A 72089-nucleotide genomic window follows, 5' to 3' on the forward strand; every position below is an offset into this window, starting at 1 on the left:
ATTCTTCTAATGATGTGATCCCATTAATCAAATGACAACACATGTCTATGGTTAGGAAACATAACCATCTTTGATTAATGAGCTAGTCAAGTAGAGGCATACTAGTGACTATATGTTTGTCTATGTATTCACACATGTATTATGTTTCCGGTTAATACAATTCTAGCATGAATAATAAACATTTATCATGATATGAGGAAATAAGTAATAACTTTATTATTGCCTGTAGGGCATATTTCCTTCAGTCTCCCACTTGCACTAGAGTCAATAATCTAGATTACATAGTAATGATTCTAACACCCATGGAGTCTTGGTGCTAATCATGTTTTGCTCGTGAGAGTGGCTTAGTCAACGGGTCTGCAACATTCAAATCCGTATGTATCTTGCAAATCTCTATGTCTCCCACTTGGACTTGGTCCCGAATGGAATTGAAGCGTCTCTTGATGTGCTTGGTCCTCTTGTGAAATCTGGATTCCTTTGCCAAGGCAATTGCACCAGTATTGTCACAAAAGATTTTCATTGGTCCCGATGCACTAGGTATGACACCTAGATCGGAAATGAACTCCTTCATCCAGACTCCTTCATTTGCTGCTTCCGAAGCAGCTATGTACTCCGCTTCACATGTAGATCCCGCCACGACGCTTTGTTTAGAACTGCACCAACTTACAGCTCCACCGTTTAATAAAAATACGTATCTGGTTTGCAATTTAGAATCGTCCGGATTAGTGTCAAAGCTTGCATCGACGTAACCATTTACGACTAGCTCTTTGTCACCTCCATATACGAGAAACATATCCTTAGTACTTTTCAAGTATTTTAGGATGTTTTTGACAGTTGTCCAGTGATCCATTCCTGGATTACTTTGGTACCTTCCCACCAAGCTTATTGCTAAGCATATGTCAGGTCTGGTACACAGCATTGCATACATGATAGAGCCTATGGCTGAAGCATAGGGAACATCTTTCATTTTCTCTCTATCTTCTGTGTGGTCGGGCATTGAGTTTGACTCAATTTCACACCTTGTAGTACGGGCAAGAACCCTTTCTTTGCCTGATCCATTTTGAACTTTTTCAAAATTTTATCAAGGTATGTGCTTTGTGAAAGTCCTATTAAGCGTCTTGATCTATCTCTATAGATCTTGATGCCCAATATGTAAGCAGCTTCACCGAGGTCTTTCATTGAAAAACTTTTATTCAAGTATCCCTTTATGCTATCCAGAAATTCTATATCATTTCCAATTAATAATATGTCATCTACATATAATATCATAAATGCTACAGAGCTCCCACTCACTTTCTTGTAAATACAGGCTTCTCCAAAAGTCTGTATAAAACCATATGCTTTGATCACACTATCAAAGCGTTTATTCCAACTCCGAGATGCTTGCACTAGTCCATAAATGGAACGCTGGAGCTTGCACACTTTGTTAGCACCTTTTGGATCAACAAAACCTTCTGGCTGCATCATATACAACTCTTCTTCCAGAAATCCATTCAAGAATGCAGTTTTGACATCCATTTGCCAAATTTCATAATCATGAAATGCAACAATAGCTAACATGATTCGGACAGACTTAAGCATCGCTACGGGTGAGAAAGTCTCATCGTAGTCAACTCCTTGAACTTGTCGAAAACCTTTCGCAACAAGTCGAGCTTTATAGACAGTTACATTACCATCAGCGTCAGTCTTCTTCTTAAAAATCCATTTATTCTCAATTGCTTGCCGATCATCGGGCAAGTCAACCAAAGTCCATACTTTGTTTTCATACATGGATCCCATCTCAGATTTCATGGCCTCTAGCCATTTTGCGGAATCTGGGATCATCATCGCTTCCTCATAGTTCGTAGGTTCATCATGGTCAAGCAACATGACTTCCAAAATTGGATTACCGTACCACTCTGGTGTGGATCTTACTCTGGTGGACCTACGAGGTTCAGTAGAAACTTGATCTGAAGTTTCATGATCAATATCATCAGCTTCCTCACTAATTGGTGTAGTTGTCACAGGAACCGGTTCTTGTGATGAACTACTTTCCAATAAGGGAGTAGATACAGTTATCTCATCAAGTTCTACTTTCCTCCCACTCACTTCTTTCGAGAGAAACTCCTTCTCTAGAAAGGATCCGATTTTAGCAACGAAAATCTTGCCCTCAGATCTGTGATAGAAGGTGTACCCAATAGTCTCTTTTGGGTATCCTATGAAGACACATTTCTCCGATTTGGGTTCGAGCTTATCTGGTTGAAGTTTCTTCACATAAGCATCGCAGCCCCAAACTTTAAGAAACGACAACTTTGGTTTCTTGCCAAACCACAGTTCATCAGGTGTCGTCTCAACGGATTTTGATGGTGCCCTATTTAACGTGAATGCAGCCGTCTCTAAAGCATAACCCCAAAACGATAGCGGTAAATCAGTAAGAGACATCATAGATCGCACCATATCTAGTAAAGTATGATTACGACGTTCAGACACACCATTTCGTTGTGGTGTTCCGGGTGGCGTGAGTTGTGAAACTATTTCGTATTGTTTCAAGTGTAGACCAAACTCGTAACTCAAATATTCTCCTCCACGATCAGATCGTAGAAATTTTATTTTCTTGTTACGATGATTTTCCACTTCACTCTGAAATTCTTTGAACTTTTCAAATGTTTCAGACTTGTGTTTCATCAAGTAGATATACCCATATCTGCTCAAATCATCTGTGAAGGTGAGAAAATAACGATACCCGCCGCGAGCCTCAACATTCATTGGACCACAAACATCAGTATGTATGATTTCCAACAAATCAGTTGCTCGCTCCATAGTTCCGGAGAACGGCGTTTTAGTCATCTTGCCCATGAGGCACGGTTCGCAAGTACCAAGTGATTCATAATCAAGTGATTCCAAAAGCCCATCAGTATGGAGTTTCTTCATGCGCTTTACACCGATATGACCTAAACGGCAGTGCCACAAATAAGTTGCACTATCATTATCAACTCTTGCATCTTTTGGTTTCAACACTATGAATATGTGTATCACTACTATCAAGATTCAATAAAAATAGACCACTTTTCAAGGGTGCATGACCATAAAAGATATTACTCATATAAATAGAACAACCATTATTTTCTGATTTAAATGAATAACCGTCTCGCATCAAACAAGATCCAGATATAATGTTCATGCTCAACGCTGGCACCAAATAATAATTATTTAGGTCTAAAACTAATCCCGATGGTAGATGTAGAGGTGGCGTGCCGACCGCGATCACATCGACTTTGGAACCATTTCCCACGCGCATCGTCACCTCGTCCTTAGCCAATCTTCGCTTAATCCGTAGTCCCTGTTTCGAGTTGCAAATATTAGCAACAGAACCAGTATCAAATACCCAGGTGCTACTGCGAGCATTAGTAAGGTACACATCAATAACATGTATATCACATATACCTTTGTTCACTTTGCCATCCTTCTTATCCGCCAAATACTTGGGGCAGTTCCGCTTCCAGTGTCCAGTCTGCTTGCAGTAGAAGCACTCAGTTTCAGGCTTAGGTCCAGACTTGGGTTTCTTCTCTTGAGCAGCAACTTGCTTGCTGTTCTTTCTGAAGTTCCCCTTCTTCTTCCCTTTGCCCTTTTTCTTGAAACTGGTGGTCTTGTTAACCATCAACACTTGATGCTCCTTCTTGATTTCTACCTCCGCTGCTTTTAGCATCGCGAAGAGCTCGGGAATAGTCTTGTTCATCCCTTGCATATTATAGTTTATCACAAAGCTCTTGTAGCTTGGTGGCAGTGATTGAAGAATTCTGTCAATGACACTATCATCAGGAAGATTAACTCCCAGTTGAATCAAGTGATTATTATACCCAGACATTCTGAGTATATGTTCACTGACAGAACTATTCTCCTCCATCTTACAGCTATAGAACTTATTGGAGACTTCATATCTCTCAATCTGGGCATTTTCTTGAAATATTAACTTCAACTCCCGGAACATCTCATATGCTCCATGACGTTCAAAACATGGTTGAAGACCCGGTTCTAAGCCGTAAAGCATGGCACACTGAACTATCGAGTAGTCATCAGCTTTGCTCTGCCAGACGTTCTTAACATCGTCAGTTGCATCAGCAGCAGGCCTGGCACCCAGCGGTGCTTCCAGGATGTAACTTTTCTGTGCAGCAATGAGGATAATCCTCAGGTTACGGACCCAGTCCGTGTAATTGCTACCATCATCTTTCAACTTTGCTTTCTCAAGGAACACATTAAAATTCAACGGAACAACATCACGAGCCATCTATCTACAAACAAACATAGACAAGCAAAATACTATCATGTACTAAGTTCATGATAAATTTAAGTTCAATTAATCATATTACTTAAGAACTCCCACTTAGATAGACATCCCTCTAGTCTTCTAAGTGATTACGTGATCCATATCAACTACACCATGTCCGATCATCACGTGAGATGGAGTAGTTTCAACGGTGAACATCAATATGTTGATCATATCTACTATATGATTCACGCTTGACCTTTCGGTCTCCGTGTTCCGAGGCCATATCTGTATATGCCAGGCTCGTCAAGTTTAACCTGAGTATTCCACGTGTGCAACTGTTTTGCACCCATTGTATTTGAACGTAGAGCCTATCACACCCGATCATCACGTGGTGTCTCAGCACGAAGAACTTTCGCAACGGTGCATACTCAGGGAGAACACTTCTTGATAATTAGTGAGAGATCATCTTATAATGCTACCGTCAATCAAAGCAAGATAAGATGCATAAAGGATAAACATCACATGCAATCAATATAAGTGATATGATATGGCCATCATCATCTTGTGCTTGTGATCTCCATCTTCGAAGCACCGTCGTGATCACCATCGTCACCGGCGCGACACCTTGATCTCCATCGTAGCATCGTTGTCGTTACGCCATCTATTGCTTCTATGACTATCACTACCGCTTAGTGATAAAGTAAAGCAATTACAGGGCGTTTGCATTTCATACAATAAAGCGACAACCATATGGCTCCTGCCAGTTGCCGATAACTTCGGTTACAAAACATGATCATCTCATACAATAAAATATAGCATCATGTCTTGACCATATCACATCACAACATGACCTGCAAAAACAAGTTAGACGTCCTCTACTTTGTTGTTGCAAATTTTACGTGGCTGCTACGGGCTTAGCAAGAACCGTTCTTACCTATGCATCAAAACCACAACGATAGTTCGTCAAGTTGGTGCTGTTTTAACCTTCACAAGGACCGGTCGTAGCCACACTCGATTCAGCTAAAGTGAGAGAGACAGACACCCGCCAGTCACCTTTAAGCACGAGTGCTCATAACGGTGAAACCAGTCTCGCGTAAGCGTACGCGTAATGTCGGTCCGGGCCGCTTCATCTCACAATACCGCCGAACCAAAGTATGACATGCTGGTAAGCAGTATGACTTGTATCGCCCACAACTCACTTGTGTTCTACTCGTGCATATAACATCAACGCATAAAACCTAGGCTCGGATGCCACTGTTGGGGAATGTAGTAATTTCAAAAAAATTCCTACGTACACACAAGATCATGGTGATGGCATAGCAACGAGAGGGGAGAGTGTTGTCCACGTACCCTCGTAGACCGAAAGCGGAAGCGTTAGCACAACGCGGTTGATGTAGTCGTACGTCTTCACGATCCGACCGATCCAAGCACCGAACGTACGGCACCTCCGAGTTCAGCACACGTTCAACTCGATGACGATCCCCGGGCTCCGATCCAGCAAAGCTTCGGGGATGAGTTCCGTCAGCACGAGGGCGTGGTGACGATGATGATGTTCTACCGGCGCAGGGCTTCGCCTAAACTCCGCGACGATATGACCGAGGTGGAATATGGTGGAGGGGGGCACCGCACACGGCTAAGGAACGTTCCGTAGATCAACTTGTGTGTCATGGGGTGCCCCCTTGCCCCCGTATATAAAGGAGCCAGGGGGGAGGAGGCGTCCAGCCAAGGAGGGCATGCCAAGGGGGGAGTCCTACTCCCACCGGGAGTAGGACTCCCTTCTTTCCTAGTTGGAATAGGAGAAGGGGGAAAAGAGGAGGAAGAGGGGAAGGAAAGGGGGGGGGGCGCCGCCCCCCTTCCCTTGTCCTATTCAGACTAGGAAGGGGAGGGGCGCGCGGCCCCCTCCTGCCTCCTTCCCTCTTCTCCCTCGCGGCCCATGTAGGCCCAATAACCCCCCGGGGGGTTTCGGTAACCTCCCAGTACTCCGGTAAAATGCCGATTTCACCCGGAATGATTCCGATGTCCAAATATAGGCTTCCAATATATCAATCTTTATGTCTCGACCATTTTGAGACTCCTCGTTATGTCCGTGATCACATCCGGGACTCCGAACAAACTTCGGTACATCAAAACTTATAAACTCATAATAAAACTGTCATCGTAACGTTAAGCGTGTGGACCCTACGGGTTCGAGAACTATGTAGACATGACCTAGAACTATTCTCGGTCAATAACCAATAGCGGAACCTGGATGCCCATATTGGTTCCTACATATTCTACGAAGATCTTTATCGGTCAAACCGCATAACAACATACGTTGTTCCCTTTGTCATCGGTATGTTACTTGCCCGAGATTTGATCGTCGGTATCCAATGCCTAGTTCAATCTCGTTACCGGCAAGTCTCTTTACTCGTTCCGTAATGCATCATCCCGTAACCAACTCATTTGGTCACATTGCTTGCAAGGCTTATAATGATGTGCATTACCGAGAGGGCCCAGAGATACCTCTCCGACAATTGGAGTGACAAAACCTAATCTCGAAATACGCCAACTCAACATGTACCTTCGGAGACACCTGTAGTACTCCTTTATAATCACCCAGTTACGTTGTGATGTTTGGTAGTACCCAAAGTGTTCCTCCGGTAAACGGGAGTTGCATAATTCTCATAGTTACAGGAACATGTATAAGTCATGAAGAAAGCAATAGCAATATACTAAATAATCAAGTGCTAGGCTAACGGAATGGGTCATGTCAATCACATCATTCTTCTAATGATGTGATCCCATTAATCAAATGACAACACATGTCTATGGTTAGGAAACATAACCATCTTTGATTAATGAGCTAGTCAAGTAGAGGCATACTAGTGACTATATGTTTGTCTATGTATTCACACATGTATTATGTTTCCGGTTAATACTATTCTAGCATGAATAATAAACATTTATCATGATATGAGGAAATAAATAATAACTTTATTATTCCCTCTAGGGCATATTTCCTTCAGGCGCGCCCCCCTACCTCGTGGGCCCCCTGGTGGCTTTCCGACGCCCATCTTCTCCTATATGAAGTCTGTCGATGAGAAAAAAATAGATGGCAACCTTTCGGGACGAGACTCCGCCGCCACGAGGCGGAACCTTGGCGGAACCAATCTAGGGCTCCGGCAGAGCTGTTCTACCGGGGACACTTCCTTCGGGAGGGGGAAATCATCACCATCGTCATCACCAATGCTCCTCTCATCGGGAGAGGGCAATCTCCATCAACATCTTCACCAGCACCATCTCATCTCCAAACCCTAACTCATCTCTTGTATCCAATTCTCGTCTCCAAGTCCGGGATTGGTGCTAGTAGGTTGCTAGTAGTGTTGATTACTCCTTGTAGTTGATGCTAGTTGGTTTATTTGGTGGAAGATCATATGTTCAGATCCTTTATACATACTATTACCCCTCTGATTATGAACATGAATATGCTTTGTGAGTAATTACGTTTGTTCCTGAGGACAAGGCAGAAGTCTTGCTATTAGTAGTAATGTGAATTTGGTATTCGTTCGATATTTTGATAAGATGTATGTTGTCTAGCCTCTAGTGGTGTTATGTGAACGTCGACTACATAACACTTCACCATTATTTGGGCCTAGAGGAAGGCAGTGGGAAGTAATAAGTAGATGATGGGTTGCTAGAGTGACAGAAGCTTAAACCCTACTTTATGCGTTGCTTCGTAAGGGGCTGATTTGGATCCATATGTTTCATGCTATCGTTAGGTTTACCTTAATACTTTTGTTGTAGTTGCGGATGCTTGCAATAGAGGTTAATCATAAGTGGGATGTTTGTTCAAGTAAGAACAGCACCCAAGCACCGGTCCACCCACATATCAAATTATCAAAGTACCAAACACGAATCATATGAGCGTGAATAAAACTAGCTTGACGGTATTCCCATGTGTCCTCAGGAGCGTTTTTCCTATTATAAAAGTTTGTCCAGGCTTGTCCTTTGCTACAAAAAGGATTGGGCCACCTTGCTGCACTTTATTTACTTTTGTTACTTGTTGCTCGTTACAATTTATCTTATCACAAAACTATCTGTTACCACTTATTTCAGTACTTGCAGAGAATACCTTGTTGAAAACCGCTTATCATTTCCTTCTGCTCCTCGTTGGGTTCGACACTCTTACTTATCAAAAGGACTACGATAGATCCCCTATACTTGTGGGTCATCAGGGTAGCGTTTCGCTGCGAGGCGCACAAAACAACACCACTGGACGCCGGAGGCTGGAGCAGGCAGTCCTGGCAGCGCTGGGGGAAGAAGACGAGATATTGAAGAAGAATGACGGCCGTTGGATGTAAATCCAACGCCTTGCTTAGGCTTCGACCTTCTGGCCCACATGTCAGCCAATCCATTTGTTTTTTAGTCCATTTGGTGGGCTGGGTGAAATTATGATGTGGCATCTATGCAACCCGTTTATATATATGGTAGAATTTAAAGCCCATTTGCATTTTTCTTGAAATCCGCGACTTGCTGGGCTGGGTGAAAATATCATGCTGGGTTGGACGGAGAAATGTTATAAAAACATAAACACATGATTGCACATCTATTACTGCATTGGTCAGTAAAATCTTTGCAAGCTTATGTACGCAATCACTAGGAGTTAACTTGCCAAGTTATATATAAACAATTATTATTATTATTTTGTAAGAACTTTCAGTTTATGAAATAAAATATCATTTTAATTTGATGAGTTAATAGGACGTGGGGTATTATTATTTTTTAGGCTAGACATGGGACAGTTGAGTTGGTTCTAGGGAAAAGTACTGAGAGAAAACTCAGTTTACATCGAAAAAGAAAGAGGAAGAAAATTCAGATATAGGATTAATGAAAACAAAAAATAAAGGAAGTGGGAAGGTCTATGAAATGGTTGGACGAACCACAGGTTTAATGGAACCTTATGTTGTTTCTACTATATATATATATATATATATATATGTATTATTGAAGGAAAAACATAGGTTCAGTTTTGCATTCTTATAGAAAAAAGAACTGAGCTGTGCGTCGTCTTGAAAAAACAAACATAACTTGGAGTGCTAATGTTATAGACATGCTAGGTTGGGAGGCCCAGAGGCCGCTTGATCCAAAAAACGTTGAAACATGTCGTGGGCTGCCCGTGTTAAACAACAAAACCTAGGCCATGGACCTGGTGAGCCCTGGACTGTCAGCCTCTCGACGAACAGTTGTCTCCCGATTCCTCTTGTTTTGCTGACCATGTTGGGAACGACAGACGACGGCGCCACAACAAGAGCACCAAGGTGGAGGACGACGTTAAGACCGTGGACCGAACGAACCGGAGCGGGGGAAGACGCATGCGGAGGGGAGTACGAGGGTTGACTTGTTCGGATGTAGGGTGGCCGGTGGAGCTCCTTGGTACCGTTATCTTCTTTCATGTTGGCGTAGCAGGGGTTGATGATGGTCTTGGCGAGGTCAATCACAGAGTCCTTCTCCTACCCGTTGTTGATGATCTTGTATTGCTTCTGGATGTCTACAAGCTTGCTGCACCAGATGGCCGAATCGTCGCGTTCTTCCTTCCCTCCACCATAGCGAAGGTGCAGTCGGTGCTGCCAATGAAATGGGCGAATGCTCCAGAACCTCTGATGGCCGTACAGCAGTGGTAGACAAGAACCTTGTCTTGCACGCATACTTGGGCGACCGCGATCTGCTGGTCCCTGTCAGGAGACGAATGGATGGGCACAAGGTCTAGTCCTGCAACCTTGTGCTTTCCCGTCCTGTAGGTACTGCTTGAACTCGGCGAGGCAGAGCTTCACCGAGTCTGGATCGTTGGTGTACATCACATTCAACTTGGTGCCGCCATGGGACTGAACGGAGAACTCAAAGGTGAACTCCTTGCTGAAGTCCATATCCAGCAGGCTCACCCCTCGGATCGCCATTGGAGTCTCTTCAAGTGAACGAGTGAGTAGGCGGGAGCAGCAGTTCGTTTTCAGCTCTTGGGGAACTGGATCAACAGTAAACTAAGAGTGTATAGGCGACAACAGTTACTACCCCTCCTTCGCCCGCTGCACACCCAGCAGAATATGCACCCTCGGCGCATTCAAATGCCTCCATTAAGAAACCTATTTCAGCCACACACGTCGGTTCATGAGTGGGGTGTATTGGTACTGTAATAACAAGTGTTAGTGGTCACTTTACTTAAATTTAATTAGCTTTAATTAAAATGTATTCTTAAAACAAGCAATATATTGGCTCGTTCTATCAGTGCCACAGGATCAACATGCACAACAATTAGAATTATTATTCCAAGGACGCACATGATCAGCACATTTGCCGCACTTTCACACAGAAAATACTACCAAGTTTGAATAGTTTGTTATGGTTGCTGTCCTCTGCATCATCATGCCACATTTCCCAACTTTCAAGATTCAGAACCAACAAATAAGATTCAAGTAATAAGTACAACAAAGATGCCTACACATCTCATTGATTCCCAGCTTCCAAGATTCAGAACCAACAAATAAGATTCAAATAATAAGTACAACAAAGATGCCTACACATCTCATTGATTCCCAGCTTGCAAGATTCAGAACCAACCCACTAGAGCCTTTTGATAAAGCGAATATCGGGATTAAATCCATCTTGGCTAGCCGTGTCACACAACCCAAGAACTTGGCGAATGCTCTTGACCATCACAACATCTGTAGTAGAGTATTCCTATTAGCACAGATAAGAAAGAGCATGATTACTAGAATAGTGGCACTAGTTTAAGCAACCGATGTGAGGGGCCCTATACCGCCACGACTCGATGTGGTGAATCTGCAACTCCACTCGGATGAGGTCAACCTGCAGATCCATGATTCAATTCATGCGCCTTTTTCTGCAGTTCACCTGAAATGAAGCAAAGATTGCATCATTCAGCTAGCAAGAAGTACTTGCTCTCATGAGCTGGCAGGTTCTTCTTTAGTAGTTGCACTAAAATTCAACAACATTGAGGTTGGCTGTCCTGCTCATGTAAGGTGCAACTATAATTTGCTTGTCCTTTTGTGCAGTTCCACTAAAATAAAGTGCCATTGTGGTGACAGTGACGGCTCATCTTGCAAAAACTACTAAAATGTTGCACAAGATTACCAGCAGAATTTGATGGAGATTTTGGAAACTCCAATCACCATTTTGTGCAGTTCCACCAAAATTGAGAGATGTTGCCCACGTGACATTTTAGTTGAACTGCACAAGACACTCATTCCAAAAGAAAGTGTTTTGTGCAGTTCACCAAAAGGTCACAATAGCAACAGTTGAAATGGATATCCCTATCTGCACAAAAGGATAGAAAGTAAACAGTTGCTGGTCAATAAGAATATACAAAAGATACACGAAATGAAAAGAAGAATATTAATTATGTTCATGGCAATCACGCAAGGACAATAGAAATTTTAAAACGTCAGCAATGCTTCATGTTACTGGAAGCATTACGATCAACTATGACATTCGTCAAATATGGGATTACTTTAATGGTGGCATTGCTTATTTACCAGATACAGTAAATCAACAACAGCTAAAGAGTTGGTATAAGGGAATGGGACCTTGGGGACACCAGGTCACTCAGCAGCATAAAGAAGCAACTGACTTATCATACTTGGGAAAACAGCAGGAGTACCATTGGTTAACACAGTTTAATTGCATCATATCACTGGAGGCATTAGATTAACAATAACACTGGTGAGACATGTCCTTAAGGTAACAGTGTGATCGCTTCATTTTACATGTGCCCTTACATTAACAACAACAAAAGGTTGGTATAAGGACATGCGATAGTGGACGCATTAGCACAATGTACCTACAAGGAGGCATAAAGTGGTGATGCCAAGTTTGTTCATGCTCTGTGAGGGCAGCAAATCTAATCCTGGAGAACTTTTCCTATGTGAGGGCATCAAATCTAGTCCTGGAGACCTTTTACTATGTGAGGGCAGCAAATCTAATCGTGGAGACCTTTTACTATGTGAGGGCAGCAAATCTAATCCTAGACATACTCTGTTGACTTATCCACCAGCCGCCACTTTCTATCCATTTTCAACCAATAATAGATTTGTTCCTTATCCAGTTTGTACTGAGTTTTCCCATTATTTTCCTTTTCAACCAAGAGACTGGTTGGGTACCCGGTCTCTACTACTTTTCCCCTGTTATTTCCTCTTTGAATCAAGTCCTAGATTCATGCTATGATTTTCCCCCTTTCTTCGTTGTTTGAACCAAGTCCTAGATTTGTATGCATGAAGTAGCTTTACCTCTAATAATACTAAAAATTTAGGTGGATTTGGAAGAGCTGATGGAAGTAGAAAAAGATGCACATGCAGACACGTTGGGAGCTGGGGCAGTAGAGCAAGGCCGATTTCGAAGAACTTGTACCTGAGGTTTGTCGGGATGTCGGCGGCGTCAGGTCCGATCTGCGCACAATACAACAGGGAGGAAGAAGGGTCAGAGGACCTCCCGAGCCGGCCTGTGTCGGAGAGAACGACACGGGTAGAGGATCGGGCCCCGCCGGCAGCTGTGGGTTTCCTCCCTCGGCGGTGATGACCACGTGAATGATGCACCTTTTAGTCCTCTACACACACCGGCCGAAGGGATCCGGCCGGATCTGTGACCAGCGGTGAGCAGAGAGAAAATGTCGCTATCGCTATCTTGTTTAGATCTGGAGAGGATGAGAGAATGAAGAGAGCAACCCTAGTAAAGCAAGCGCTCAGGCCCATGCATACATATATACTGGAGTGATTATCTTTTTGTCTGGACAACAAGCGTTTCAATTTGTGTACTGGCATTAAAGAAAAGAAACTCTCTATTTAAGGTGACTATTGTATGACTCCTACTTACTACTAGTAGTACTAGTATTGTTCACTTGTGCTCCCCTGCCCTCCATTCATTGAACAACCCCACGGGTGAATAAACATACAGTAAGTATTTTTATAGAACAAACAAGCTCAAACTATTTTCACGTAGTTAAAAGTTGAGGGCGGGGCTTTTCTCGGGCAGTACATGCGGCAGTTTTCGGGTAGGCGGTTTTACAGAGAGGCGAGGAGGGTGAGCGAGTGGCGGATTCTCAAACTTACTGCTGGAAGGGTCGGGCTGTGCGATTTGATGGCGCGTTACTGCTGGAAAGACTTGTGATATGACTACTCACTATAGTCATGAATTACTGGCGCTACGACCGGGGTGATGCCCCCCTTCTGTTCCGCACTCTAATCTGGTGCATGACACGTCGACCCAGATGCTGGCTCTCCCACATGTCGGTGAAGTACATAGTAAGAAGGAGCAAAGAATGATGCGGTATATACTATTACTACTACTCAGGTCGGAGGAGTGCGAACCACGGCAGCCCAGTGAACCAGCAGTCCGAACCACGGTAGCCCAGTGAACCAGCAGTAGAAAACAATGTGGTGATATGGCCATAAAAAACAATGTGCTACGGTCCAGACTGTAGCATGTACAGTACTACTCCTCTTTGTTTGGATCCCTGAGTTAGAGCTAGTTTGGGTTGAAATAGCCTTAAATTATCGAAACAGGAGGGGTTAGTTTGAGCTAGTTTGCTCTAACCCAGCTAAAAAAACTAGCCCGGTGGAGAGGTTCTAATTGGGTTAGTTATCCTCGGGCCCACTAAAAGAGAACTAAAAAAATCTCCCCTTCCTGCACCAGATCGCTCCCCCCTCTCGCACGACTCCTCTATGTTCCCCGTAGGGCCGCCCACCCAAGCGCTGCTTGCCCTCTCTCTCCTCCGGCCGCCTCTCCTTCCGGCCTCCGCCGTCCTACTCCAACAGCCCTCTCCCTCCGGCCTTCGAAGGTCACCCACTCCCCCTTCACCGGTCGTTTTCTCCCTCTGCCGTGCGCGGAGGTGACACATCTACCAGGGAGGTCACGAGAGGGGTGAGTTTGTTCGTTCCTTCTCTGTCTCTCAGCCATATCATTGATCTTGCTCGCTCTAGCGCTAATTCTGATTTGGAAAAAAGTAGATCCTGATCAAACTTGGTATAGATTTATGGTGCATGCATGGAATTGTTTGATGCTGCTTGAGGAGGTAATAAATCTTTCTAGAGGCCCAAAGATTCAGTTCACCTTTCTAGGTATTTCAGTTTCAGGCTTGCATTGTTTTTAGAGGCCCAAAGATTCAGTTCACCTTTCTAGGTATTTCAGTTTCAGGCTTGCATTATTTCTAGAGGCCCAAAGATTCAGTTCACCTTTCTAGGTATTTCAGTTTCAGGCTTGCATTATTTCTAGAGGCCCAAAGATTAAGTTCCCAGTCGGCGGCAAGCGGCCCTGCTACCCATGCCGGTGTCGGCCTCAACTCGCAAGCGCCAGCGTCGGAGGGGTTCCCGGGGCTTGGGCTCTAAAGAGCCTTCCTCCAGAGCGACGATGACGAGCTCCTCCCTCGGTGGGTGAGGGGCTCCGGGATCCCTCCCTATTGTGAATGACTTTCGTGATGAGTTAGCTCATGCTTTGTTTCATGTAGTGTTTTTTTGTGAAGCTTGATTGACGACTTGTATGTTTAAGTGAGATATCTCATTTGTATGGACAAAGTAAAAATTATCATGTTTTGCATGCTTGATTTGTAAAGATGGTTCGTTTATGTCAATTGTGAGCGAGAGGAGGCCACACAAGAGCCGGCCACACCGAATCCGACAGGAAATAGGATCCAAAGTAGTTAAATGATTGAGAAAGAGCATTTATTGTCAATCTAACCCTGCCATCCATACACCTCTTTGGTTTAGAGTTAGTTCAGGGTTATAATATAACTCTAACCTCTAACTGAGTTAGAGTTCTCCTCGTCTCGGTTCGTCGCCATCATACTTTCCCCATTCCTTTGTTTTCAGTATCCTGCGAATCAAAGAGGCCCTTCTTTGCGGGAAAAATCAAAGAGGCCCTTACACTGGTTTAGGTCCGGTCATTTTTCATAAACGTGTTATGTCCAAAATTTAATTAACATGCTCCGGTTTCTACAAAAATAATCCGGTTTCATCTAGTAATTTATTTATTTATTTATTCTTCTGCGGGGGTTTTGCATGTAATTCGTGAGGTTTGAAATGTAAAGTACCTCGGCATATGCTCCGAGTCGTGCATGCACTATGACCCAGATGCTCTATGTCCCACATGTCGGCGAATGGGAGCATGTGGAAATAGCCTAGGAGTACATATAGGAGGATAAATGCGTGAAAAATATGTACTGTGAAGCGTAGCTGCGGTTCGAAAAGGAGACCTAAAGTGATGACAACTATAGGTCGCACGCACCCAACTAGTGGTAATTGACATACGACTATTTTCCCCCTAAAAAAGAGGTACGAGTGCTCAGTACTCCTATTCTATCAACACGAGTCCCATCTGACAACAGCGTCCATGCTACAGCTAGCTCTCCTCCCTTGTTTCTCTCTTCTAATTCTAAACTCGGCCGACGCCCGGTGGGCGGGGTGGGTTTGCTCAACTGCGACCCCACCTCACTGTGAAAACGTTACGACTGGAATAAAAATGCCATATACTCCCTCCGTTCCTAAATATAAGCCTTTTTAGATACGATTTCAAGTGGAATACAACATACGGATGTATGTAAACATTGTTTAGAGTGTAGATTCACTCATTTTGCTCTGTATGTAGTAGTCACTTGCTGGATCTTTAGAAAGACTTATATTTGGGAAAGGAGGGAGTACTATACTAATAAAACATTAAGGCCACGAGGCGATGCAGTGCTGGTTACAGGAGGCAAGAAGAAGAGATGCATCCATCAACGACGTCCACCTCCTCGACTCAGGGCGCCGGCCCACCGAACGGCGCCTAAGTAGCAGTGGCTCCCGTGGCCAGGTCGACATGCTTCTGAACAATGGCGTCCAAAGATTCCATCAGCTGGAAGAAGGCCCACGTCTTTCTGTCCTCGCTTGTCTTGTAGTGGCCTATGTAGACAATTTCCTCGTAGATGTGGATGTGCAGGTCGACTGTTTCTTGAATGGCGAGGCGCTGCGCGGCGAGCGCGGCCTCGAGGTGCCCATTCTTCGTCGCGACCTTCGGCACCTGCAGGGCCACCAGGGCTTGAAAGAGTTCATCACCATGGAGGCCGATGAGGGTGGCAGGCAATGAGGAGCCTAGGCGCGGGGGCTGGAGCAGTATGACAAGGTTGTCCGCGCGCTTCTTGATGGTGGTGAACTTGCGGATGGAGTTGACCATCATGTCGTCCATGCGAGAGGCGAAGCCGGCATCGACGAGGGCTACGATGCCGGCGGTCGCTAGCACCATCTGGAAACGCTGCGTGGTGCGGGGCCGTAGGCTGGCGCCTTGGATGATTTGGCATAGCCGACTATTGCTCGCGTCCATCGCCTCCATAGGTGCTTGTGACTTCTGGTCACTTGGTCTTGGATTGGAGGGAGATGTGTTGCGTAGAGACTTAGGATTAGGTAGATTGGAGTGGTGGGGCGCCTTTATATGAGAGTCCAAACTCTGTTGCATTCACATCGTGCTGGCTCTATTCTGCTTCTCCAATTAATTCCCTCTGCATGTAATTGAGGATGCATCATTGACTGTTCAACGTCTCAGGAACCGCTACCCTCTCCCTCCTTGGCATTCAAGCACCTATGGAGGCAACTGCCACTCGCGTCGTCTATCGCGTGTCAGGAGACGTTCCCGTCGACGATGTGGTGCCTATGGTGACTTCATAAATTTCAAGAAGATAGTGCCGGCTCAGTCTTAGGGTGAGTGTATGCGCGTGTATATGAGCGCTCGCGTCTGTACTATGTCAAAAAAACCGTAAATGCGTGTCAAAAAGAGACTTGTCAGTATACTCAATATTGTGCACCTCGGAGAGGAAAATGAGAGAACTACGTATTTATTTACGGTGCAGATTCACTCATTTTGCTCCATATGTACTTCGTCTCGGTGTAGTCTAGTCACTTGTTGAAATCTCTAGAAAGGCAAATACTCCTTTCTGGTTTACAGGGCTATACTAGCAAGTACGTACTACAATAGTGGGCTCACATAGCAATTTTGTCTCATGCAAGAGCCTGGCTATATGCGTGCTCCAATGTTCACAACTGCCACGTTCAGGTTGCGCTTGGCTCTTCGCCTCTTTGAGAAGACGAATAATGATGTTACTACTACTGCTTCTATAGTGTCAAATCCACTGCTGCATGTCCATCCACCGCAAGCGGGAGGGATAGCTTGTTGTAGTACTATATGAGCAAAAGCTTGTCCTCGTTTGCGAGCAACCACGCGCATGGGCGAGGGAGAAGGCGTGTAGTAGTAAAATCAAGCTTCTCCTCGTTGTACGAGTTGATGCGACACGTCATAGCACTGCCCCGACATGCTTGCCTCTAAACTTGGCTAAAAGACCCGCAATGTACAATATATTTGCTGCAACCTCTAATATTTATCCACCACAAATTAAAATATAAATTCCTGTCTTGATCAGATGAACGTGCAAACTACAATCACCAGGATGACAGGTAGGGCCAGAAGACTATTTTTAAAAAAAAACTTTGAGACAGCCACATAGCATGGAGCCGACCCCAACGATTTTAAGCTTACACGCACGATACACGCTATCCTAGACTACTCTACACATGAAACTGCCACACGAGCGTCCAGGCTGTGCTTGGCTCTTCGCCTCTTCGGGAAGTTGAACAATGATGGAGTACTACTGCACTGGAGGAGTACTACAGTACGCTTCTGGCCATCTGACACCGATTGAACTACTGCATGTCCATCGCGTGCAGGAGGGAGAGGCGTGTAGCGAAAGCTTCTCCTAGTCGTGCCAGCCACCACACTCATGGGCGAGGGAGGGACGCTCCTGCCTTTGCGTGTATGACAGGTGGGCCCAACAGGTGGGTGGCCAACCTGTCATACAGCCAAAGGCAGGTGCAGTTAAGTCCGCGAGGGAGAGGATAATCAAACTTCTTGTTGATGTACGAGTTGATGCGACACATCAAAGCACTGCACTCGATATATTTCAAAAATTTGCATTTACCAATGCATTAGTTACAACGCATGCATGCCGTGACTCTCCTTTTGATACTTGCATGTGTTGATTTAATGCACCTTGAAGTAGTATAAATATGTGATGGTAAAGCTTTGTAGTGCCCTGGCCCTAAAGCGAGAGATGGTTGTGCACGAGGAGGGCGAGATCATGCAGACGGAACAGGACCCAACGATGGAGCTCTCTAAGGTCTCGATGGACCTCACCGTGCTCCACTGCCCCTTGTGCCTCCGCCCCTTGACGCCTCAAGTGTATGAGGTTCGAATACACCTCGTCCGTTTGGCTGATCGAGCAAGGTGCAGGTTTCTTGATTAATGTGCTGTTCGATTGATTTCTGCAGTGCAAGGGAGGGCACCTGGCCTGCGCGTACTGCCGTGTCGAGCGCCCCGGGAACCAGCGGCAGTGCCAGAAGTGCGAGCACAGCGGTGGCTTCGACGTGCGGAACACGGCGGTGGACGCCATCCTTTCATCGGTGAGGGTGGAGTGCCCACACGAAGGTTGTGGGCTCTACGTCACTTACCACAAGCTCGCCGATCACCAGAGCGTGTGTCCGCTCACGCCCTGCAAATTCCCTGTGCCCGTCTGGGGCTACAAAGGCCCGCTGCCGGCGCTCTACCACCACATCGGCACCGTGCATCCCATGCCCGTGCACAGGATCCAGTACGGCAAGGTGCTCCTGCTGCAAGTGCCACTGTCGGAGCCACGGCTCTTGCTGTTCGCGGAGGAGGACGACCGCGTGTTTTTCTTGGTCGGCGGCGTGCTCGATATCGGCGTGCCTATCACCGTGTCGGTCGTCTGCATTAGAGCGGGGGCGTTCCCACTGCCGCTCTACGTGGCCAAGCTGTCAGCGAATGGCCCGCCGAGGGAGCCCAAAGGCACGACCGACGCCATCAAGGTGGAAATGGAGGTGACAAGCAACAAGGATCCCGGCAACGTTGCCGTGCAGGAGCTGACCTTCTTCACTGTTCCACCCAAGCTGCTGGCCGGGGCTAAGCTGGTGTCCCTCCACATTCGGATTGACAAGCTCAAGTCCTAAATGTTTCTACAGTGCCTTCTGTTTATCTTAGTAATATGCTAATATAGGGATTAGCTCGATCTACTTTAGCTTAAGAAATGGTGGGTTTTGGTGGCGATGCAGCAATTACTTCAACATCAGATCAGTAATTTCCAACAGTCGAACAGATATTTTGTGTCTGTTGGATATAAAGTTCCTTTGGGTAAGAAATACTACTTGTCATCAAAATGGATAAAAGAAGATGTATGTAGACATATTTTAGTTCTAGATACGTCCCTTTTTTATCCATTTTGATGACAATTACTCCCTCCGTTCCACAATACATGCCTTCCATTTGTCAAAATATAGATGTATCTAGACATGTTTTAGTATATAGGTACATCCATTTTTGGACAAATGGAAGTCAAGTACTCCCTCCGTTCGGAATTACTCGTCCAAGAAGTGAATGTATCTAGATGTATTTTAGTTGTAGATACATCCATTTTTGTGACAAGTAATTCCGAATGGAGGGAGTAGTATTTTGGAATGGAGGGATTATTTCCTTGTTTGTTCACGAAGTGTTTCATACTTGTGCGAGTTGACATGACAGATCAAAGTAGTACTACTACCAGTAGTACTCCATTCGACCCTAATTTCTCCGCGCATAAGTCGAGGCGCAGATACCAAGCAGGGCCTGGTTGTGTTGGACAACTCACTGAACTGCGCACCGGGCAGACGAAGCTCGTGTCATGTTGGTGCCGTGTGCGGCCCGCACATTAACCAAAACCTCGCGCCTCCATCTTAGCCTCCGCGTTTTAAACTTCTCAATCTGAAGGCCAAGGAGCAATGTGAATCCTATGATATAGCTAATCGGATGGTTGAGAATACTACAATTCATAGCTACAAATGCGTGTGACTCCCAGATGCAGAGGGCGGGGGTCACCATCCTGCTTTTTGAGAAAAAACAGATGCGTGTGTGAGAGGACGAGTGCGTGCGTGCACCTCTTCTCTTCCTGTATAACGTACTAAACTCAGAGTACAAGTGTCTGTGGGTGGCATCTACCTAGGGAGCTACAGATGGTGCGTGCGGGAAGTCCTGAGAGATAGGTTTAATGCGTCTGAAAAAAAGACTAGCCTATAGCTCGCCACACGGCTATTCCTGTCGAACGCCCAAATAACCGTAAGATATGTATCTGACGGTGCCAGTTATTGCATGTACACAACAGTAGAAAAAGAACTACCATGGCATATGCTACACCACGGTCGAGAACACTTGCCCACTTACGCCATCCGGGAATAGTGCCGCACTTCAAAACTAGAACCGTCAATAAATTTTGAGCTTGCGTCTCGTCACATTCCAAATTACTACTACTACCATGATATATTGAATTGCAAACCTGTTCACACCGATCACAACCTAAATGGTTTCCCACTTAGGAGCGTATTAGTACTCGGTTATAAATACTACTATGCCAAGATGACTGCACATTCCTCCTCAACTCCTCATCCACAAAAACAAACAAGTCATTCAGCATCCTTCCCTTGCGTCTGCCATGGCCAGCGTGAGTTCTGGATCGAGAGATTACTACCAGGGAGAGGCGAACATGGAAGCGGAAGCACGAGAGATGTCCCGCCTCGCCGTGAAAGCAGCCGACATGTCCCGCCGCCCGGAAGTAGCAGCACAGAGGTCCTGCCGTGCCGCTGAAGCAGGATGGAGGTCCCGCCGCGCCGTTGATGAAGCAAACTGGTCCGGCCACACCGCGGAAGCAGCAGAGATGTCCCACCGCACCGAGAATGCAGCAGAGATGTCCCGTGGCGGCGCGGCGGCCTGGGAAAATGTCTTGCAGGCAGGCGATGACTCTTACAGGCGCATGCATGCGATCGTCCATAGCCAGATGTATCAGATCTCCGGCTGTGCGAGGTTGCAAGATGATATGAAAGCCACATTTGAACAAGCTACCGATGTCATCCGGCAACTAAGGTAGGGCAATGAGAGGCTCCGGGCCGAGCGCGACCTGCTGAGGGCGAAGATCGTCCGAAGTGCAGACCAGTAGGAGGAGACCAGTGCCTTGTTGAAGAGGACCAGCGTCATCATCAAGAAACTTATGGACGAGAATGACATGCTCCGCATTGAGCTCCAAAGGCTGGTGGAGGAATCCGTGGATGCTCTCAAGCAGCGTCTTGAGGACACGAAAGAGCTCATCGCCATTCGCCGCGGTGACTAGTTCCCGCGTCCTGCAGCAACACATCAAGAAAGTAGAGATCAGCGAGCCAGATCCTTGTCTTCCTTCTTCTTTTGCCCTTGTGTATTTCGGATGTAGCCGCATGTGGCTTTTTAATTATCTTCCTAATTCTGTAAGACAATTATTATCCACTGTCGTCGTCCTTATATATTCATCAGTCTTGCTATAAGTCACAGTAGATGCTATATAGGTCCGTCGGATCTTACATCAAGATCTGTGCTTTCAGATTTTCTTTTTTCTCTCTTAAATCTCAGTCAAGTGAGACATAGCCACGCCATTAAACAAAGGCTCAGGCGTCATTAATGGAGACCTTGGGAGAGAGGTGGACGGCAGATGGAGGTCAAAGGGCTCTCCTCCCGATAAGCACGCACAGGGGTCTGATCGCATGCCTCTCGTACTCAAATAGCTACCCTACACGGCGCCTCCTAGCTAATAAAAAAGGGGACGCATGGCGGCACGTAAATGGTAGTAAATAGAATGCCCACGGTTTCAATAATACTTGTGTTTCCGGTTGTAACGTGATAACACTTGTTCCAAAATGACTTTGTTGATTGTTAATGTGTGCGCCTTCGCAAATCGGACTGCAAAATTACCACAACATGTTGGTGCCATGTCATGGCACCAAGCCAAGTTTCATTATTTTCATGCATGTTTTGGATTTATAGGAATTAAAAACTAAGTTTCTCAATGTTTCCAGCCCAGCCACGACGCCCAGAATTTTGAATATCATTCCCATTTCTTGCATGGAACCTAGAAATTTACCCGAGGACACACATGTGATTTTTCAACCAACTTTGGTGCACTGGAGCATGTGCTTGTATTTCAAATTTGAATTATGCACACAAAGGTGACACGTTCCCTCTCAGAACCACGAGCCTTCTTGAGAGAAGCTCCGGTTTGCAAGAAGCTCATACCAAAATTTGTTCCTATTCGGCCAATTTTTTTTACCACAACATGGTACTACCATGACATGACACCATGCCAAGTTTCATGATTTTCATGCGTGTTTTGGACTTACAAGAATCTTAAAACCAAGTTTCTCAATGTTCTCGGCCAAGCCACGATGCCCAGATGTTTGAATTCTATTCCCATTTCTTGCATGGGACCTAGAAATTCACCCAAGGACACAGATGTGATTTTACAACTAACTTTGGTGCACGAGAGCATGTGCTTGTAGTTCAAATTTGAATTATGCACATTAAATGACCAGAAACTCAATTAATGTATAAAAAAGGCCAAACGAACCCGGAATAATTCCAAAATTTAACAGGGCACTCATGTAGTTCTATGTTGCCTTTGTAAAGTAACTCAAGGGGGGACAACATATATTGTTTCACACTCAAAGGCGACACGTTACCTCTCAGAACCACGAGCCTTCTTAAGAGAAGCTTCGGTTTTGCAAGAAGCTTATACCAAAATCTGTTCCTATTCGGCCAATTTTTTTACCACATCATGGTAGTACCATGACATGACACCATGCCAAGTTTCATGATTTTCAGATGTGTTCTGGATTTACAAGAATTTTAAAACCAAGTTTCTCATTGTGATTTTTCAACCAACTTTGGTGCACCGGAGCATGTGCCTGCAATTCAAATTTGGATTATGCACATTAAAAGTCCAGAAACTCAATTAGTGTATAAAAAGGCCAAATGAACCCGAAATAATTACAAAATTTAACAGGGCACTCATATAGTTCTATGTTGCCTTTGTAAAGAAAATCAGGGGGAGGTAGCATATATCGTTTCGCACACAAAGGTGACACGTTCCCTCTCGGAACCACGAGGCTTGTTGAGAGAATCTCCGGTTTTGCAAGAAGCTTATACCAAAACTTGTCCCAATTCAGCCAAAAATTATACATATGAAACCAGGGTTTAGATTATCCCGAACATCTTGCTACCTAGACTAATAATGTACTATGATTTGAATTCAACATAAAATGGATACAAATATTTGAATTGGAGATCATATGGTACATGTAGTTCATAGTGAAATATGATTACTGCTATATGCATGTTTTTTGTTATCAAGATAATATTTAAATTATTGTAGAACTTGACAACAATCGTATTTAAAAAAGGAAAATTGATTCAAATTTAGTCCATATGGTAGACGATAATATATATGTTCACATGGTGGAGTAAAATGTTCATATATGATGGAAGATAAAAAATGTACGACTACATCAATTATAAGTCGCAAGGTCACCTAACGATATATTCGAATTCAACATAACATGGATTCAAAAATTGAAATTCGAGATCCTGGCATTTGTAATCATATAAAAAGGGACATTACTCTTTCTTTTGGTGGGAATTGATTTGTTTTTGTTGTTGTTGAGGGAAGTGCGAATCGATTTGGTACTATACAGGGTAATCTTGTTCTCCTGATTTTTTTACATTTTTCTTGTAGTTTTTTCAATGGCATCTATAACAATATACTAAAAGGGGACATTACTCTCTTGTGTCTTATATGAATATTTTTTTTACACGTTAAGTTTGTTCTGCCGAACAAGGAATCCGCACCTTGTTATCCCAAAATTTTCAAGCTTGAGTATCTTTTGTCTCACCTGCTTTGAAACTCCTGCATCTTCAACCCGCGTCACGCCTTGTTATCCCGAAATTTCGACGCGCGCGAAAACTCCCTCCTCATCCAAAATCGGCCCCGCAGCCCAGACACGCGAAATTCCCCATCTACCCCTCAGCCGAAAATGAAGCTCCACATCGCGGTGTCAAAACCGGTGGGGGTACGCTGGTAACTTACCCTACATTTCGGACAAGCGCGTCCCTAAGCCATGGCTCCCCCTCCCTTCTCCTTCATCCCCCCATTCGTACACCGAGGCCGACAAAACTGTGAAACCCCACGCTCCTCCGTAGGCCTCCCGACCGCCGCCCAGCCGGAGACTCTTCCCCGACTACGTCATCCACCGCAACAGCTTGCCGTCCCTCATCCACCACACCGGATGAGGATCCGTCGTCTATCTCGTCGTCCCGCCGGATCAACCGCCCCATCCTCCACCTCCAAGGAGCTGCCCTGACGTTTGCCTCGTCTATCGCGCCACCTCAATCCCCACAGCATCGTCTTGACCTGCCCCACCGGAACCGCAGCACCCTCACCAATTCCTCCGATGAAGCCGAGGCCAACTCGGCACCACCAAGGAGGTTATGCACTTACTGTCGGTGTCAAAACCGGCGGATCTCGGGTAGGGGGTCCCGATCTATGCATCTAGGCTGATGGTAACAGGAAGCAAGGGACACAATGTCTACCCAGGTTCGGGCGCTCTCAATGGAGGTAAAACCCTACTTCTTGCTTGATTAATATTGAAGATATGAGTAGTACAAGAGTAGATCTACCACGAGATCATAGAGGCTAAACCCTAGGAGCTAGCCTATGATGGTATGATTGTAATTGTGATCGGCCTTCTAAGGATCAACCTCTCCGGTTTATATAGACACCGGAGAGGGCTAGGGTTTACATGGAGTCGGTTACAAGGAAGGAAACATAATATACGGATCGCCAAGCCTGCCTTCCACGCAAAGGAGAGTCCCATCCGGACACGGGCCAAAGTCTTGAGTCTTGTATCTTCACGCTTCAATAGTCCGGACGATGTATACAGTCCGGCTGTCCGGATACCCCCTAATCCAGGACTCCCTCAGTAGCCCCTGAACCAGGCTTCAATGACGATGAGTCCGGCGCGTAGTCTTGTCTTTGACATTGCAAGGCGGGTTCCTTCTCCGAATACTCCAAAGTATCTATCGAACACTTAAACCGTGTCCGGATCTGCAAGATGATCTTCACTTACCATTGTAGGGAACAAAGCGTAAATCTGATCTGCTGGCAATCTTCGTACGTCGTGCCCTTGCATCATGGCCTGGTCCAACGCGAACCGGCGTTTCTTGCCCCACCTCGACTCGCGTTGCGAGGTGGTTTTATTGGCACGTCCTGTCGAGGCAGAGACCTTGTTCCTCTTATTACGGGATCTCCCATTTAATGCGGGCGTGCGTAGCCCCATGACAACCGTTGGTATGACTCTGTGTGCCATCAGGTAAACCTCCAGCGGTCACCCTAAGGAGTCAAGGCCTATGCCTCTTTTCCACCTTCCTCGCGCCTTCTCGCACCTCGAGTTCTAACACCCGAGACCTAAGCTCCAACACCCCAGATCCTCCAATATGTCCAGATCCAACCCTCAAGGCCGGTGGGTGGCTTCCTCGATTCAAAAGGAAGACATTGCGAAGCTTAGGGAGGTCGGATATCTGACCACCGACATCCAGCACAGGCTTCCTGCTCTAGGGCAGGTCATCCCTACACCGGAGCCCAATGAGTGTGTCGTGTTTGTTCCTCACTTCCTCCGTGGCTTGGGCTTCACCCTCGATCCTTTTGTGAGGGGGCTCATGTTCTATTATGAGTTGGATTTTAATGATCTAGCTCCGGACGCCATCCTCCATATCTCGTCGTTCATCATAGTGTGCGAGGCCTTCCTCCACGTCACCCCACACTTCGGCTTATGGCTCAAGACCTTCAATGTGAAGCCGAAGATGATCGAGGGGTGACATGCAGAGTGCGGAGGTGCTGTAATAAGCAGGAACACCGACGCCCCATGGCCATAGGGTTCTTTTCCAGAAGTATCCGATGCATGGCAATGGAGATGGTTTTATGTCACAGCTCCCAGAGGCACAAAGTGGGTGGCGCCCCCGAGTTCCGCTCGGGCCCTCCATCACAACTAGCGTCTTGGACCAACGTAGGACGAAATTGGGGGCCCACTGGCGATGTACCAGTACCGCAGAGCCGCATTCGAGAGATTCTTGAGAGGGACATTAACCTTGTCAGCATAATGCAAGTGATGTTAATCCGACGGATGTTGCCGTGCCAACGCCGGTCTCTCCGGATGTGGGAGTTCAATCCAGAGGGTCTGCGGACTGTTATGCACTTCTTCGGCCTAAAGCTCGAAGGGATGTGCAAATTATTCTTCGGACCAAAGGTTGGGTGTCTGGACACCACCGAGGATGCCGGCCTAAGCTGCAATCGCCTAGATACCCAAGTAAGTAACCTTGACACCGGACACCTTGTTTTGTATTTGTCATAATTGTTTATTCTGAAAATCATCCGTGGCCAGGAATGGCTCAGCAAGGCGGAGAGAATCAGGTGTCCAGCGCCACTTCCCGAAGGCTCGCCCGGTCCCACCATGGCCAAGATGCTTGACCGGGTACTCAGCAGAATGCCTTCAGGGAAAGACAAGGGGAAGAACGAAGAAACCGAACTTCACACGCTACACGTCTGAACCGGGGGAATTGTTACCTCCCCTAAGGAGGATAGTCGGGAAGGGGAGGCTAAGGCCTCCTCCCCGCGCGGGAAGAAGAGGGCTGCCTCCGAAAACTTGGAGATGGAGATGCCCAAACCAGGGAAAAAGGTATACTCAGGGGGCTCTGCCCCGACGGGCACCCTCATCGCGTCATGCCCTCCAACGGGCCAGCCCTCCACCGAGCTGTAAGTTAGTCATTAACTCGAAGGTACTGTGTTTCTCCTAGATCAATAACCAGGATTCATCTTTTGTAGTCTGGCTAGCAGCTCTTCTCAACAGAGTTCGCCTTCAGGGGATCTTCCTCCGGAGAAGATGGAGAGCGAGACTCCACCCCCCTCTCCGACTCATGAAGCGGGCGACACCGAGGTGTCGTCACGGAGGAGTCTGGATCTGCCGAAGCCGGAAGCCAATGCATCAGCCGCCCTGAGCCCGGAGCGTTTGGCTCCCACGAGGGGCGATGGGAAGGGTCCGGCATAGTTCAATGTCCCGCCGAACGTACTGACAGGCCTACTAGAGCGAGCTGCGCTCTCGGAGGAGCACCGCTCATTAATGAGCGCGGTGCTCAAAAAAATTTCATCCGCTATAAGCGGTTTGAATGAAGCATTTACAAGCCTGCTAAGAGGCTTTGAGGTATGAAGTGAAGAATACACTATTTTTTGGTTGTGAGGCACGCGCTAGGTGTGCTCCATATAGATAGTAGCCCCTGAGACTCTGGTTGCCCGCCCTAGGCGGCAAACGGGGGATCATAAATCAATGATTGCTTTGTAAATACGTGCAGGTACCGGTGGGTCCGGCCACCGACCAGTCCGTTGAAGTTGCTGAACTAACGAGGCAAATTGGATCGATTGATGCCGATATCACGCTGGTGAACAAGCGGCTGGACAAATCACAAGGTATGTGCTCTGCCTTCCTTTGTATAGGAAAATATGAAGGCGGCATGATATTAATGTAATATGTTTGGACTGCAGATGGTGCTGCTGCCGTGGAGGCCCTGAGGGCGGAACTTGCCCATGCCAAGGAGCAAGCTCGGGTTAGCAATGCGGCTGCCCTAAAAGCGGCCGAAGATTTGAGAGCCGAACAGGCTTCTCGTCGCCAAAGGGAGCAAAAGATATCCGAAATGGCTGTGGAGTTAAAAAATGCCGCTGACCGGTATGAGCTCCTTAAAAAGGAGCATAAGGATAATTCGGCCGACCTGAATAAGGCACTTATTGCCACCAAGGAAATACGGACCGAGCTCAGGGGTGCGCGGGAGGAGCTTCAACAGGCCGACAAAATCGTGGCTGGGGGCTCCTACTTACTGCAGAAAAAGTTTTTCGATCCGAAGTACGCTCCCCTGGATGGACGCTGGAGTCCTGCGGACGCATATGCGGATTTGGGGAAGAGTACAGCTGACGCTGCCAAATTCTTCGGGGATCAGGGTGATAAGGAAGTGGAGAAGCTTTTCTGGTCGCAATTCAATGCTCCCACTCGCCCACTACTGTTAAGTGACAAGATGGCTGCTGTAGCGGTGCTTCACCGGCTGTCCGGGCTTGCAATGCGGTCTGTAATAGACCATCTTTGGCCGAAGGGGCCTAAGCCGGACAGTTACTTTGGTTTGGTGCAACAATTCCTTGGGGCCGTGCCTCGGATCGACGCCATGAGAAGGTCGGCGTGCATAGAGGGTGCGCGAATGGCTCTTGCCCGCGTTAAAGCCTATTGGACGGAGATGGAGGCCACCATTATAGCGACCCAGGATCCGGCGGGGGGGCAATATCCGGCCGAGCACTACTTGGTGCAGGTCACAGAAGGTGCCCGCCAAATAGAGGCGCAGTGCTCGAAGAATGTCTAGTTCGAGCGATGAATCGAATCATTGTAAAAACAATGTTTATTTTTGATTATGAGGCTATATTTATACTGTTTGCCTGAAAATATGATTGTGTCCCCTGTGCGGCCGTTTATATATATATATATATATATATATATATATATATATATATATATATATATATATATATATATATATATATATATGTGTGTGTGTGTGTGTGTGTGTGTGTGTGTGTGTGTGTGTGTAATCCGAAAGTTAGCAGTCGTTAGCTTCAGCCCCCACGCATACAACGAGGGTGTTCGCAAAAAATATGCTTAATCACACTTGATCCAACGTCTTGGTCCATTAAGGAGGTGATCGCACGTCGAACTAGGCAACCAGACTATATAGCTGTAACACTTTCGCTTAGCCGTGGGAGTCTAATGGTGGGGCTACTATGTAGCCCCTGGTACCTTTGCGTGCATCTGAATACGGGCGTGTATGTACACGGCCGGGAAACGACCCTTCGTTAATGCAGAGGAATCCTAAAGATTCCAGTGAGTCTTCGAGTGGTTGAACAGTCTCTCGCTGCATCATGACAGTCAGTTTTCGGCTTTCTCTCCTGAGGTGCTTATCCGGAATAACCAGGGCACAATCGCAGTAGTTCTCCTTTGGCCACCTTAGCCGATAATAACGGAACATAAGGCGGCAAACCCAGGAGCCGGGCAAACCCAACATTTGACCAAAGACATGATTCGGAGCTGATGCATATAAGGCCTGAAAGTGCGTTATGTCGACTAGAGGGGGGGTGAATAGGCGATTTTTATGAATTCTTCACTGAGGAATTTACCGGTGAGGAAATTCCTTAGCGAAGAACTATTAGCAGCGGAATAAGTACTCGGAAGTAAGCATAACAGAATACAAGCATGGTCATCATGATGAAATGAAGACTAGCACTGAGTACAGAAAGCGTAATCACAGGATAACACAAGATGAAGACAAACAGACTAAAGAAATTGAACTGAGGAAATTGAGAAAGTCTTCAGTCAAAGTCTTCAAACACAGATATGAACAAACACTCAACACAGTAATGAGGAAATGAAAGGGTTGAGGAAATAGAACCAGTTGGGTTGGTGAAGACAATGATTTGGTAGACCAGTTCCAACTGCTGTCTCAGTTGTACGTCTGGTTGGAGCGGCTGAGTATTTAAACTCGAGGACACGCAGTCCCGGACACCCAGTCACTGAGCACGCAGCTCAGGACACCCAGTCCTCACCGTATTCTCCTTGAACTAAGGTCACACAGACCTCGTCCAATCACTCGTGGTAAGTCTTCAGGCGACTTCCAAACCTTCACAGACTTGGTCACTCGGCAATCCACAATTCCTCTTGGATGCTCTAGACCTTGACGCCTAACCGTCTGGAAGAAGCACAGTCTTCAAAGGTAACAAGCATCGGATCCACGCAGGATCAATTTCTTCAGTGATGCTCAATCACTTTGGGTTTGTAGGTGTTTGGGTTTGGGGTTTTTCCTCACTCGATGATTTTCGCTCAAAGTCCTCGGAGGATGGGTTGCTCTCAAATGACAAGTGTCAAGTTCTCTCGGAGCAGCCAACCAGCTAGTGGTTGTAGGGGGGGGGGGCTATTTATAGCCTGGGGAGCAGCCCGACATGATAAGACATAAATGCCCTCCAATGATATGACCATTAGGTGGATAAGATATTTTGGGACAGCTGGCGCGCAGCACAGCAATGGTCGGAAATTTGACTCTCAAATTCCTCAGGGCTATCATGTTCCTCACTTTGTAGGTAATTCGCACTGACGAATTCCTAACTCCTCAGTCAGAACAAATTCATCAGCGACCAGAAGAACTTCATCTCTGTCACTGAAGAAAGTGACTGAACTGTATGAGATTTCCAAAGGCTTCACTCGAAGGGATTGGTAGGTGTAGGATTTTGAGTTGAGCATCACATGGAGATTTTTCCTTAGTATTTCCTCGACCCCCTTTAACAGTACGGTGTTTCCTATGACTCAAGAAAGAGAAAATGAAACTACGAAAACAAAAGTCTTCACGCTTCATGTTCCACAAATGAATACCAAGTCTTCAAGGTCACACCAATTTCTTCACTTTCAAAGTCTTCAGAAAGTCTTCGGAATATCAAAGTCTTCAGTTGAAGAACTTCATTTTTAGGGATCGACTTTCTCTATAAATATCAAACTCCTCATAGACTTATAGACCTGTGTACACTCACAAACGCATTAGTCCCTTAACCTCTAAGTCTTCAATACACCAAAATCACTAAGGGGCACTAGATGCACTTACAATCTCCCCCTTTTTGGTGATTGATGACAACATAGGTTAAGTTTTGAACGGGGATAAACATATGAAGTGTATACACTGATATTGAGGAATTTTATTGCAAGATATAGAAGAACCCCCCCTGAAGATGTGCATAGTGAGGAATTTGCTTTTGAGGCAATGCACATTTGAAGAGTTGAACCATGGAGATCTCCCCCTATATCTTGTAATTCATACACGCATTTGATATATAATATGAAGAATTTGAAATGCATGATGAAATATGGTGCCTGATGAGATTCAGCATGCGTGCAATGTCATTAACAAGGAATAAGCATGCAAATCATAATGCAACAAAAGTATCAGCGCACCATCGGGTTTAAGATTACAACTCGATCCAAATAAAAGTTTCAGAAGAACGAGAGTTGTAACTTAGAAAAAAATGCCCTTAATATAGACCCGCTTGAAGACTAACTCAGATTTCTCCCCCTTTGTCATCAAATGACCAAAAGGATTGAAACTGAGGACTAACGCCCCTAAAGAATTTCAAGTTGATGGAGGAGCGCCAGCGTTGTCGGGGTCGTTTGTTATAGTAGGGCCTGCCGCAGTGTCGTCCAAATCTTCATACTCATCAGTGTCACGCGATGAAGAATAAGAGCTGGCCACCAGTGGAGGAATTTTTACCTTCTTGAATTTCTTCGGAGGAGGTGCAAACCAGTCAAATTCTTCCTTGAGACCCATAGTCTCCAGTTCTTCAGCGCTATAGACATGAGTAAGGACAGCCCAGGTGCGGTTAAAGGTTTCATGAAGGTAGTATTGGTTCTTCTTCACTGCATTGTGTGTTGAGGTCATATTGTGAAGAAGTGCACCAAACTGACGCTTTACCCATTTGTGATTGCGATCAACCTTATGATGAAGACTGAGGAGTAACTCACGGTCAGTCATCACCCTGGGTGCTGTGGCTTGAGGACTTTGCGTGGCTGAGGTATTTGCGGCAGAATCATGTGTGGCAGAATCGTCATTGGTAGAGTAAGATGCAGCCTTGCGAAATTGACCATCCAATGGACGAATGCCTTCATCGATCACAGCAGCGCCCTTTCCTTTATCATCAGCTGATGAAACTGTCCGTTTGAGGACTTCAATGGGAGGCAAGTAGCTATCGTGGTTCAAAGTGTCAGCTTTGTAATTCAGTGAAGACCTTGCCCTGATGAATCTCATAATCCAAGGAGCATAGGGCTTCAGCTCGAATGGTGACATAGCAATATTGGCCAGAGTCCTCATGAAGAAATCATGGAAGTTGATGGGAACGCCATGAATGATGTTGAAACGCATATTCTTCATGATGCCAACGACTTCTTCATCATTTGAGTCATGGCCTTTGATAGGACTCATTGTCTTCGTCAAAATTCGTTAGACAGTCCGAGGCACATAAAGTAATTCCTTGACGAGGAATTTGGTTCTTGGGGCCTGCCTTGGCTTCAAAGGCTTCATCAGCACTTGCATATAGTGATTTGAAAGTTCTGGTTCGTTGTAGATACAACGAGCACCATCAAGTGGAGGACTGAGAGGTAAAGCACGAAGCAATTCAGTTGCTGGTGCCTTGTAGTGAGAATTTTCAGACATCCAGTCTAATACCCATGTGTTCACGTCTTCAGCGACTCCGGTGATGTGCAGAGTTGCATAGAATTGAAGAATGAGTTCTTCATTCCAGTCACAGATATCAGTGCAGAAATTCAGAAGTCCTGCGTCGTGAAGAACACTGAGGACTGGCTCAAAGCACGGCAGAGACTCCATGTCCACATGAGGAATATGTGCATGATCGAAGACTTTGTCTTTGTTGAAGAGCACTGAGGAATAGAAATTGGCTTGGCTGGCAGTCCAAAAACGCCTCTTCCTTATGCGAGCGGAATCATATGGATTATAGTCAGTGAAGAATACATGCTTGGCAAAGAAATCTTCAGCCTTGAACTTCTGTTTGCTTGAGAACGGATTCTTTTGGTTTGGCAGAGGGGTGTCAGTGAGTTGCATCACCACCTCAGGAATCGCGAGCTCAGGTTCTTCAGGCTGAGGAATTTCTTGTTCCTCAACAGGTGCAGTCTGAGGATCAGTAGCAGCAGATTCATCAGCACTAGTGGCTGGAATTTCTTCATGCACAGAGAGAGTGGGTTGAGTTTCTTCAGAGCCCATTTGAACTGTTGGTGCAGGAGACTGAGGTATCTGTTGGAGTGGGGTGAAGACATGAGTATTGGGATGCTGACTTTCCCAAAAGTCATCGTTCATCACTGGCGTTGTGCTTCCAATATCCACATCTTCATCAAGTTCCTCAACACGGGCCTCTTCAGCTGTGAACTGAGGCTTAGGTGAGGAAATGATTGGCGTTGAAGGGATTGCATCCACTTCAATTTCTTCATCAATCTGCTCTGACGAAGAAGCAGAATGATGTTCTTCATCAGATCCGATTGGGATCTCATAGTCTTCTCCAAAAGGAACAAGGTCCTTTGATGGCATGGAGGAAATCGGAACAGCATCAATTGGATTTTTGAGTGAGCTGGTCATTGGCTTCATTTTCTTCGCAGCCGAAGAGTTTGACACAGCTGATGCCTTCCTTTTCTTCACTGCAGCTCGCTCTGCAGCCTTGGTCTTCTTCACATCAAATGCACATGGAAGAATTGGAGTTGGTGTAGGTGCAGATGGAGCTGAGGAATCTGGATGAATTTCTTCAGGCGCAACTAGTGCAGTTGCCCTGACTTCTTCAGTTTCTTCAGGCGCACCACTAGTGGATGCCCTGGCAATTTCTTCAGCGGCTGGAATGGGATCATCAGCCCTGGAGCTAGCATTGTCTTCAGCAGCCTGAAGTTCATCAGCGGTGCTGGCATGTTCTTCAGTCGGCTGAGCTGAGGCTCCAGCCTGAAGATTTTCTTGTTGCGGTGGGGCAGCAACATTGGTGAATTTCTTCGTCAGGTTGACGAATCTGACTTTGGCTCCTTGCCAATCAGCATAGTAGGCATCAAAGTTTTTGCTGAGGGTTTGAATTTCAGACTGAGCCTGGAGAAGTTCCTCAGGTGTCATTCTGACAATGTTTTTCTTCAGGAGCTTCTCCTTTCTGAACTGAGCCTTCTTGATCTGCCTGGCCTTCTAAAATTTCCATTTCTCCTCAGTGATGAAATGGGTCAACATATGAATTTGTCCAGGGGTCAGAGGAAAATCAGGCATAGGAGTGTTTGGATCCTTGTGCCAGAGATCAATATAATCGAGGATTTTCCTCGGATCCAAAAGCAGTGGTACTGATGTACCTTTGGCTCTAGCGGCCTTCACCTGTCTGTCTCTGATGATTTCCGCAAGTTCTTCATCAGAAGCTTCATCATCAAAAGGCACATGGAATACGACCTGTTTCTTCTTTGGACTTGGCCGAGGACCTCGTCCAGCTGTGGCCTTAGTCTTCAGCAGAGTCGGGCCAGATGAAGACTTTGGTGCAGCTGAAGAACTTGCTGAGACACCAGAGGCAATCAAGATACCAGCAGTCCTTTGACATGTAGCCAGATGCACAGGAGCTGAGGACTTTGTCGGAACTGCTGAGGACTTTGGTGGAGCTGTAGCAGTGTGAGGAATTTGCCGTGGGGGCGCTGCTGAGGAACTTGGCCGTGATGGCCCTGTTGGTGAAGCACTTGGCTTATGAGCAGGCTTCTTTGGCATGGCTTTCCTCGGTTTGACCGAGGCCTCAGTAGCAGTAGCAGTGGCAGAATCCTCATTGAATTTCCTCACTGCCTCCTTGGCTTGCCTTGCCAATTTAGCTTGGCACTTAGCCCATTCTTCAGGAAAGTCCTCACCACGTTTGATGCTTGTGGGATCTGCTACTTGGCTAGGTGCCAATTGAGCTCTTGGGCATGGAGGATTGAGGGCGAATTTCTTCATGTACTTTGGAGTTACATATCTGTATTCCCTCCATTCCCTTGCCCATCTCCTTTCAATCTTCTGAATGCGCACTTTGCGCTGATTTTTGTTTTCTTTGCCAAATTTTGCTTCATCAGGTGTGCAATAGTCAGCATAAATTTCCTCAGGGATTTCAAACGCAGTCATAACCTCAGGTTTCTTTCCTCCCTTCTGCGGCTTCTTACCGTCTGCCATATTCTTCAGTTGAGGAATTTGAACAATTGAGTTCTCTGAAGAAGTATGCAGTTTTTCTTCGAGGAACGCTGCAAATGAGTTAAGTTGATGAGAACCTAGTGATTCAGCAGCAGACATGTGTACCTGTGAACAAAGTACAAGTGCGAGGAATTTGGAGAGGTCATATGCGTTTTGAGAAGGTTTTTCAAAAAGAACAAGTTTGAGGAATTTGACTAGATGAGCCTTGAAGAATTTCACTAAGCGATCTTTGTCTTAGGTTCCAGAGTTGTATAGATCAAGGATCCACACAATTGAGGAATCTTGAGGAAAATCATTGCTTAGAGAAATTAATCAAGAGCATATGATGTGTGTGGTGTTCATATGTGTGAAGATTTGAAGAATAAACACCTTTGAAGATTTTCAGGAAAGCTTGAGAATCAAAGCGAGTAATAAAAGTAACTTTTAATTACCCGAAGTGAAGAACACGACGAACTGAGAAGTACAGATGTGAAGCTCATCAGGTTAGATCTTCCACGCCCTAACTTGGCAGAGGAAGACAGCTATGGCGGCGGCGGAGTGAAGATTTCCGCGGTCGGCGCGAGTACGACGGTGACGAGGTCGAGGCAACGAAGCTCTTCCTCACCGGCGACGATGGAGTAGCGGCGGCGCTAGGGTTTGAGGAGCTCGAGCGGGAGAGAGAGGTCGAGCGGAGTAAAAGAAGTGAGGATGGAGAGAGGGGTATTTATAGAGGCAGTGAAAAACTGTTCGTCCGAAGATTTAGGATGAACGTGCCCCTGACCATTCTCCTTCTCACAACATGTGTCACCCACGTACTGTGTGGTGGAGATCGTGTACGATAGTGGGTGAATAGAATAATGCATCGTGGGATGCGGAACGGTTTGAGCGGCAAAACCGAAAATTTGGATAAGATTTGTTTTAAAGTTTCGTTCGCAATTTCTTCAGCTGACAAGGACACAGTGAAGATTTTGAACGAGTTTCAAATAGAACGCATATGAAGAATTTGTGAACAGATTGGGTTGAGTATAGCATAGAGGGGGAAGGGTCCGATCACATTCACTTAGCAAAAAAAGCAGCTTGAAGAAATAGCTATAAGTGAATGCTGTAGAGGACATAAACTCATATATATATATATAGCCAATGAAGAAAAACGAAGGAACCAGTGAAGATTTTGAAAAGTTGAAGAATTTGAAAAACTGAAGAATTTCAAAACTGAGGAAAAACTCAAATTGAAGATTTTCAACTTTTTGTGGTGGCGTGACCCACCGTATAAGAATGACGATTTCAGACACCGCGTACAATTGTCGTAGGGTTCTGAGAATCAAATTCTTCATTAATTTCTTCACACTTAGAGTGTTATTCTTCATTGATTGAAGAAAAACGTTTCTTCATGTGTTGCGCATCTAAGTCATCAATTTTGCATGAGTGTTAGGATGTGTGTCCTTTTCAAAGAACATTCGAAGATTCTAAGATATTTAGCTCACACCACAACTTGCTAAATCTCTTCTCATCCAAGGGCTTAGTGAAGATATCAGCTAGCTGTTCTTCAGTCTTCACGTGCTCGATGGAGATGTCGCCCTTCAACACATGATCACGAAGAAAATGATGACGAATCTGAATGTGCTTTGTCTTCGAGTGCTGAACTGGGTTGTGAGCAATCTTGATGGCACTCTCATTGTCGCAGAGGAGAGGCACATTCTTAACATTGACGCCATAGTCCTTGAGTGTTTGCTGCATCCAAAGCAGTTGAGCACAGCAAGAGCCAGTGGCAATGTATTCAGCTTCCGAAGTGGACAGTGATACGCAGTTCTGTTTCTTCGAGGACCAACAGACCAAAGATCGTCCGAGGAAATGACAAGTGCCTAAAGTTGACTTGCGGTCCACACGATCACCAGCATAGTCAGAGCCAGAATATCCAATGAGATCAAAAGCAGAGCCCTTGGGGTACCATAATCCTAGTGTTGGTGTGTGAGCTAGATATCAAAGAATATGCTTCACAGCCTTATGGTGTGATTCCTTCAGTGCAGCTTGAAATCGGGCACACATGCAAACACTAAGCATTATATCTGGCCTAGATGCACATAAGTACAATAAAGAACCAATCATGGAGCGGTATACCTTGTGATCGAAGTCAATACCATTTTCATCAGTGCATAGATGGCCTTTTGTTGGCATAGGAATTTTGACGCCTTTGCAATCTTGCATGCTGAATTTCCTCAGTACATCTTTGAGGTATTTCTCTTGAGATATGAATATGCCATTGCGCTGTTGACGAATTTGAAGACCTAAGAAGAATTTCAACTCTCCCATCATAGACATTTGATATTCTTCACTCATCATATAGGCAAATTCATCACTATAACGTTGGTCAGTACAGCCAAAGATAATATCATCAACATATATTTGGCACACAAACAGTTCACCATCATAAGATTTAGTAAAGAGAGTAGGGTCGAGTGAACCGGGTGTGAAGCCATTCTTCACGAAGAATTCCTTCAATGTATCATACCGCACCCGAGGGGCTTGCTTGAGGCCATAGAGGGCCTTATTAAGTCTGAAGACTTTGTCAGGATTCTTTGGATCTTCAAAACCTGGGGGTTGAGAAACATATACTTCTTCCTCAAGCTTACCATTGAGGAATGCACTTTTCACATCCATTTGATATAAGATGATATCATGATGATTAGCATACGCAAGTAATATGCGAATAGCCTCAAGTCTAGCAACAGGTGCAAAAGTTTCATCGAAATCAATTCCTTCAACCTGTGTGTAGCCTTGAGCTACCAGTCGTGCCTTATTTCTTACCACAAGGCCATTTTCATCTTGCTTGTTGCGGTAGATCCACTTTGTGCCAATGATATTATGCTTGCGAGGATCTAGACGTTTGACCAGTTCCCAGACATTGTTGAGCTCGAACTGATGTAGTTCTTCTTGCATGGCCTGAATCCACTCAGGCTCCAGGAATGCTTCATCTACCTTAGTGGGCTCTGTAATAGACACAAAAGCATAGTGCCCACAAAAGTTAGATAAATGTGAAGCTTTTGAGCGTGTGAGAGGACCTGGTGCTTCAATGTCATCGATGATCTTGTCAACTTGTACTTCTTTTGCAACGCGAGGATGAGCTGGTTGTCGCTGAGGTATTTGATCATTTTCCTCAGCACCATTGTCTTCAGTATTATTTTCAGGTGCGTCAGCTCGACGTTCTTCGCGTACTGGAATGAATTCTTCAGCAAATTCTTCAGTAGGAATGACATCCTCAGCTGCCTTGAACTTGATAGAATCCTCAGGTGCTGGTTCATCTAACACAGAAGGTAGGTGCTCCTTTGCGAGCCATTAGTTTCATCGAACTGCACATCTACAGTTTCAACAATTTTGTGAAGAATAATATTGAAGACTCTGTAGGTGTGCGAGTCCTTTCCGTAACCAAGCATAAAACCTTCATGTGCTTTCGGTGCAAATTTAGAATTGTGGTCAGGATCTATAATCCAACATTTAGCACCGAAGACTTTGAAATAACTCACATTGGGTTTCTTGTCAGTGAGGAGTTCATAGGCAGTCTTCTTGAATAATTTGTGAAGATATACTCTGTTGATGATGTGGCACGCAGTATCAATTGCATCAATCCAAAAACGATCAAGCATTTTGTATTCATCAAGCATAGTGCGAGCCATCTCAACGAGAGTTCTGTTCTTGCGCTACACGATGCCATTTTGCTGAGGAGTATAGGGAGTAGATAACTCATGAGTAATACCAAGTTCATCAAGATAGTCATCAAGACCGGAATTCTTGAACTCAGTTCCATTGTCACTTCTGATGTGCTTGATCTTCACACCAAAGTTGGTTGAAGCCCTCGAGGAAAATCGTTTGAAGACTTCCTGCACTTCATGTTTGTAAGTAACAATGTGTACCCATGTATATCGAGAGTAATCATCAACAATGACAAAACCATATAGAGATGCAGCATTAGAGACTGCTGAGTAATGATTAGGTCCGAAGAGGTCCATGTGAAGCAATTCGAATGGACGAGTAGTGGTCATGATAGTCTTCGCTGGATGCTTGGCCTTGGTCATTTTTCCAGCTTCACAGGCTCCGCATAAGTGATCCTTGAGGAATTTGACATTTTCAATGCCAATGACATGCTTCTTCTTTGCAAGCGTGTGCAAATTCCTCATGCCTGCATGACCAAGTCGTCGATGCCATAGCCAGCCTTCTGAAGCTTTTGCAAGTAGACACACAGCTGGTTGTGGTCCTGTAGAGAAATCAAAAATATACAAATCTCCTCTCCTAAAGCCTTCAAAGACTTTGGAATTGTCAGCTTCCATAATCACAACACAGCGATACTTGCCAAAGACAACAACCATATCAAGACCACAAAGCATTGAGACTGACATGAGGTTGTATCCTAAGGATTCAACAAGCATGACTTTGTCCATGTGTTTATCCTTAGAGATCGCAACCTTACCAAGACCCAATACCTGACTTTTGCCTTTGTCAGCAAAGATGATATGCTTCAGATGTGACAGTGATAAGGGAGCATCCATCAAAAGATTCTTGTCACCAGTCATGTGATTTGCACATCCACTATCGAGGACCCATTCAGTGGTTTTGGGTTGATTATCCTGCAGATGAATTAGTGTAACTTACAAACTCATATGCTTCATCAGTGAAGAATATGATATCAAGTTCATCAGATGAATTTCATCAAGCGGTAAACAAATATAGCAGTATGAGGACGTGTGAAATGAAAGTTCATTTCATCATGGTTAGCATGCGTCCTTTCAGGTAATTTTGTCAGGTCCCCAGCAAATTCTTCAGACGTTAAGGCACGTCTGGAGACCTGATCCTGCATAAGAGATTAGTTCTTTTTCTTCACCACCCACATCTGAAGGGGAGGCAAAGAGTTCATCACTCTACAAGCACCATACGAGAATGGTGGCATAGAAGCCAAACCATTTCGTTTCAGATAAGAGAGGTTAGGGTAAGCATATGAATAAGCAGAGAAATTCTTCGAGGACTTATGAATATAATGATTTGAAGAATAATGCGCATATTCAAAGCCCTTAGCTCTACCCTGCGAAACAGAGTTGTTAGAACGATGATAATCATATGAGGACTTTGATCCATTTGAGGAATTTGATCCACATGAGGAATTTGGTCCGTATGAGGACTTGGATCCATATGAAGAGTTTGGTCCATATGAAGAATTTGATCTGGGGTTCCTATTCATCACAGGTGGTGTCATGAGGACATTCACCTGAAGACTTTCAACATAACTTTTGGGAACCCAGATTTTCTTCATAGGGGAACCATTCCTGCAGTTAGTGCCAACATATCTAGCAAATACTTCACCATTCTGATTTTTGAACAGTTTATAGTTGGAGTCAAATGACTCATCAAAAGAATGAGAAGATTCACATGTAAAGCCAGATAAGTTAGATGGATCAACTGGAGGTCCCTTTGCAGCAACCCATGAGGTTTTGGGGTACTGCTTAGGCTTCCAATATGTTCCATCAGCATTGAGTTTCCTCTCAAAGGCAATACCCTCTTTCCTAGGGTTTCTGTTGATGATCTGCTTTTTGTGCACATCACAAAGAATCTGATGCCCTTTGAGGCTTTTGTACATGCCTGTCATGTACAATTCCTTCAGCCCTGCATCGTCAGTGATACTAGCAATGTCCTCAGATGAGGAATTAGTGATAGTAGAGGCAGGTGAAGAATTTGTAACAGTTGAAGCATTTGAACATTCAGGTGAAGAATTAGCAGATTCAAGTTCAATGCACTTTAAGCATGGAGGAACAAATTCTTCCTGAGAAGCGCTGATTTGTTGAGCTAGTAATGAATCGCGCTCCTTCTGAAGATCTTCATAACTCACTCTTAGCTTCTCGAGATCTTGCTTTCTTTGAAGAAATTCATAAGAAAGTTTCTCATGATCAGATAAGAGAGTGTTATGATGACTTTGAAGATTGTTAAGCCTAGACTGAAGTCTCTGAAGATTTTCAGTTAGGGCTTTAGTGCGATCCATTTCTTCACCCAACATATCATCACTTTTGTCTAGCATGTTTTGAACCTTTTCAAGAGCCCTTTGTTGTTTTACAGCAATCTTAGCAAGTTTAGAGTAGCTGTGCTTGAGATCCTCATCAGATTCATTTTCACTAGATGCAGAGGAGGTGTATTTGAGTACCTTTGCACCTTTTGCCATGAAGCAATAGGTGGGAGCGTAGTCATCATTATCTTCATCAGGCTTGTCGGTGGAGTCAGTTTCTTCAGTGTTGAAGATGGACTTGCTAACAAAAGTAGTAGCGAAGGCCAGACTCGCCACACCAGATTCGGATTCTTCAGACTCCTCCTCTTCCTCATGTTCCTCAGATTCAGCTTCAGAGTCCATTTCCTTGCCAATGAATGCCCGAGCCTTCTTGGAGCTGTTCTTCTTGTGAGATGAAGACTTTGAGGATTTTGATGACGAAGATTTTGACGATTTCTTCTTCTTCTTCGCATCATCAGAACTGTAATCCTTGTATTTCTTCTTCTTCAATTCTTTTTCCCACTGAGGACAATCTTGAATATAGTGACCAGGTTTCTTGCATTTGTGGCACAACCTTCTCTTATAGTCACTTGATGAGGAGTCACTGCTTCTTGAGGATTTTCCAAAGCGACCACGTCTTGAGAACTTCTGGAATTTCTTCACGAGCATTGCTAGCTCCTGGCTCAATTCTTCAGGATCACCAAGGCTACTACCAGAGTCCTCACATTCAGACTCAGACACAACCTTGCCCTTCAGGGAACATGGTTTGCCATAGCTCGAACCATAGAGATCTCTCTTTTCAGCAAGCTGGAACTCGTGAGTATTTAGCCTTTCGAGGATATCGGCAGGATCAAGAGACTTGTAGTCAGCCCGTTCTTGTATCATCAGATCCAGAGTATCAAATGAGGAATCAAGCGATCTCAACAGTTTCTTCACCACCTCATGGTTAGTGATGTCAGTGGCACCGAGGGCTTGAAGCTCATTTGAGATGTCAGTGAGGCGATCAAAGGTTTGTTGGACATTTTCATTGTCGAGTCTTTTGAAGCGGTTGAAGAGATTCCGAAGAACATCAACTCGAGAGTCACGCTGAGTTGAGACTCCTTCATTCACTTTGGACAGCCTATCCCAGATAAGCTTAGCAGTTTCCAAAGCACTCACTCTTCCATACTGTCCTTTACTCAGATGGCCACATATGATATTCTTCGCTTGAGAATCGAGTTGCTTGAATCTCTTCACATCAGCAGCATTCAAAGAAGGTGTGACTGAGGGAACACCATTTTCCACAACGTACCAGAGATCATTGTCAATTGCTTCAAGATGCATTCGCATCTTATTCTTCCAGTAGGGGTAGTCCGTGCCATCCAAGGTAGGACACCCAACGGAGACCTTGATCATACCTGCGGTCGACATAACTAGAACTCCAGGTGGTTAAACCAAAATCACACAGAACAAGGGAGTACCTTCCTCTGATACCAATTGAAAGTGCGTTATGTCGACTAGAGGGGGGGTGAATAGGCGATTTTTATGAATTCTTCACCGAGGAATTTGCCGGTGAGGAAATTCCTTAGCGAAGAACTATTAGCAGCGGAATAAGTACTCAGAAGTAAGCATAACAGAATACAAGCATGGTCATCATGATGAAATGAAGACTAGCGCTGAGTACAGAAAGCGTAATCACAGGATAACACAAGATGAAGACAAACAGACTGAAGAAATTGAACTGAGGAAATTGAGAAAGTCTTCAGTCAAAGTCTTCAAACACAGATATGAACAAACACCCAACACAGTAATGAGGAAATGAAAGGGTTGAGGAAATAGAACCAGTTGGGTTGGTGAAGACAATGATTTGGTAGACCAGTTCCAACTGCTGTCTCAGTCGTATGTCTGGTTGGAGCGGCTGAGTATTTAAACTCGAGGACACGCAGTCCCGGACACCCAGTCACTGAGCATGCAGCTCAGGACACCCAGTCCTCACCGTATTCTCCTTGAACTAAGGTCACGCAGACCTCGTCCAATCACTCGTGGTAAGTCTTCAGGTGACTTCCAAACCTTCACAGACTTGGTCACTCAGCAATCCATAATTCCTCTTGGATGCTCTAGACCTTGACGCCTAACCGTCTGGAAGAAGCACAGTCTTCAAAGGTAACAAGCGTCGGATCCACGCAGGATCAATTTCTTCAGTGATGCTCAATCACTTTGGGTTTGTAGTTGTTTGGGTTTGGGGTTTTTCCTCACTCGATGATTTTCGCTCAAAGTCCTCGGAGGATGGGTTGCTCTCAAATGACAAGTGTCAAGTTCTCTCGGAGCAGCCAACCAGCTACTGGTTGTAGGGGGCGGCTATTTATAGCCTGGGGAGCAGCCCGACATGATAAGACATAAATGCCCTCCAGTGATATGACCGTTAGGTGGATAAGATATTTTGGGACAGCTGGCGCGCAGCACAGCAACGGTCGGAAATTTGACTCTCAAATTCCTCAGGGCTATCATGTTCCTCACTGTGTAGGTAATTCGCACTGACGAATTCCTAACTCCTCAGTTAGAACAAATTCATCAGCGACCAGAAGAACTTCATCTCTGTCACTGAAGAAAGTGACTGAACTGTATGAGATTTCCAAAGGCTTCACTCGAAGGGATTGGTAGGTGTAGGATTTTGAGTTGAGCATCACATGGAGATTTTTCCTTAGTATTTCCTTGACCCCCTTTAACAGTACGGTGTTTCCTATGACTCAAGAAAAAGAAAATGAAACTACGAAAACAAAAGTCTTCACGCTTCATGTTCCACAAATGAATACCAAGTCTTCAAGGTCACACCAATTTCTTCACTTTCAAAGTCTTCAGTAAGTCTTCGGAATATCAAAGTCTTCAGTTAAAGAACTTCATTTTTAGGGGTCGACATTCTCTGTAAATATCAAACTCCTCATAGACTTATAGACCTGTGTACACTCACAAACGCATTAGTCCCTTAACCTATAAGTCTTCAATACACCAAAATCACTAAGGGGCACTAGATGCAATTACAAGGCCAAACTCGTGACACCGAACACTCCCGAAGGTATTCAGACTTTTATAACAGACGATGGGCTCAAGAATGCCCATTCATTATAAACCATGTGTTTCCAGGTACGTGCGTTAATCTGTCGTGGCGAAAAATGCCAATAACGGCAGCATCCTCTGTGGGTATAAGGTAGCCATAGTGCGGTAATGCATTGAAGCGGGCGAAGGCCGTTCTTCCAAGCAATGCATGATAGCCGCTTTGGAAGGGTGTGATGGTGAAGAGTAGTTCTTCGCTTCTGGAATTGCCTGGGGAAACAAATGTTACCTCCAGTACGACGAAGCCCCTGCCGTAGGCTTCAACGCCTGGTATAACCCCTTCAAAGGCGGTGTTGCTTTGGCTGATTCTGGATGGGTTTATCCCCATCCTGCAGACAGTGTCCTCGTATATTAAATTGAGACTACTGCCGCCGTCCATGAGGACACGGGTGAGACATTATCCGTCGATTATTGGGTCAAGCACCAAGGCCTTTGATCCTCCGTGCCGAATACTAGTTCGGCCGTCCAAGTGATCGAAGGTGATCGGATAAGACATCCAGTAGTTAGGTGTGGGTACGATGGGCTCTATATCGAGCGCGTCTCTATGCGCGCGTTCATGCCTTCTCATGGATGTGTGAGTCACGTGGATCATGTTCACTGTGTTAACCTCTGGCGGGAATTTTTTCTGTCCCCTAGTGTTCGGCTGGCGAGGTTCATCCTCGTCTTCACTTGGTGTTTCCCTTCCCTTGTGTTCAGCATTTAATTTGCCGGCCTTCCTGAAGACCCAGCACTCTCTGTGCATGTGGTTCACAGGCTTGTCAGGGGTGCCATGAATTTGACACAGTCTGTCTAGGACTCTATTTAGACCGGACAGTCCCTCTTTACTGCCTTTAACTGGATTCTTTTGCTGATCAGGTCGAGAGCCCCTGAATCCGGCATTAACCGTTGTGTTATCCGGGCTCTCTTCCTTGTTTTGGCATTTGTTTTTATTACGTCGTGGCTTCCTGTTGTCATCCCTTATTTCGGATGTGCTGGGGTCGCTGGTGCCTTTACGGGCTCGCCAGCTACGTTCACCCGCGCAAAAGCGGGTCATAAGGCTTGTTAGGGCTGCCATTGTCCTTGGCTTTTCTTGGCCTAGGTGTCTGGCGAGCCACACATCACAGATGCTGTGTTTGAATGCCTCTAAGGCTTCGGCATCCGGACAATCGACAATTTGATTCTTCTTAGTGAGGAACCTGTTCCAAAGCTTGCGGGCAGACTCTCCGGGCTGTTGGATTATGTGACTTAAATCGCCAGCATCCAGAGGCCGAACATAAGTCCCTTGAAAATTGGCCCTGAAAGCGTCCTCGAGTTCCTCCCAACTCCCAATTGAATTTTCGGGGAGGCTTTTCAACCAGTGTCGAGCTGGTCCCTTTAGTTTGAGGGGAAGGTATTTGATGGCGTGGAGGTCATCCCCACGAGCCATATGTATATGCAGGATAAAATCCTCGATCCAGACCCCTGGGTCTGTCGTTCCGTCATATGCCTCTATGTTCACAGTTTTAAAGCGCTGTGGAAATTCATGGTCCAGTACTTCTTTGGTAAAGCACAGGGGGTGAGCAACCCCTCTGTATCTGGACGTGCTGTGGCATGCCGTCGGCTGTTGTTGTGTCCGGTGTTTATTCTGGACTAGTATTTGATTAGCATAATCATTTTGGTAACCACAGTCCCTCGTCGGGGTGTGTCCTTTAGATCCGTAGATGGACCTAGCTGCGCCAGCTTTCTTATCCAGGTGCTCATGTAGATCGTGCGTGGCGTCGGTAGCCGCTTTGTTGCGGTTATGAAGTGGTACGTCTGGCCTCCTGGTCGTGTTACTCTTTGGTGGAGTGGCCTCGTCGTCGAATTCTGGCAGTAGCTTGCGTTTTGGATAGCTCTTCGTATGGCGATTGTCGCCGTATCTTTCTTCAGTGTCTAGCACTTTATTCCATCTGCGATTGAGCGTCTCCTGTTCAGCTTTGAGCCGTTGCTTCTGCTTCTTTAGACTTCTTGCGGTGGCCATAAGCTTTCGGTGGAGGTTATCTCGTTCCAAGCGTTCTTCCGGAATGATGAATGCATCATCGTCCGGACTATCTTCTTGTCCTGGGCCGGTTTGATGAACTCGTCCCTCTAGATCATTGTGATTTGGCATGTGCTCCAAACTTGGTTCGGCATGACCTTGCTCATCCTACTCCATCGCTGGGTCCTCATGGTCGTTATTGCCTTCAGAGTTCACTGGTATGTTGATCCTTCTTGCGCTCTTGTCGCTATTTTTACTACTGCTGGACTTGGAACAGCGTCTGCACCGTTGCTTTGGCTTTTGCCCAGGGGTTTTATCCTCCGGATTGTCGCTGTCGTCCTCCTTGGGCGTATCCACCATGTATATGTCGTGTGACGAGGCGGAAGTCCGGCACCCCATAGATTCTGAATCTTCACCTGCATCATCATCCATACCGTCGATGCCTTCGGAGTCGAAGTCAAGCACGTCGGTTAAATGATCAACCATGGCTATGAAGTGGGTGGTGGGTGGGTAACGAATTTCTTCGTCGCCTGCTTCCCAATCAAGCCGGACATAGTTCGGCCCGGAATTTTCTATCAAAGAGAAAGTTTTTAACGAGTTCAGCATGTCGCCAAAGGGCGAGTGCTGGAAGATATCCGCAGCAGTGAACTCCATTACCGGAGCCCAACTTGGCTCGACTGGCTCGGGAGTGCGCGGGCTGGAACCAACATCCGGAGGCGAGTCCGGGGGTCCGGAGTCACAGGCCACCATAGAGGTGAGATCTGTGTTCGGCTCCACCGCCGATGAGTGTGCGGCCTGCGGGGCGAGGTCCAGCCCTCCGTCCTCAGGCAGCGCAGCCTGCTCTGGATTTACGTCCGAGGCTACTGCGGGGGTGATACCCCAAGGTTTGTCCGACAACAGGTCTAAGTCGTGCTCGTTGTGACTGTCCGGTGCTCCTGGCACGGGCCCGAATCCGTCGAAGATCAATTCTCCACTGATGTCCGCCGTGTAGTTCAGTTTCCGAACCTGATCTGGTGGCCTGGGGCGTAGCTGTCGATCTGCTCCAGGTGACCAAGCGAATCGGCCCGCAGTGCGAAGCCGCCGAACATGAAGATCTGTCCGGGGAGAAAAGTCTCACCCTGGACCGTGTTGTTGATGATCACTGAAGGTGCCATCATGCCTTGTAGCAATGACACAGAGGAACTCTCAATGAAAGCACCAATGTCGGTGTCAAAACCGACGGATCTCGGGTAGGGGGTCCCGATCTGTGCATCTAGGCTGATGGTAACAGGAAGCAAGGGACACAATGTTTACCCAGGTTCGGGCCCTCTCGATGGAGGTAAAACCCTACTTCCTGCTTGATTAATATTGAAGATATGAGTAGTACAAGAGTAGATCTACCACGAGATCGTAGAGGCTAAACCCTAGGAGCTAGCCTATGATGGTATGATTGTAATTGTGATCGGCCTTCTAAGGACCAACCTCTCCGGTTTATATAGACACCGGAGAGGGCTAGGATTTACATGGAGTCGGTTACAAGTAAGGAAACATAATATCCGGAATGCCAAGCCTGCCTTCCACGCAAAGGAGAGTCCCATCCGGACACGGGCCGAAGTCTTGAGTCTTGTATCTTCACGCTTCAATAGTCCGGACGATGTATACAGTCCGGCTGTCCGGATACCCCCTAATCCAAGACTCCCTCACTCACCGCTGCATTTTATCTTTTATTCGATCTCCGGGGCTGCCGGTGCTCGATACCGAGCAGCCATGGCGGGTCTCCATCGACGGCGCCGTCGCCGGCCACGTCATCCACATCGTCTCTTCCCCATGTTGTTGCTTCCTCGATAGCAACTTCCACACCGGCACTAGCTGCAGCTGCTCCGGCTCTCGCTCGCGCTGCGGCTCTGTTCTTGCTGTCGGTCGCGCTGCTGCACTGCTCTTTCTTTCGTTCTGCTGCTCTACTATGCTATTGCTGTTGGTCGCGCTCCTGTTCCGCTCTTGATCTAGTTCGTGCTGCTACTCTGCTCTTGCTCTCGCTCACGCTGCTGCTGCTGCTGCTGCATGACCTCCGGCAGCTACAGGAGTTGCTGCTTAGCACTCGCTCGCGGTGCTACTGAATGACTTGCTCTCTGCTAGTGCATTCCCTGCTCGAGCGTCTGCTGATTTAGAACACTGCTTCTCTGCTACTAGTGCTCAAGTGCCCTAAACATCTATTACAATGCTCTGCTACGAGTTCAATTAGTTTCGACAGTAAAATTCAGTTTCGACTGTAAAGTTCAGTTTCTTCAGTTAAGTTTAGAGTGAACAGTACTTATAGCATCTGTCGGAGCGGCCGTGGCGGGGCTGATGCGTTTTACATCTAGCACTTTTTGGTGATGTATTTTACATCATCTATTGCAGATGATATTAGAGTCCCACTTCAGATTAACATTGTCTGTCTTGTCCTGCTTTATCCTAGCCGCCGTACACCTCACCGGAGCTGCTCCAACAACGGAACCGTCCATCACAGTGGAGCAGTACCCTCAGCACCATTTCCAGAAGCCTCAGATCTTCTTCCCCGCCTCCAACAGTCACACCAGCATCACCATCCTCGACGTCCAACCCAATGATGCTGAGGTCCACAAGGCTATGCCAAAGAGGTTGTACACTCGTCGCATCACTTTGTTACTCTGCATTCATGTCGATCCCTCAGGGATCCTTTGCTATGGAACTACTATGGTACTACTATTCATGCATTTGGTTAGAAGGAGTGGAGCAAAGCAAAACTGGAGGATTTTTTCCCTTTGATGTCTCTTTTGAAGAAAAAACGTAGGAATTTTAATATTCACTTGGACGTCCTTCTCAAATTAATATGCATGAAGACAGAACTAATTGCATTACTGGCATAATAAGATTCTTATTTTTCATTTTCATGTGGTTTGACTTTAATTTGACCACATTTCTCCATTCCTGTGTTCTTCCAATTCATGTGAACCAAACACCCAGGTTGACTAAAATCCTATGTTTCGAAATGCTCTGTTTTGCATGTGCATTCCTATCCTATTCCTGTGTTTTTCCTGTCCCTGCGTTTGTAGAATCGTCCAATTCTAAGGAGCCCTTACAGATTTACTTCATTTTCAGATAGGCGTCAAAGAAAACTCTGTGTGTTATGTCCTGCTCCTGCCGTGCCGTCATCCACCCCACCTGAGGTGCACCATCGACAGAAGCGTTCACTGCAGTAGAGATCCCCCTGCAGACTTTCTTTCACCGCCTCAGATCATCTTCCCTGTTGCCGGCAGCCACGCCAACTACATTACCATCATCGACTAAGCAGATGAACCTGAGGACTACACAGTTCCAGAAGAGAGGTCGCAGTCTTTCATGTTTGCTTACGTTATACATCAGTTATTATTACCTGCTACTTTATCATTCAAACTTGAGTTTTAAAATGCCCGTGGGTCTCATATTGAGGCAGCAATGAATAGTATCTATCTACTATCTGGTTCATCTGGGGTCTTCTATGTGGTTCATATTGGGTGGGCAACAAACAATAGATGATCCATTGTCTATCTTTTTAAACTGAAGCTATAATCTACCTACTATCATTAGTTTTGGATCCATCCACTCGTTTTCTACCATCAGTCTTGATTTTTGCATGAACCCCTTAGGCCTTACAAAATCTAACTATTTTTTTATTATGCATGTCAGATATTGTACACAATCGTACTGAACATGTAAAGAAAAAGAAAATACCGTTGCGTGGGAATATAATGTCATGCAGACGCCGCTCCATGGTGGGCGAAGTGGGCCCCCCTCCCGCATTTCCAGATTGTATTCCAGAGGAAGATAACTATTCAGATGGGGATTCAGAAGGAGCCGACCATGCTTGTTTACCACCTAAGGTGTTTGCTCTAACCTGGCATGCTGATGTTGGTCATATCATGCATATGGCGCCTCGCATTGCTTACATTATACATCTTATATGTCATCAGCTTTTTTTAGGTTTGCTTTGTGTGAATGCCACCTGTTTGGTTTCTATATCATACTCCCACCATTCCTAAATATTTGTCTTTTTAGAGATTTCAACAAGTGACTACATACGGAACAAAATGAGTGAATCTACACTCTAAAATATGTCTATATACATCCGTATATGGTAGTCCATTTGAAATCTCTAAAAAGACAAATATTTAGGAACAGAGGGAGTATATGGGAATTATGCAATGCCATCTTCTTTAGCCAGGCATCATATACGTGAATCATGCAATGCCATCCTGTTTAGCCAGTCATCATATATGTGAATTGTATCGTGCAATATGTTGTTCATAATGTATTCCATTTGTCAACAATGTTTATACATTTATCTACTCTTCCTGTGCATCAGCCATTTGAGTCGGTCATGGGAAAATCTGGAGTGAAAACAAGGTCTTCTGAGCAATCAGTGCTACCTGTCGATGTAGATTTCTTCATGGTTACAGATAGCTCCTCAGAGGAGGATTCAGAGACAGATGACCAGTCGTATTCCCCCCCTGAGGTGCATGCTCTAACTTGGCAGGGTTATATTGCTCATATCATGCATATGGTGTCTTGCATTGCCATGCCATCTGCTTAGATTAGACATGCTATGTGTGAATGCCTCCTGTTTGCTTTCTGTATCAGATATGTGAATTATGCAATGCCATGTTTTTCAGCCAGTTATCATATATGTGGTTATGCACCGCCATGTAGCCATGCATCATATATGTGAATTATCTCATGCCATATTTTTTCATTACATATTCCATTTGTCGACGATCTGTGTATATTGAACTACTCTTCATGTGTATCAGCCATTTGAGCCAGTTATGGAAAAAATCTGGAGTGAAAACAAGGTCTTCAGAGCAGGCAATGGTACCTGTTGAAGCATATATCTCGATGGTAACAGGGAGCTCCTCAGAGGAGGATTCAGAGACAGATAACCAGTCCTATATCCCACCTAAGGTGTATGCTCTAAGTTGCAATGTTTATATTTCTCATATCATGCATATGGTGTCTTGCATTGCTTAGTTTAGACATCATATGCACAATATTGAATTCCATCTGCTTAGTTTAGAGATCATACATGTGAGTGCCAGCTGCTTAGTATATGAATCAATTATGTCAATTATATCATGCCATCATGTATACTTAGACAACATGTATGTGAATTATTTCATCCCAACCTATTTTAGAAAGACATCATATAGTTTTGTCATGTCATCCTGTTTAGATACTCATCATATGTTGAATTATGCCATTATATCCTATTAAGTTATCCATCATATATCTGAAACTGTGTCATGCTATCCTGTTTAGTTAGGCATGATATATGTGAAATTGTGTCATGCTGTCCTGTTTGGTTAGACAACATATATGTGAACTACCACATCTGTCTATCATACAATGTATGTAAGTTCAATTTCTTTTCCTGTTTATCGGCCATTTGAATTGGAGGGGGTGATGGCAGTATCTAAGGGAGCAAAAACCCGTTCTCCACAAAAGACAGTGCTACCCGTCGATGCAGATAGAACCATGGTTGTACTGGCCCACAAACTAGCCCCACCACACATAATCGAGACTCTTCCAGACTGCACACTTACACCGTTGGGCAGAGAACCAGCTACAACCCATCTAACCGCAACCCCAGCGGATAGTAACCCACTTCTAGTTGACAAAGCACCATGTCCACCACAGAGTACCCCCACACGAGAAGTTTGTAAAGCAACTATAGTGCCCAAAGAACGAAGACCACCACAGCTAGCCCAAACTCCATGTTTGAAGCAGAAGAGGAACTGTTCTCAAGTTAGATTCCGTAGCTACGGTCCATACTCCTTTGCTGTTGCATCACTGTATTTAGTAATACCAACTACTTTAGAATTTAAAGGATCCAATTGAAACTCCAATGGCGCAATAGGTATGTTTTAAACCTATTTCTTTAACTGGATTGCTGTTCTAACTTCTTGCTCTATGTTGATTTTAGTTTAAGTTCTATAAACACTTATGTTCTCATGTGATGCACATTACAAGTGTTGCCAATGCTGTGTAGTTTCTCACACTTATATTCTGTCTATGCTGCTGTGTCTTAAAAATATATGAGTTGAACTGTGTCTCTATCTTGATTAGGCAACATAAACTAGAATGATATGGACAATACAGTGACCATAGTACATAGATATGTGTTTGTTTCATGCTGTTATCTTGTCCACCTTACTACTGAACCGGTTTACCAAAATGAGTTTCGTATACTACATGCTAAACTTGTGATGTGTCTGCTTGTTTCTCTTGTAGTATGCAAACAAAATATTGGAGAAGAGCACCCCACGATGCAATGCTAGAGAAAGTAATGCATATAAGGTTCAAGATAGTGAGACTATCTTGTTGGTCTCCAAGAAAGGTGATAAAAACGATCTTGTAGACGGCGAGAAAACCCCACAGTCCTGCGTTGATGTAGTGTTCGAGTTACTGGCCAGTACCGCTGGCACAAGCTCGTCGAACTTGCCGCCTGAATCACTTCGACTTCTTCAGTCTTAGGTACAAGCTGAAAGGCATCAGTCAGCTGTGCTGCGGCAAGAAGCCGAAGGACTGAGGAAGTCCCTGCAAAATTCAAATGCGTACTTTCTTGTGCAAGAGCAAGCATTGGAGGATTTAAGCGCCAAACAAGAGAAAGTTAATAAGCTTGCTAAGCATCTTGCCAGCATTATGGGTACCCAGGATATTGTTTCTTGAGCTCTTCTGAAGTGGTTTCAGTTATGGACTTGTTTTGCTGCGGCGTTTATATGCTACTTTGTTCCCTATATTTGCACTGGTGGCGAACTTTGATGCCTAGTGGATGTAATATGTGTAATAGCCGTGATAGCCTAGCATAAGTTGCTTGCTTATTTATTTCCTTGTTGTCTTGTTTATTTATTTGCTTGTAGTCAGTGCAGTTCTTTTTTCGTGGTTTGCTAGTGGCTGCAATAACCTATTTTTTAAAACTAGGCCACAATAACCATGGGCACATTATTTACTATAGTGACACTAGGCCTCCTATCGGCCGTAGAAACAATGGGCCTTCTACGAGCCATAGAAACAATGGGCCTTCTATGGGCCGTAGACACAATGGGCCTTCTACGGGCCGTATCATCAATGGGCCTTATATGGGCCGTATGATCGATTGGCCAAACATGGGCCAATAACAGACCGCATTATGGCCGTAAACGGGCTAGAGTTGGAATCGTCCGTTCATGGGCCGACCATAATGGGCCATCATTAATAGTCCGTTTTTGATGACGCTATGAAAACGACCCAACGTATTAACGGGCCACAAACGAGCCAACTGTAACAATGGGCTGAATTTGGCCCACAAGCAGAAAATGACAGTAATGGGCTGTAAGTAACCGAATGCTGGAAATGAGCCCAAGAATAAATGGGCCCTGAGAAGGCCGAAAGATAACGTGGGCTGGAAACGGCCCAATGGAATAATGGGTCGTTAATGGGTATAAAGTGATACACTGTTCATTACGGGCCAATTTTACCACGAGCCGTTTATGGGCCAAGAGTTACAAAGGGCCTCATATGGGCCGAAAGACGTCATGGGACATGCATGGGCCGGAAGTTAAAATGGGCTGGAATCATATTGGACAGCCCAGATGACGCTACTGGGCCTAATTTGGATAGGCCGTAACAGGCCCTGTGTTAGCGGGATGTAAATGGGCTATATGCGAACATGCCGTTAACAGGCTTTCCATGGGCCGGCCCGCCACCTTTTTACCAAGTCAAACGGGCCAGCCTTTTCACAGGAATGGGTCTCTGTTGGGCCATGCCACTTGTAGACATATCATAGGCGCCTTCGGTCCAATGAGTGGATGACATCTGTCCCAACGGTGAGACGACACGTGTTTCCTCCAGCCAATGATGATTTTACACGTGGAAAATCCCCATTGGTCGGGGCTGTTAACGGGTTATCGGATCGAAAATCGGACCCGATAGCTTAACGGCGTTCTGTTGCGGTGGATGCCATGTGTCGGTCAACCTTGACGAAAGCACTTCTATGACGCGCGATTTATCTTCATGGAAGTGGACACTTCCATGATGATAATTTTGGTAATTTCATGGAACACTTCTACTACAACACAGGTATGCCTATCTTGATTCTGTCATAAAATCGTCATGGATGTACATGCATGCCAGAGAATGTGACCTACTGTGACAAACACGTATCATCACGGAAGTCTATTTTTTGTAGTGAGGGTAGGAAAAAAGATGTCATGCAAGTTCTTTTCCATAAGCACGTATGACTATATTTGGAATACATGCCTACTTTATATTGATGAATTGGAGCTAGTTCTGTGTCACCCTATGTTATAACTGTTGCATGATCAATGCCATCAGACATAATTATCCATCATTGATCCATTGCCTATGAGCTCGTTTCATATTGATCTTTGCTAAGTTACTTTTCCGTTGCCACTGTTACGATTGCTACAAAACTGCTACTGTTACCTTTGCCAACGTTACAGTTACTTCCATACTACTTTGCTACTAAATACTTTGTTGTAGATATTAAGTCTTACAGGTGTGGTTGAATTGACAACTCAGCTGCTAATACTTAAGAATATTCTTTGGCTCCCCTTGTGTCGAATCAATAAATTTGGGTTGAATACTCTACCTTCGAAAACTGTTGCGATCCCCTATACTTGTGGGTTATCAAGACCTTTTTCTGGCGCCGTTGCCAGGGAGCATAGCTCTATTCTTTGAGTCACTTGGGATTTATATCTGTTGATCACTATGAGGAATTTGAAAGATCAAAGAACCAAGATTTTTCCCTCAACTACGAGAGGAGGCAAGGAACGGCCATGTAGCTCTGCACTTGATTCACCTTCTGTTTTGAGTAAAATTGCGACACCTACATCTGCTATTGATTCTGATACGTCGTATGTTATTGATGATGCCACTTCTGCTATGCATGATGCTTATGATGATACTACTTCTCTGCTTAATAATAATGTGCCACTAGGTGAATTTCTTGATGAACAACTTGCTAGGGTTAGAGAGAATGAAATTACTGAAACTGATGATATCATTGAATCTGATGATGAAGATTCTCCCCCTTGATATGAATTTCCTGTTTTACCTGAGGGTTATGTTATGGATGAAGAAACTGCTAGAGACTTCTTTGCTTTCAATGATAGATATGATCTTAAGAAACTGTTAGCCAAGCTGAAAGAAAAGTCTTTGAATGCGAGAATGAAATATGACCCTGCTTTTGCTACTTCACCTATTTGTGCTACTAATAAGGATTATGAATTCATTGTCGATCCTGAGTTAATTACTTTGGTTGAATCTGATCCTTTCTATGGGCATGAATCTAAAACTATTGTGGCACATCTTAGTAAATTGAACGATATAGCCACCCTATTCACTCATGAGGAAAAAATTCACTATTATTACTATATTCTTAAATTGTTTCCTTTCTCATTAAAGGGTGATGCTAAGATATGGTTTAATTCACTTGCTCCTGGTTGTGTGCGTAGTCCCCAGGATATGGTTTATTACTTCTCTGCAAAATATTTCCCCTACTCATAAGAAACAAGCTGCCTTGCGAGAAATATTTAATTTTGTGCAAATTGAAGAAGAGAGTCTCCCACAAGCTTGGGGGAGGCTTCGCCAATTACTTAATGCTTTGCCTGATCATCCTCTCAAGAAAAATGAAATACTTGACATCTTTTATAATGGACTAACCGATGCTTCCAGAGACCACCTGGATAGTTGTGCTGGTTGTGTTTTCAGGGAAAGAACCGTTGAGCAAGTTGAATTGCGATTGAATAATATATTGAGTAATGATAATGATTGGACACTTCCTGGACCAACTCCAAAGAAAAGGGGTATTCTATTTCTCAGTCCTAAAGATATGCAAGAGGCAAAGAAATCTATGAAAGAAAAAGGTACTAAAGCTAAAGATGTTAAGAATTTACCGCCTATTGAAGAGATACATGGTCTTGATAACCCGACACAGGTAGTAATGGTAAATTCTCTCTATAGGTTTGATGAAGGTGATATTCCTCGCAATAAGTTTGCTAGTCAATGCTTGGATGAGTTTGATAATTTCATTGTTAAACAAGAAAACTTCAATGCTTATGTTGGTAGACAATCGAAACGCAATGCTTATATGGTTGAACACTTGAGCGATTATATGTCTAGAGTTAAAAGTGACCTTAAGCCTATTAGCAAACATGCTTCAATGGTTACGACTCAAGTAGAACAAGTACTTAAGGCACAAGATGATTTGCTCAATGAGTTGAAAAATAAGAACAATGATAATGTTGTTAGAGTTATGACTAGAGGTGGTAAAATGACTCAGGAACCTTTGTATCCTGAGGGCCATCCTAAGAGAGTTGAGAAAGATTCTCAAAGAACTAATACTGATACACCTAGCCCTTCTAATAAAAAGAAAAAGAATAATAATAGGACTTTGCATGCTTCTAGTGAACCTGTTATTGACACACCAGAGAATCCCAATAATATTTCTATTTCTGATGCTGAAACACAATCTGGTGATGAGCATGAACCTAGTGATGATGTTAATGATGATGTTCATGTTGATGCTCAACCTAGTAATGATAATGATGTAGATATTGAACCTGCTATTGATCTTGATAACCCACAATCAAAGAATCAACGTTATGATAAGAGAGACTTCGTTGCTAGGAAGCACGGTAAAGAAAGAGAACCATGGGTTCAGAAACCCATGCCTTTTCCTCCTAAGCCATCCAAGAAAAAGGATGATGATGATTTTGAGCGCTTCGCTGAAATGATTAGACCTATCTTTTTGCGTATGCATTTGACTGATATGCTTAAAATGAATCCCTATGCTAAGTATATGAAAGATATTGTTACAAATAAAAGAAAGATACCGGAAGCTGAAATTTCCACCATGCTTGCTAGTTATACTTCTAAGGGTGGAATACCAAAGAAACTAGGAGACTCAGGAGTACCAACTATACCATGCTCCATTAACACAAACTATGTTAAAATGGCTTTATCTGATCTTGGAGGCGGTGTTAGTGTTATGCCTTTCTATTTATATCATAGACTTGATTTGAATAACTTGACACCTACTGAAATCTATTTCCAAATGGCTGATAAATCAACTGCTATACCCATCGGTATTTGTGAGGATGTGCCTGTTGTGGTTGCAAATGTTACTATTTTAACGAACTTTGTTATTCTTGATATTCCCGAGGATGACAATATGTCGATCATCCTCGGCAGACCTTTTCTGAATAATGCAGGGGCTGTTATTGATTGCAACGAAGGTAATGTCACTTTTCATGTTAATGGTAATGAGCATACAGTACACCTTCCAAAGAAACAACCTCAAGTTCATAGTATATATTCTATTGGAAAAATTTCAACCATTACTATTGGAGGTTTTGAATTCCCTCTTCCTACCATAAAAAAGAAATATGATATTCTTATTGTCGGGGACATGCATATCCCCATTGAGGTAACATAGTGTTATTCGAAAATTCTCCGGTTTCATGTTATTCGGAAGAAGTTTGTTAACAAGACTTGATCAACCTTGTTAGTGGATTCCTTTTGATGAGCATGAGATGGATGAAGTTAGAAAGCACAACTTTCTATACCCTCCTTTTACTCTCTGTTATTTAGATTAAATAAAGAAAAAATAGTATTTTCTGTCTGTTTTCTGAATTATCCTTGCAATAAAAAAATACCCCAAAAATAAAAGTTCTCCAAATGCCCTGAAAATTGAGTATGATTTTTTGTAGAATATTTGAGAATTTCTGGCACTTAGAACACACTAGGGGGACCCACCATTTGGCCATGAGGGTGGGGGGCGTGCCCTACCCCACTGGGCGCCCCCACCTCGTGGGACTCACGTGGCCCCCCTTCACTTATACCAGTACCCACACACTTCGTCTTCCTCCAGAGAAAATCACCCCGTAGCTCAAAATCGTGTTCTTACTTGTTTTGCTGCCATTTTCGATCTCCTTGCTCAAAGTTCCATTTACAAAACTGCTTTGGGGGATTGTTCTTCGGTATGTGACTCCTCCAATGGTTCAATTAGTCTTTGTTCTAGTGCATTTTCTATTGCAAATTTTTGCTGCTGAGGTGACCCTGTTCTTGAGCTTGCATGTCAAATTTATATGGTCAAAAGTAGTTTTAATGCATGATATAGCCTCTAGGCACTTGTGGGAGTAGCTATCAATCTTGTTGAGTTTGGTTCACTTTTATTTTGAGTCACTAAAATTTAAAAAAAAATCAAAGAAAAAAATGTTTAGGAAAATCTACCAAGGTGGTTCTTCAAGGAAGCAAGCGCCGAGCCTCACGATACGTGATCCAGACCTTGAACCACGAAGAGAAGCTTCAGTGCGGCCTTGCGAATGGTCGTCGGATGAATTTATGATCCAAGCAGGCTTCAAATATGAATTTAATGCATATGTGTGTAATGCTGATCTTGAGGACTTCGTATCAGATAAGTGCCACCAATACTATCACCTCACTGATTCCTTTGTGCGGAGGTTTAACTTTTCATTTAAGCGCAACACTCACACTATTATATTTGACCTCTATGATAAATCATATACCATGGACCTTGAAGATTTTAACACTGCTTGCAAAATCCCACAGTGGGGCATCTTTAGTGAACATCACTGTGGGAGAAACTAGAAATATCACACATGCTACCATAGGGAGCATTCATTTTCCTGCCATACATTACTTTTCTCTCTTTATAGGTAGATGCATTAACGGTAAGCATGATCTTAGCCACATTTGCATCCCAGATCTTAGTGTTCTCAATAGCGCATTATTAGGTGATAAACGATATAACTTGGGGGCCATTATTGCATGAAGGTTACATCTTAATGCTAAAGACGGAGATTTATTTGGTGGGATTTATGCAACTCGTTTAGCTGATTATCTTGGTGTATCCATAAGCGAAAATGATATTGAGTTGCCACCTGCTTTTCTAGATTATAACGCTATGGTGCGCCATCAGTTTCTTGAGAGGAACGAACAGTTCCTCCAGTACCGACTAATCTTTGACAGACAACATGATGTCCATATTACCCTTCCTACTCCTGCCTTCATTAACTTTCAGGAAAATGGGAGACATTTTATAACCAGAGAGGAGGCAAATGAATATGAGAGGAAGGCGAAGGCTGCTCACCTCCATGCTACATCCCTTCAGGCAGTAGCTGCTGCATCTCAGTACAACCCGACTACAACTTTGGATATCTGCCAGGCCATCCATGGACCAACTTAGGCCAAAAGCCTAAGCTTGGGGGAGTACGTATTTCTCACCGACATTACATTCATGTTCACACACTCATTCTAGTTGTCGGTGTTCATACTTTTTCATTGTACTATCCATGCTAGTTTATTTTGTTTTCTTGCTTTCTTCTTGTGTGTTTGAAAAACTCTGAGAAAAAACCAAAAAATTAGTTATAACTTTTAGCTAGTTTACTTTCCATGCTTGTAGTAGTAGTATTAAAGAAAACCCAAAAAGATTTCTCGTTCTTATTTTGCATGTTGGGAGCTTTCTCGTGTAAATAGTTTTTCTCTTTCTTTGAAATTCTTTTCTTTTCTTTGGGGGTCGAGAGGAGAAGACCACGATGAAAATGGTGGGTGGCTCTCATGTGCATTATTGTTGATCTAACCAAGAGCCCATATATCCTTATCTTCTCCCTTGAATTGAATGTTTGCAGATTCCATCTTAGTCCAATGCACGTGTACTATTATTATTATTATTATCTACACCGTTCGGTTGTGCAAGTGAAAGGCAATAATGACGATATATGATGAAATGATTTAGATGAGGAAAAGCTGGTATGAACTCGACCTATCTTGTTTTTGTAAATATGATTAGTTCATCATTCCTGGTTCAACCTATTATGGATAGAACATGTTTGCAATGACAATTGGAGATTATAGTTACTCATGACATTCTTAATTAGCTAAGAGTTTATAATGGTTTACCTTGCATACCAACATGTTATTAAAATGGTTGTGATGTGGTATGATAGGGTGGTATCCTCCTTTGAATGATTCGAGTGGCTTGACTTGGCACATGTTTACGCATGTAGTTGAAACAAAATCAACATAGCCTCCATGATATTTATGTTCATGGTGATTTATATCCTACTCATGCATGCACTCATTGTTGGTTAATCCTAATGCATGTTTATGACTGTGTCGCTCTCTAGTTGGTCGCTTCCCAATCTCTTTCTAGCCTTCACTTGTACTAAGTGGGGATATTACTTGTGCATCCACTTCCATAAACCCCAAAGTTGTTCCATATGAGTCCACCATACCTTCCTATATGCGGTATTTACCTGCCGTTCCAAGCAAATTTGCATGTGCTAAACTCTAAACCTTCAAATGAAATTTTGTTTTGTATGCTCGAATAGCTCATGTATCAACTAGGGTTGTCTATATCTTCCATGCTAGGTGGGTTATTCTCACGATGAGTGGACTCCGCTCATCATTCACGAGAAAATGGCTGGTAACCGGGATGCCCGGTCCCAGGCTCAAATGAAATCAAAATAATTTCAAACAAAACTCCCCCAGGATTGTTGTTAGTTGGACGGTACCCGTTGTTTCGGACCAGCAGTGGAATGTGCTTGTTGGTGGTGGGGGAGTATAAACTTTACCATTCTGTTTGGGAACCGCCTATAATGTATGTAGTATGGAAGATATCGAGATCTCTTGGTTGTTATGTTTACAATGAAAGTATGACGCTCAAAATATTATTTATCCCTGTTTCAAAACTCAAGCTCTAGCACCTCTGCAAATCCATGCTTCCCTCCGCGAAGGGCCTATCTATTTACTTTTATGCCGAGTCATCATCCTCTTATAAAAAGCACCAGGTTGAGAGCACTGCTTTCATTTGTATGCATTGTTATTAATTTACATTGAGTATGACTGTGACTGGATCTCTTTTGCCATGAATTACAATGTCAAGTTAGTCCTTGATCTTCAGGCGTGCTCTGCATTTATGTTTTGCGGTCTCAGAGAGGGCTAGCAAGATACCATCTTGTTATATCATATCATGATTGTTTTGAGAAAGTGTTGTCATCTGAGATTTATTATTATTACTCGCTAGTTGATTATGCCATTAATATGAGTAAACATGAGACCTAAATGTTATTGTGAATATGGTTAGTTCATGATCTTTGCTGAAAACTTGAATGCTGGCTTTACATATTTGCAACAACAAGATCAAATAGAGTTTGTAGAAGTTTCTCTTTATCACTTTTAGTTTATCAACTGAATTGCTTGAGGACAAGCAAAGGTTTAAGCATGGGGGAGTTGATATGTCTCCAACGAATCTACTTCTCCAAACACTTTTGCCCTTGTTTGGACTCTAATTTGCATGATTTGAATGGAACTAACCCGGACTGATGCTGTTTTCGGCAGAATTGCCATGGTGTTATTTTTGTGCAGAAATAAAAGTTCTTGGAATGACCTGAAACTTCACGGAGTCACATTTTGGAATTAATAAAAAATACTGGCAAAAGAATCAACAGAAGGGCCCCCACACCCTAGCCATGAGGGTGGGTGGCGCGCCCCTGCCTCATGGGCCCCCTGGAGCTCCACCGACCTCAAGTCCAACTCTATATATTCATGTTCGGGGAGAAAAAAATCAGAGAGAAGGATTCATTGCGTTTTACGATACAGAGCCACTGCCAAGCCCTATTCTTCCTTGGGAGGGCTGATTTGGAGTCCGTTTGGGGCTCCGGAGAGGGGAATCCGTTGCCATCTTCATCATCAACCATCCTCCATCACTGATGTCTACACGCAACCTTCTTCTTGTAGACGTTGTTGGGCCTCCAAGTGCAGAGGTTTGTAGGACAGTAGCAAATTTCCCTCAAGTGGATGACCTAAGGTTTATCAATCTGTGGGAGGCGTAGGATGAAGATGGTCTCTCTCAAACAACCCTGCAACTAAATAACAAAGAGGCTCTTATGTCCCCAACACACCCAATACAATGGTAAATTGTATAGGTGCACTAGTTCGGCGAAGAGATGGTGATACAAGTGCAATATGGATGATAGATACATGTTTTTGTAATCTGAAAATATAAAAACAGCAAGGTAGCAAGTGGTAAAAGTGAGCGTAAATGGTATTGCAATGCTAGGAAACAAGGCCTAAGGTTCATACTTTCACTAGTACAAGTTCTCTCAACAATAATAACATACTGGGATCATATAACTATTCCTCAACATGCAACAAAGAGTCACTCCAAAGTCACTAATAGCGGAGAACAAATGAAGAGATTATTGTAGGGTACGAAACCACATCAAAGTTATCCTTTCTGATCGATCTATTCAAGAGTCCGTAGTAAAATAACATGAAGCTATTCTTTCTGTTTGATCTATCATAGAGTTTGTACTAGAATAACACCTTAACAAACAAATCAACCAAAACCCTAATGTCACCTAGCTACTCCAATGTCACCTCAAGTATCCGTGGGCATGATTATATGATATGCATCACACTATCTCAGATTCATCTATTCAACCAACAGAAAGTACTTCGAAGAGTGCCCCAAAGTTTCTACCGAAGAGTCAAGACGAAAACGTGTGCCAACCCCTATGCATAAGTTCACAAGGTCACTGAACCCGCAAGTTGATCACCAAAACGTACATCAAGTAGATCATGTGAATATCCCATTGTCACCACAGATAAGCACATGCAAGACATACATCAAGTGTTCTCAAATCCTTGAAGACTCAATCCGATAGGATAACTTCAAAGGGAAAACTCAATCCATTACAAGAGAGTAGAGGGGGAGAAACATCATAAGATCCAACTATAATAGCAAAGCTCGCGATACATCAAGATCGTGCCAAATCAAGAACACGAGAGAGAGAGAGAGATCAGACACATAGCTACTGGTACATACCCTCAGCCCCGAGGGTGAAATACTCCCTCCTCGTCATGGAGAGTGTCGGGATGATGAAGATGGCCACCGGTGAGGGATCCCCCCTCCGGCAGGGTGCCAGAACAGGGTCCCAAGTGGTTTTTGGTGGCTACAAAGGCTTGCGGCAGCAGAACTCCCGATCTATTGTGTTCCTCGATGTTTTGGGGTATATGGATATATATAGGCGAGAGAAGTCGGCCAGGGGAGCCACGAGGGGCCCACGAGGGTGGGGAGCGCGCCCCTAAGAGGGCAGGGCACGCCTCCCTGCCTCGTGGCTACCTCGAAGCTTCCCTGACGTCTACTCCAAGTCTCCTGGATTGCTTTCGTTCCAAAAATAACTCTCCCGAAGGTTTCATTCCGTTTGGACCCCGTTTGATATTCGTTTTCTGCGAAACACTGAAATAGGCAAAAAAACAGCAATATGGGCCGGGCCTCCGGTTAATAGGTTAGTCCCAAAAATAATATAAAAGTGTATAGTAAAGCCCATAAACATGCAAAACAGGTAATATAATAGCATGGAACAATCAAAAATTATAGATACGTTGGAGACGTATCAAGCATCCCCAAGCTTAATTCCTACTCGTCCTCGAGTAGGTAAATGATAAAAACAACATTTTTGATGTGGAATGCTACCTAGCATTTTTCTCAATGTAATTTTTTTATTGTGGCATGAATGTTCAGATCCAAATGATTCAAGATAAAAGTTCATATTGACATAAAAATAGTAATACTTCAAGTATACTAACAAGTAATCATGTCTTCTCAAAATAACATGGCCAAAGAAAGCTTATCCCTACAAAATCATATAGTGAGGCTATGCTTTATTTTCGTCACACAAAATACTCCCATCATGCATGACCCCGGTTTCAGCCAAGCAATTGGTTCATACTTTTTAACGCGCTTCAGCTTTTTTCAACTCTCACGCAATACATGAGAGTAAGCCATGTATATAACACTATGGGTGGAATAGAATATGATGATGGAGGTTGTGTAGAGAAGACAAAAAAGGAGAAAGTCTCACATGCAAGCAATTTGTTACACAACTTTTACCATACGTGCATGCTACAGGACTTGCCAACTTTAACACAAGTATTTCTCAATTGCATAATTACCCAACTAGCATGACTCTAAAATTACCACCTTTATATCTCAAAACAATTATCAAGCATCAAATTGATCATAGTATTCAATTCACTTTCTATGATAGTTTTTATTATACCCAACTTGAATGCCCATCAAATTAGGACCAATTTTGTAACCAAAGAAAATACCATGCTGTTCTAAAAGACTCTCAAAATAATATAAGTGAAGCATGAGAGATCAATAATTTCTACAAAATAAAACCACCGTCATGCTCTAAAAGATATAAGTGAAGCACTAGAGCAAATGACAAACTACTCCAAAAGATATAAGTGAAGATCAATGAGTAATTGAATAATTATGTAACTATGTGAAGATTCTCTAACATTTAAGAATTTCAGATCTTGGTATTTTATTCAAATAGCAAGCAAAACAAAACAAAATGAAATGACGCTCCAAGCAAAACACATATCATGTGGTGAATAAAATATAGCTCCAAGTAAAGTTACCGATGGATGAAGACAAAAGAGGGGATGCTATCTGGGGCATCCCCAAGCTTAGGCTCTTGGTTGTCCTTGAATATTACCTTGGGGGTGCCTTGGGCATCCCCAAGCTTAGGCTCTTGCCACTCCTTATTCCATAGTCCATCAAATCTTTACCCAAAACTTGAAAACTTCACAACACAAAACTCAACAGAAAACTCGTAAGCTCCGTTAGTATAAGAAAATAAATCACCGACTAGGTACTGTTGTGAACTCATTCTAAATTCATATTGGTGTAATATCTACTGTAGTCCAACTTTCCTTGTTCATACCCTCCGATACTACTCATAGATTCGTCAACATAAGCAAACAACACATAGAAAACAGAATCTGTCAAAAACAGAACAGTTTGTAGTAATCTATATCAAACGTATACTTATGGAACTCCAAAAATTCGACCAAATTAGTAAAACCTGGGAAATTTGTGAACCAATCCATAGCAAAAGTAATCAGATCAAAAGCACGTTTCTGTGAATTACCAAAACTAATTTACTGAGCGCAAAAGTTTCCGATTTTCAGCAGGATCAACACAACTATCACCGTAAGCTATCCTAAAGGTATTACTTGGAACTTTATTGAAACAAAAGCTATAAAACATGATTACTACAGTAGCATAATCATGTGGACACACAAAAACAGTAAGGGTAAATATTGGGTTGTCTCCCAACAAGCGCTTTTCTTTAATGCCTTTTTAGCTAGGCATGATGATTTCAATGATGCTCACATAAAAGATAAGAATTGAAACACAACGGGAGCATCATGAAGCATATGAATAACACATTTAAGTCTAACCCACTTCCTATGCATAGGGATTTTGTGAGCAAACAACTTATGGGAAAAAGAATCAACTAGCATAGGAAGGTAAAACAAGCATAGCTTCAAGATTTTCAACACATAGAGAGGAAACTTGATATTATTGCAATTCCTACAAGCATATGTTCCTCCCTCATAATAATTTTCAGTAGCATCATGAATGAATTCAACAATATAACCAACACATAAAGTATTCTTTTCATGATCTACATGTATAGAACTATCATGTGAAGCATAATCCAATTGAAAATTAAAATCATGATGACAAGGTTCATGGTTATGTTTATTCTTTATGGCATACGTATCATCACAATAATCATCATAAATAGGAGGCATGATTTCATCATAATAAATTTACTCATCAAAACTTGGGGGACAAAAAATACCATCTTCATCAAACATAGCTTCCCCAAGCTTGTGGCTTTGCATATCATTAGCATCATGGATATTCAAGGAATTCATACTAACAACATTGCAATCATGCTCATCATACAAACATCTAGTACCAAACATTTCAATGCATTCTTCTTCTAGCAATTGAGCACAATTTTTCTTTCCATCATTCTCACAAAATATATTAAAAAGATGAAGCATATGAGGCAAACTCAATCCCATTTTTTTGTAGTTTTCTTGTATAGACTAAACTAGTGATAAAACAAGAAACAAAAAGATTCGATTGCAAGATCTGAAGATATACCTTCAAGCACTCACCTCCCCGGCAACAGCGCCAGAAAAGAGCTTGATGTCTACTACACAACCTTCTTCTTGTAGACGTTGTTGGGCCTCCAAGTGCAGATGTTTGTAGGACAGTAGCAAATTTCCCTCAAGTGTATGACCTAAGGTTTATCAATTCGTGGGAGGCGTAGGATGAAGATGGTCTCTCTCAAACAACCCTGCAACCAAATAACAAAGAGTCTCTTATGTTTGATTTATCATAGAGTTTGTACTAGAATAACACCTTAAGACACAAATCAACCAAAACCCTAATGTCACCTAGATACTCCAATGTCACCTCAAGTATCCGTGGGCATGATTATATGATATGCATCACACAATCTCAGATTCATCTATTCAACCAACACAAAGTACTTCAAAGAGTGCCCCAAAGTTTCTACCGAAGAGTCAAGACGAAAACGTGTGCCAACCCCTATGCATAAGCTCACAAGGTCACTGAACCCGCAAGTTGATCACCAGAACGTACATCAAGTAGATCACGTGAATATCCCATGGTCACCATAGATAAGCACATGCAAGACATACATCAAGTGTTCTCAAATCCTTAAAGACTCAATCCGATAAGATAACTTCAAAGGGAAAACTCAATCCATTACAAGAGAGTATATGCCAAATCAAGAACACGAGAGAGAGAGATAGAGAGAGAGAGAGACAGAGATCAAACACATAGCTACTGGTACATACCCTCAGCCCCGAGGGTAAACTACTCCCTCCTCGTCATGGAGACCGCCGGGATGATGAAGATGGCCACCGATGAGGGATCCCCCCTCCGGCAGGGTGCCGAAACAGGGTCCCGAGTGGTTTTTGGTGGCTACAGAGGCTTGCGGCGGCGGAACTCCCGATCTATTGTGTTACTCGATGTTTTGGGGGTATATGGATATATATAGGCGAAAGAAGTCGGTCAGGGGAGCCATGAGGGGCACATGAGGGTGGGAGGCGCGTCGAGGTGGTAGGGCATGCCTCCCTGCCGCGTGGCTTCCTTGAAGCTTCCTTCACATCTACTCCAAGTCTCTAGGATTGCTTTCGTTCCAAAAGTAACTCTCTCGAAGGTTTCATTCCGTTTGCATTCCGTTTGATATTCCTTTTCTGCGAAACAGTGAAATAGGCAAAAAAAAGCAATATGGGCTGGGCCTGCTGTTAATAGGTTAGTCCCAAAAAGAATATAAGAGTGTATAGTAAAGCCCATAAACATCCAAAACAGGTAATATAATAGCATGGAACAATCAAAAATTATAGATACGTTGGAGACGTATCAATCACCAATTTCATGATGCTCACCGCCATGCGTGAGTAATCCCATCATAGGCTTGCTAGACGGTGATGGGTTGGATGATATTTACCATGTAATCAAGTTAGTTTTGTTAGGGTTTGATCCCTAGTATCCATTATATTCTAAGATTGATGTTGCTATGACTTTGCCATGCTTAATGCTTGTCACTAGGGACCGAGTGCCATGATTTTAGATCTGAACCTATTATGTTTTCATGAATATATGAATGTTCTTGATCATATCTTGCAAGTTATAGTCACCAACTACGTGTTATGATCTGGCAAACCCCGGAGTGACAATAGTCAGAACACTTCCCGGTGATGACCGTAGTTTGAGGAGTTCATGTATTCACTAAGTGCTAATGCTTTGGTATGGTAACTCTATTAAAAGGAGGCCTTAATATCCCTTAGTTTCCATTAGGACCCCGCTGCCACGGGAGGGTAGGACAAAAGATGTCATGCAAGTTCTTTTCCATAAGCACGTATGACTATATTCGGAATACATGCCTACATTATATTGATGAACTAGAGCTAGTTCTGTGTCACCCTATGTTATAAATGTTGCATGATGAATGCCATCCGACATAATTATCCATCATTGATCCATTGCCTACGAGCTCGTTTCATATTGATCTTTGCTAAGTTACTTTTTCGTTGCCACTATTACGATTGCTACAAAACTGCTACTGTTACCTTTGCCACCGTTACCTTCACTTCCATACTACTTTGCTACAAAATACTTTGCTGAAGATATTAAGTGTTTCAAGTGTGGTTGAATTGACAACTCAACTACTAATACTTGAGAATATTCTTTGGCTCCCCTTGTGTCGAACAAATAAATTTGGGTTGAATACTCTACCCTTGAAAATTGTTGCGATCCCCTATACTTGTGGGTTATCAAAAGTGCATGAGGTAAGGGCTGTGGGGCCCACAAGACACCAGGGAACGCCAGAGAACTCTGGCGTGCCCTGATGAGTTGTGGGTCCCACAAAGGTCCTTTCCACCGCCTCTTAGCTATATAAATACCCAAATATTCCAGAAACCCTAGGGGAGTCAATGAAACACAATTCCAGCCGCGACAAGTTCCAGAACCACGAGATCCAATCTAGAGCCCTATTCCGGCACCTTGCGGGAGGTGAACACGATCACAGAGGGGTTCATCATCCTCATTGGTGCTCCTCCGATTATGCGTGAGTAGTTCACCATAGACCTACGGGTCCGTAGGCAGTAGCTAGATGGCTTCTTCTCTCTTTTTGATTCTCAATACAATGTTCTCCTCGATGTTTTTGGAGATCTATTTGATGTAATGACATTTTGCAGTGTGTTTGCTAGGATCCGGTGAATTGTGAGCTTATGATCAGATCTATCCATCAATATTATTTGAGTCTTCTTTGATCTCTTATATGCATGATTATTATAGCCTCATATTTCTTCTCCAAAACTTTGGTTTGGTTTGGCCAACTAGATTGATCTTTCTTGCAATGGGAAGAGGTGCTTCGTGATGGGTTCGATCTTGCGTTGTCCTCACCCAGTAATAGAAGGAGTAGCGAGGCACGCATGTATCGTTGCTATGAAGGATAAAAAGATGGGGTATATTCCTACATGAATAGATCTTGTCTACATCATGTCATCGTTCCTATTGCATTACTCCATTTCTCCATGAACTTAATACACTAGATGCATGATGTATAGTGGTCAATGTGTGGAGTAATAGTAGTAGATGCAGGTAGGAGTCGGTCTACTAATCTTGAATGTGATGCCTATATACACTATCATTGCCTTGGATATCATCATACTTATTTGCTCTTCTATCAATTGCCCAACAGTAATTTGTTCACCCACCGTATGTTATTTTCTCGAGAGAAGCCACTAGTAAAATCTATGGCCCCGGATGTATTTTCTATCATATCGTTTTCAAATCTATTTTTCCAAAAATGCAAAAATACCTTGCTGCACTTTTTCTTTACTTATTTTATTTTGTGTTTTTGCAAGATCTATTTATCCATTCTCATATAATTTTATCTATCTTAATACCGAGGAGGGATTGACAACCCCTCTTATGCCTTGGGTTGCAAGTATTTGTTATTTGTGTGTAAGATCTGTTTACATAGAGCCTGTTCGGTAATCCTCCCGCTCCACAAAATCCCGCGCTAAGGCTCCTTCGGGCGAGCTCCCACTCCTCGATTGATCCTGTGAGGTAGGAAAATTGTTCGGCTTTTCGCTCCGCTCCGATTCATGAGTTGGGCCCAAAGCCCATAATCTAGCATGTAGCCCATGCTGAGGGGATGTGGTACGATAGAAAACACACAAGCACGAGAGATATAACTCGGAATGAACTGGTACGTTCACTTATCAGTGACAGCCTTGCGTAAATTTGTTGAACTCTTCCGTTTCCAGGAGCTGCAGAGCGCCACTTTCCTCGCTCCGAGAATTCTACCTGTAGCTCGCTCCGCTCCACGCTGCCAACTCCATGGAGTTATCCCGTTCGGGTTGGCTCCACCTGCTCCACGAGTGGAGTTGTGGAGCGGAGTCCCTCCGAACAGGCCCATAGTGTTGCTTGGTTCTCCTGCTAGATTGATAACCTTGGTTTCATAACTGAGAGAAATATTTACCATTGATGTGCTGCATCATCCTCTCCTCTTCGCAGAAATACCAACACAAATACAAGCAATCAGGAAGAATTACTAGAGCCGTTGCCGGGGAGACATCATCAACATCTATCAGGTTCCTAATCACAAATCTCATCTCATTGAAATTTACATTAGTTGCCATTTGCCTCTCGTTTTCACCTCCCCCACTTCTAAAACATTTTTGCGAAAAGCACAAAAATATTTGCCTTCTTTTTCGTTTGCCTTTTTCTTGTTTGATCTTTTTTTGCTTGTGTTGCCATGTGTCTTCTATTTTCTTACATCTTTGCTTGATAACAATCTATTGTGATGGACCCTCATCCACTTGCTAATCTTTTCAAAAGATACAATTATGTTGAACCAACTGCTAGTGAATTGAGTTCACTAGATTATCTTTATGAAGTTTTGGTTGAGATTCATGAATCTAAAAATTGTGATGAAGTGTTAAACGAAGAAATTTATAAAGTGAATCATGATAGCTCCTTGAGTGAAAAGCATGATTGCAATGATGTTATTATAAATTCTATTAATGTCAATTGTGTTAGTGATATGCAAAACCACAAGTTTGGGGATGCTTGTTTTTCTATGTCCACTACTTATTGCAATGATCATGATTGGGGTGATAATGGTTCTTATGATCTTGAAAATTTATTTAAACCTCATGACGAATATGCCTGCGATAATATTAAAAATGGGTTTAGAAGAGTGTCAACTTTATCTAAAAATAATCCCACATATTTGGAGAGTGTTCAGTCTTATGAAATTATTGATAAAAGTGGGTTTGGAGAGGTCATGACTTTACTTGATGTTGATCCCACTATCTTGGAAGATTATAAAACTTCTATGCATGTGGATCATAAATAGAAAATTCTATGTGATAGTTATATTGTTGAATTTGAATATGATCCTATATGTAATTATTATGAGAGAGGAAAATATGGTTGTAGAAAAATTTTCATGTCACTAAGCCACCTCTCTTTGCGTTAAAATTATTGATGCTTCCTTCTTCCTATTTGCATATGCTAGAAATAGCTTGTCTTGATAAAAAATTCCTTATAAAGTGCCTATGCATAGGAAGTATGTTAGACTTAAACTTGTTTTCACATGCTATATGATGCCCTCTTTATGCTTAAATTTTTTTTCTTTCATGTGAGCATCATTAGCTAGGGGCATAAACGATAACGCTTGTTGGGAGGCAACCCAATGAATAAAATAATTTTTCTCTTTTATTTCTGTTTTTGTGTGTTCACACAATTATGCTACTGTTATGATTCTGTTTTTATATTTTAGTTAGTGTTTGTGCCAAGTAAAGCTTTTGGGATCATGTTGGGTGATAGTTGATTTGATCTTGTTGAAAAACAGAAACTTTTGCGCCCAGTAGAAGAATTTAAAAAAACCACAGAAATGTTCTTTTACTCTAAATGTTTTACCCAATATCGACATACCAACTGCCTATGTTTTCCTAATTTTTTTAGAGTTTTTGGAGTTGCAGAAGTATGGTAGATTTTCAGATTACTACAGACTGTTCTTTTTTGATAGATTCTATTTTCATTGCATTGTGTACTTATTTTGATGATTCTATGGATTGTATCTTGGGGTATAAGCCATGGTAAAGTTAGAATATAGTAGGTATAATGCACTATTAAATTATGAATGGGTTTTCAATAGTACTTAAAGTGGTGATTTGCTTTATTATACTAACGGATCTCATGAAGGTTTTGTTAAGTTTTGCATGAATGAAGTTTCAAGTTTTGGGTGAGATCACGATGTATGAAGGAATAAGGAGTGTCAAGAGCCTAAGAATGGGGATGCCCCATGGCACCCCCATGGTAATATTCAAGGAGAACCAAGAAACTAAGCTTGGGCATGCCCCAAAGGGCATCCCCTCTTTCTTCTAACGACCACCGGTAATTTTACTTGGAGCTATATTTTTGTTCGTCACATATCATGAGTTTTGCTTGGAGCATCTTGTATTATATGAATCTTTGATTAATTTTCTTTTAGTTTGTAACAATCATCCTTGCTGGACACCTATTTCAGAAAGCCATAATGATGCTA

Source organism: Triticum dicoccoides, chromosome 6B (genome assembly GCF_002162155.2).
Source record: "Triticum dicoccoides isolate Atlit2015 ecotype Zavitan chromosome 6B, WEW_v2.0, whole genome shotgun sequence".
NCBI classification, from domain to species: domain Eukaryota; kingdom Viridiplantae; phylum Streptophyta; class Magnoliopsida; order Poales; family Poaceae; genus Triticum; species Triticum dicoccoides.